The sequence below is a fragment of the Capra hircus genome, chromosome 7, assembly GCF_001704415.2.
Source record: "Capra hircus breed San Clemente chromosome 7, ASM170441v1, whole genome shotgun sequence".
In the NCBI taxonomy this organism is placed as follows: Eukaryota; Metazoa; Chordata; class Mammalia; order Artiodactyla; family Bovidae; genus Capra; species Capra hircus.
The window spans coordinates 74,594,072-74,666,160 of NC_030814.1; positions in this window are offsets into that span (position 1 = coordinate 74,594,072).

The following is a 72,089-nucleotide window of genomic DNA, read 5'->3' on the forward strand; positions in this document are numbered from 1 at the left end:
GCCTGGTGAGCTACAGCCCACGGGGTCACAGAGCTGGACACAACTGAGTGGCTAAGTGCAGCACAGCACACGGAGGGGTGGCATGGGGTGGGAGGTGGCAGGAGACTCAGGAGGCAGGGGCCTTACGTATACCTATGGTTGATGCATGTTGACTTACGGCAGAAACCAACACAACATTGTAAAGCAATTATCCTTCAATTAAAAACAATTTTTAAAAAATGTTAACTAATTGTAATAATGTTCACACTAACAGAAATGTTAATAGGTGAAGCTGTGTGTGGGGAAAGGAGGGGTGTGTGGAGGGGATGTAATCGGAAACTCTATACTTTCTGCGCAATTTTCCTAGAAACTTAAAACTGCCCTTTAAAAATCTAATTAAAAAACAAAGAAAGAAGAAGACAACTTTCCAAAGCCCAAGAAAGGCCAGAATTTAAAGATAAAACTGTTTACCAAGTATCTGACAAGCTTACTTGGCCCTGAGTTTATGACACCGAAAGAAAGTAAAGCCAGACTGAAAAATGAGGTGTTTGGTGGTAATAAAGTCAGTTAAAGGAGAAACGGAAAAAGGGCATAGAAGGAGAGCAGGAAAAATGGTGGCAATGGATCATATAGATTACCCTCTAAAATAGGCACAACACCAGGGGGAAAACATCCCAAGTGCCTTACAGGAGAAAGTAGAGCCCATGTCAGCCACCAGTCAGAGCAAAGTGCCATAGAAAGGCAGCATTTCCTCGGGTCTCATCTACCTGGTACAACCGGGGACTATGCTAGCAGGCGACATAAATATAGCTGGGAACCAAGGAGTAAATTAAATCTGTTGAACAAAAGCAAATTGTTAGGTTAGACAAAAATAACATGAAGAGAGATGATACTTGGAAGGCTTGAATATATGTTATAGAAATGAGGGTTCCTACAAATGACTTATCACAATGGGTAGACAGATCTGCTGTACGGTACAATCAGACTGGTGAGAATTGTGTGCCACCTTTGGGGGCTCAAGAGTAACCCTTTCTTGACTTCTTCAAAATCTCTTTTGCTGGAGCAGAAAAAATATATTTGACTGTCCATCCTTTGTTTCATTCTGGGTTAAATCACCATTATCCTTTGGAAGTTGAGCTATGTCACTCAGTTCTAAGAATAAGACTTTTATCTATTTATCTAACACCAAATATTTCTCAGGCCCCTGAGTACCTGCACAATATATTCGTTAGTGTCTTTCCACAGTTCAAGGGACTGGAATACTCAGGGTCCTAGAACCTTTTTGCAATATATGGGCTGGATCAATAAAACAAGGCTCTTTTGAATATAAGACTTAAAGGAATGAAACTATGCAAATGCAAGGCAGTTAATGGTGATGGGACTAAGTCCCACCTTTCCACCACAAAGTACTAAAAGCAGTTTCTGCATGGGGAAAACTAGGAGGCTAAAATATAGCAGAAAATCTGAGATGAGTGGATTCTTCTCTGTGACTGTGTAAAAAATCACCCTCTTAATGCATAAATGCTAACAGTCATGTTAGGCAATTTTTACATTACAGAGTAAGAGAGATAGGCATAATAAACAAATTCATATACCAAAAAAGGAAAAATGACAACTTTACTTTAGATGTCGGCTAAGAAGTTAAACTTGGGTACACCTAGTTTTTCTTGTCTGGGGAGTATTTCTCATCTTGAGGAGTGAAAGACTTCGAAGTATCACAGTCATCTATATTCCTAACAGGGATTCTTCATCAGTCTAATATTTCCATAAAGGCAATTTTATGGCAGGAACAGGATCTCACTAAATTGAATGGATGAATATATTTTACAATAAACCTAAAATAGGATAGAGGTCAATAAATTCCCTAACAACTTTTTTCCTGCTTGTGTATTTGAGGCCACATTCAATAGACACAATATTGATTTTTACATAAATGCCAGTGATTATTCTGTGAGACATAAGAAAAAATAAATAAATAAGGATACAAGGGCATCTGTTCTGTCTCACAAAACTTTTCTTTGATGAAGCAACTCCCTTCCCAAAAGAATCATGAAGGATAGGGGTAGAATTATCCTTGAGTTGATCTTAGCTATATAGCAATCAAGAAAAGAAGATGGTGAGGTACTAACTCACACCAGTCAGAATGGCTATTATCAAAAAATCTACAAATGATAAATGCTAGAGAGGGTGTGGAGGAAAGGCAATCCTCTTGGGCTGTTGATGGGAATGTAATTGATAGAGCCACTATGGAGAACAATATGGAGTTTCCTCAAAAAACTATAAATTGAAGTACCGCATGACCTAGCAATCCCACTCCCGGGCAAACGCCCTGAGAAAAGCATAGTTCAAAAAGGCACATGCACCCCAGTGTTCACTGCAGCAATATTTACAATAGCCAGGACATGCAAGCAACCTAGATGTCCACTGACAGATGAATGGATAAAGAAGTGGTACACATATGCAATGGAATACTACTCAGCCATTAAAAAAGGAACACAATGGGGTCATATACAGAGACAAGACAGGCAGTGACAATGAGGACCACAAAGTTTGACGACAAAGGCTGTTTCTACAGCTACATTAGGAGAGTGTAAGAACAAAGATACAATTCAAAATAATTGAAAGTATAACAATCCATCCTTGAATAAGCTGGCTTCTTGGTACAGTAACGCCTTTCCAAATGCTCATTTATTTTTTTTCTTTTCAGGACCTAAGGTCAACTCTCTGATATGATTTTTAGCAAATCAACACTACTGCTTTGATTTTTAATGATGTTTTTAGCCCTTGCAAGGAGCACTGTTTTTTACCTGGGTTGCCACTGCTATACCAAAACACTCATGCAGCTTCTGTTTCTGAATAAAAGAAATAACTCACAGGAAAAAAAAAATGAAGATGATGACAGATGAAAGACACTTTGGCTGTGGTGCGGAACCAAACAGACTTTGAATATCTGACACTTTACTAAACTGGGACAGTTTGCTAAATCTTAGCTCAGAAATACTAATGGATACCAATACTGGCCTCAGGAAATTGTTTCCAAAGTTATATCAAATGATTGAAATATAGGAGAAAGTTGTCAATTTTTTTCAATGACACTGAAAGAAAGACTACTAGTCCAATTTTAAACAATAATGTTCAGAAAGTGACCCTTGTATATACAACGATTTACAATATGATGAATAAGGCACACACTTCAAGTCAACTAGCAGTCTTGGCCCAATTAGCTATGAAAAAGGAGTAAGTCCTCTGGTGCAAAGCATGATAATCTCTGATTTTGAAAGTGTCCAGTCTAGACACCTCATTCACTAAGTTGTCTTGGAGTAGAGCTGCCTACACTGGCTTATGACTGATTAATCCAATCAATTCTCTCTTTTGAATTTTAACTTAAGATCTTCTCAGTGTTTTTACTACACCCATTCCTCCTTCCACAATTGGCCAATTGGGTTTCCCAATGACAGTATCAGAAGCCTCTGCTGAGAGACTGGAGGATCAGATCACCATATCAATGCTTATCCTGATTCTCATATGAAGTGAAAGTGTTAGTTGCAAAGTTGTGTCCAACTCTGACCCCATGGACTTCAGCTTGCCAGGCTCCTCTGTCCACGGAATTCTCAGGCAAGGATACTAGAGTGGGTTGCCATTCCCTCCTCCAGGGGATCTTCCTGATCTGGGGATTGAACCCAAGTCTCCTGAATTGCAGGCAGATTCTTTACCATCTGAACAACATGGATTCCTTTAAATATTGAGTAACAAAATAGTCCACTGTGATGAAATACAAATTGAAAATCCAGTGAGGTACCACCTCAGTCCACTCAAGAATGGTCATCATTAAAAGGTCTACAAATAACAAATGCTGGAGAGGGTATGGAGAAAACAGAACTCTCCTATGTATTGGTGGGAATGTAAGTTGGTAGAGCCACTATGGGGAACAGTATGAAGGTTCCTCAAAAAACTAAAACTAGAGTTGCCAAATGATCCAGCAGTCCCACACCTGGCCACATATTCAGACAAAAATCTAATCTGAAAAGATACATGCACCCCTATGTTCATAATAGCACTATTCACAATAGCCAAGACATGGAAACAACTGAAATATCCATTGACAGATGTGGTACACGTATAGAATGAAATACTATGCCATAAAAAATCATGAAATAATGTTATTTGCAGCAACATGGACTTAGAGATTATCATAGTAAGTGAAGAAAGTCAAACAGAGAAAGACAAATAGTATATGATATCACTTGTGGAATCTAAAATATGACTCAGACTTAACTATGAAACAGAACCACAGACAGAGATAACAGATTTGTGGCTGCCAGGGATTGGGGTCTGTGGGGGAGATGAATTGGGAGTTCTGGATTAACAGATGAAAACTACTTTCATATAGGATGGATAAATAATAAGGTCCTACTACAGTATAGCACAAGGAACTATATTCAATATTCTCTGATTAACCATAATGGAAAAGAAATATATGTAAAAGTGAATCACTTCACTCAACTAGAGCCAGACATCCTGGAATGTGAAGTCAAGTGGGCCTTAGGAAACATTATTATGGACAAAGCTAGTGAAAGTGATAGAATTCCAGCAAAGCTATTTCAGATCCTAAAATATGATGCTGTTAAAGTGCTGCACTCATTATGCCAGCAAATTTGGAAAACTCAGCAGTGGCCACAAGACTGGAAAAGGTCAGTTTTCATTTCAGTCCCAATGAAAGGCAGTGTCAAAGAATGTTCAAATTACCATACAATTGTACTCATTTCATATGCTAGCAAGATTATGCTTAAAATCCTTCAAGCTAGGCTTCAGCAATATGTGAACAGTGAACAGATGTACAAGCTGGATTTAGAAAAGGCAGAAGAACCAGAGATCAAAATGCCAACATACATTGCATCATAGAATAAGCAAGGGAATTCCAAAAAAAAATAAAAAATTCACTTTTGCTTCATTGACTATGTTAAAACCTTTGGCTCTGTGAATCACTACAAACTGTGGAATATTCTTAAAGAGATGGGAATACCAGACAACATTACCTGCTGCCTGAGAAACCTGTATGCAGGCCAAGGAGCAACAGTTAGAACTGGACTTGGAACAACAGACTGGTTCAAAATTGGGAAAGGGGTACATCAAGGCTGTATATTGTCACTTTGTTTATTTAACTTATGTGTAGAGTACATCATATGAAATGCTGGGCTGGATGAAGCAGAAGCTGGAATCAAGATTGTCAGGAGAAATATCAACAGCCTCAGATATCCAGATGATACCACATTAATAGCAGAAAGTAAAGAGGAACTAAAAAGCCTCTTGATGAGGGTGTTGGAGAAGAGTGAAAAAACTGGCATAAAACTCAACATTCAAAAAATGAAGATCATGCATCCAGTCCTATCACTTCTTGGCAAATAGATGGTCAAAAGTGGAAACAGTGTCAGATTTCATATTCTTGGGCTCCAAAACCAATATGGATGATGATTACATCCATAAACTTGAAAGATGTTTGCTCCTTGGAAGCAAAGCTATGACCAATCTAGACAGCATATTAAAAAGCAGAGACATCATCTTGCTGACAAAGGTCCATCTAGTCAAAGCTATGTTTTTTTCTAGTAATCATGTACAGATGTGAGTTTCAGACCATACGGAAGCCTGAGTGCCAAATAATTGATGTTTTCAAACTGTGGTGCTGGAGAAGACTCTTGAGAGTCCCTTGCACTGCAAGGAGATCAAACCAGTCAATCCTAAAGGAAATTAACCCTGACTATTCATTGGAAGGACTGATGCAAGCTGAAACTCCAATATTTTGGGCACCTGATGCGAAGAACTGACTCATTGAAAAAGACCCTGATGCTGGGAAAGACTGAAGGCAAGATGAGAAGGAGGTGACAGAGGTTGAGATGGTTGGATGGCATCACTGACTCAACTCACATGAATTTGAGCAAACTCAGGGAGATAGTGAAGGGGACAGGGAAGCCTGGTGTGCTGCAGGTGATGGTGTCTCAAGAAGTCAGCCATTGAACAACAACAACAAAATCAACTGTACTTAAATACAATAAATAATAAATTTAAAAATTCCTCTATGAGACCTGTGATGTCACTGAGAAGATCGTTTGCTTTCCTGAGTATATTTATAAATAAAAAGGTCCAGTGTAGATGAGAGCTAATATGAATATATCGTTTATACCTGAAACTGCCTAGTGTATTATTGTAGAATTCCCCAAACTCATTGACCCATAATTAAATAAAATTAAACATCAAATACATTTAAATAAAATTAAACATTGTCACTATAGGAAATATTATGGTTTTTAGAAGATGCATTATGAGAATTGAATTGTGACTTTGTTACATTTACACTAATGTAGGATCTGCCATGTTGGATGGTTCAACAAAAGACCACAAGGGAAACTGGCATAGAGATTATTATTCATGAGTCTTAGAGGAAGTAAATGTCTTCAGGGGCCACACAGGGAGGTCAAGGAAGAGTGCGGACAGAGAGAATGATAGGACCTGGGGCTCATGTCTTTATTAAATTCCAGAGGGGAGATATTATGGGTTTTCTGGGCTAAGGCCAGATTGATCAAATAAAAAAGACCAGAGTTCTGATAAGCTCCAAAGAAGGCTTTTAAGGGGTGCACAAGGAGAAGGTCCCAGAAGGCAGGGGAGATTGTCACTGATAGAGACTGCTGGGAAAGTTATTCCAGGAGCTTACATCTGCTTGTGACTCTGTAGACTGCCATATAGGGCCTGAAATCTCAGGAGGAGTTAGTGTCTGTTCAAGGCCTCTGGCCACACAAAATAGCTGCTGAGGCGCCAATAACATGGAGTAGTTAACTAGACTCTTGACAGTGGGTTTCCATTAGGTGAACTGCGTGTACAGTGTTTCACCACGTAAGTGACTACAGAATCCTTCTGTGTAACATATTGCCGTATTAATTTCTTGTATCACGCATTTCATGAAGCACTATATTTGAACACCTGCCCTGCTACATTAATTATAAGACCATGAAACCATACAAACCAGAGGAAACTCTTCTAATTTATGACTAAAGAAGGTAATTAAAATAGAGTCAGAAAAATCCGCATCTGGGATTAAACAAGAAGCTTTCTTTGGATTTTGCTGCTTTGGGTAAATCTATTGTGTTTGAAAAAAGTGTTCTCATTTGGGGTGTTTACGTGGCAATAGAAATCATCATATAACTTGCCCGTTGTGATGACTAATCAATGAATGCATTGATAAAAAACAGATGCAAAGTCTGAACTCAGTGGTCTGTGAGTGCTATGGAATGTCCCTAAAAGTATGCAGTTTTATTTCAGATGGCATGAAAGTGGCACTCAGCACTGGGCACTGACTGGCTAAACGTTCCTTTGGTTTTGTCTTGTTTAAAGAATAGTTAAGAATGGCCCTCAAAAGATCAAAAAAATAAATAAATAAATAAATAAATAAATTAAATAAAAAAATAAATAAAAAAAAATAAAAATAAATAAATAAAAAGAAAGAAACAAAAAATAAAAAAAGAATGGCCCTCATAAATATATCAAAACATTGGAATATGTATGTATATATTTATATGTAAATTTTATATTGTCATATGTCTATATATGTGTGTATGTACATTTATATGCACATATATATACATAGTTTACATTGCAATTATATTATGCACAAGAAAACTGCTACTAAAGAGTTTCAAAATACTAATTTTCTTAAATAGGTAAATATATCTTATATTTTTTTATACTTGAATCATTTGCTTAGGTACTCTCCTCCTGCTTTTTGGACAAATAGAAAAGTCAGTTGAATTATTCTAAGTTAATAAAGATCCAGTAAGTCCAGGACTGCCTTAGGCCCTGAAAGCAACAGCAAGAACTACTGTTAAAATGGGCAACTTTAAATTACCTAATATAGACACATACTTTCCAGCTATACCTGAATACTTTAAAATAGAATTGTCATTTGTCTTTTCACGTGCAGGTTTTTGATTCTCCAAAGAACTGATAATATGACTCAGGATAAATGATCTGTATCTGTAAATGACAATTTTCAGGATATTCCAGTAATAAAACAGGATAGACTCCTTTAAAAAATGCATGAAAAAATAACTCTTCCATTAAATGGAAACAAATGCTGCTATTTCTTTAGAGGATTACAACACTCTGGTTCTCTAACTTTACCCATGTTAGAATCTATCAAAATATTTATGCACAGATACAGGCTTAGGTAAAGAAGATTAACTGCCCTGGAGGTTAAAAGAATTCTCCAGGTTAAAAGTTTCATCATAAAAATCCTGAACACATTTTTAAGAAACTTAAAGAACTTTTATACTGTTGGCTTAACATATAGTAAATAAAATTTTACCTCCAGTCAAAACATATTTCTTATAAAAGAAGTTGTGAAAAAAAGTGAATTTTTTTGGAATTGATATAAAACAGAAGTTGTTGCGAAAAGTGAATCTATTCTAATTTGTGTGCATTTTCTGTAAATGAAAAGATATGTCTATTGCTCTAACTTAGCCAGAAAAGTTTAAAAAAGAAAAATAGCATGCATTCTGTGTCTTTGTGAAATAATATTTCTAAGGGAGTGATTGATTAAAAAATTGTCTAATTAAAAGTCTGTGTTGACTTTGTAAAAAAAAAGAAAAAAAGATAGTGGTTGCAAAGACATAATGCACAAGATAATTAAGGTGATGATTTCATGTAGGTTACTGAAATAGGGAGATTATCTACTAACGAGGAACATACCAAAGAGAAAGGAGAACAATTGTGTTTTTTTTTAAAAAGCGGCAAGTCATAAGGAAGGGTGGGGGTGGCTATTACTTTGGAATATCAAGAGCAAAGTAATTCTTTGAGGTTCAAAGTTTCTCAGAACACAAAATGGTTGGGAAGCTCTCAGAGAAAAGAGACAGAGGGATTTCTTGACTGTTATTGATTACTGGAAATATATGGATCAACATTCAAAAAATGAAGATCATAGCATCTGGTTGCATCACTTCATGGCAAATAGATGGGGAAACAATGGAAACAGTGACAGACTTTATTTTCTTGGGCTCCAAAATCACTACAGATGGTGACTGCAGCCATGAAATTAAAAGATGCTCGCTCCTTGGAAGAAAGGCTATGGCCAACCTAGACAGCATATTAAAAAGCAGGGACATTACTTTGCCTCCAAAGGTCCATCTAGTCAAAGCTATGGTTTTTCCAATGATCATGTATGGATGTGAGAGCTGGACTGTAAAGAAAGCTGAGTGCCAAAGAATTGATGCTTTTGAACAGTGGTGTTGGAGAAGACTCTTGAGAGTCCTTGGACTGTAAGGAGATCCAACCAGTCAATCCTAAAGGATATCAGTCCTGAATATTCATTGGAAGGACTGAAGCTGAAGCTCCAATATATTGGCCATCTGATTCAAAGAAATGGCTCATTGGAAAATACCCTATACTGGGAAAGGCTGAAGGCAGGAGGAGACAGGGACAACAGAGAATGAGATGGCTGGATAGCATCACCAACTCAATGGACATGAGTTTGAGCAACCTCCTGGAGTTGATGTTGGACAGTGAAATCTGGTGTGCTGCAATCCATGGGGTCACAAGGAGTTGGACACGACTGAGCAACTGAACTTAACTGATGGCTCAACTAGATGACCCACAAACTGCAGAACAATTATACCAAAGAAACTCTCTCACTGTTAAAAAAAGTTCTAGGACCCACAACAGATTTCCCAACCTGGAGATCAAGCAAAAGGACTGAGAACCCCCAGGGAATTTGACTTTGGAGGGCTGTGGGATTTGATTACAGAACTTTCAGAGCATTGGGGAAACACATTCTTGGAGGGCAAAAACAAAACCTTGTGTGCATCAAAAGCCAGGAGAAAGGGGCAGTGTCCTCACCAGAGACTGAGCCAAACTTGCCTATGAGTGTCCAGGAGTCTCTGGCAGAAGCATGGTTGACAGTGGCCTGAGGCTGGGTCAGGGGCACTGAATACAACAGTTCCAGCCAAAGTCCTTTAGAAGGAGGTCACCATTACCATCATTACCCCTACCATAGTTTGACCTCAGGCTAAACAAAGGGGAGGGAACACAGCCCTGCCCATCAATAGAAAATTGGATTAAAGAGTTACTAAGAATTGCCCTTTGCAAACAAACTCATTGCATTGGGCTTTGCTGGTGGCTCAGAGGTAAAGCATCTGCCTGCAATGTGGGAGACCTGGGTTAGATCCCTGGGTCAGGAAGATTCCCCTGGAGAAGGAAATGGCAACCCACTCCAGGACTCTTGCTTGGAAAATCCCATGGATGGAGAAGCCTAGTAGGCTATAGTCCATGGGGTCGCAAAGAGTGGAAAAGGACTGAGCAACTTCACTAAGCATTGCCCTGCCCATCAGAACAAGACCTGAATTCCCCTACAGTCAGTCACTCCCATCAGGGAGTTTCCACAGGTCTCTTATCCTTATCTATCAGAGGGAAGACAGAATGGAAACCACAATCACAGAAAACTACCCAAAACTGATCACATGGATCACAGCCTTGGCTAACTAAATGAAACTATGAGCCATGCCATGTAGGGCCACCCAAGACGATGGGGCATGGTGGAGCATTCTGACAAAACATGGTCCACTGGAGAATGGAAGGGCAAATCACTTCAGTATTCTTGCCTTGAGAACCCCATGAACAGCATGAAAAGGCCAAAAGATAGGACACTGAAAGTTGAATTCCCAGGTTGGTAGGTGCCCAATATGCTACTGGAGAAGAGTTGAGAAATAGCTCCAGAAAGAATGAAGAGATGGAGCCAAAGTGAAAACAAATCCTAGTGGTAGATGTGACTGATGATGGAAGTAAAGTCAGATGCTGTAAAGAGCAATACTGCATAGGAACCTGGAATGTTAGGTCCAAGAATTGAGGTAAATTGGAAGTGGTCAAACAGGAGATGGCAATCGTGAACATTTTTGGAATCAGTGAAATAAAATGGACTGCAATCAGTGATTTTAACTCAGATAACCATTATATCTACTACTGTGGGCTGGAATCCCTTAGAAGAGATGGAGTAGCCATCATAGTCAACAAAAGAGGCCAAAATGCAGTACTTGGGAGCAATCTCAAAAATGACAGAACGATCTCTGTTTGTTTCCAAGGCAAACCACTCAATATCACAGTAACCCAAGTCTATGCCCAACCAGTAATGCTGAAGAAGCTGAAGTTGAATGGTTCTATGAAGACCTATAGGACCTTCTAGAACTAACACCCAAAAAAGATGTCCTGTTTATCATAGGGGACTGGAATGCAAAAGCAGGAAGTCAAGAGATACCTGGAGTAACAGGTAAATTTGACCTTGGAGTACAGAATGAAGCAGGGCAAAGGCTAATAGAGTTTTGCCAAGAGAACGCACTGAGCATACCAAACACCCTGTTCCAACATCACAAGAGAAGATTCTACACATAGACATCACCAGATGGTCAATACTGAAATCAGATTGATCGTATTCTTTGCAGCCAAAGATGGAGAGGCTCTACACAATCAGGAAAAACAAAACTGGGAGCTGACTCTGGCTCAGATCATGAACTTCTTATTGCCAAATTCAGACGAAAATTAAAGAAAGTGGGGAAAACCACTATATCATTCAGGTATGACCTAAATCAAATCCCTTAATGATTATATGGTAGAAGTAACAAATAAATTCAAGGAATTAGATATGATAGACAGAATGCCTGAAGAACTATGGATGGATGTTTGTGAGATTTTACAGGAGGGAGTGATCAAAACCATCTCCAAGAAAAAAAAATGCAAAAAAGGCAAAATGGTTGTCTGAGGAGGCCTTACAAATAGCTGACAAAAGAGGAGAAGCTAAAGGCAAAAGAGAAAAGGAAAGATATACCCGTTTGAATGCAGAAATCCAAAGAACAAGAAGAGATAAAAAGCCTTCCTCAGTGATCAATGCAAATAAATACAAGAAAACAATAGAATGGGAAAGATGAGAGATCTCTTCAAGAAAATTAGAGATACTAAGGGAACTCATGCAAAGATGGGCACAATAAAGGACAGAAATGGTATGGACGTAACAGAAGCAGAAGATATTAAGAAGATGTGGCAAGAATACACAGAAGGACTATACAAGAAACATCTCAATGACCCAGATAACTACAGTGGTGTGATCATTCACCTAGAGCCAGACATCCTGGAATGTGAGTCAAGTGGGCCTTAGGAAGCATCACTATGAACAAAGCTAGTGGCGTTAATGGAATTCTAGTTCAGCTATTTCAAATCCTAGAATGATGCTGTGAAAGTGTTACACTCAATATGCCAGCAAATTTGGAATATTCAGCAGTGGCCACAGGACTGGAAAAGGCCAGTTTTCATTCCAATGCCAAAGAATGTTCAAACTACCACACAGTTGCACTTATCTCACACACTAGCAAAGTAATACTCAAAATTCTCCAAGCCAGCCTTCAACAGTATATAAACAGAGAAATTCCAGATATTCAAGCTGGATTTAGAAAAGGAAGAAAAACCAGAGATCAAATTGTCTATATCTGTTGGATCATAGAAAAAGCAAGAGAGTTCCAGAAAAACATCAACTTCTGCTTTATTGACTATTCCAAAGCCTTTGATTGTGTGGATCACAATAAACTGTGGACAATTCTTAAAGAGATGGGATTACTAGATCACCTAACCTGCCTCCTGAGGTGGTCAAGAAGCAACAGTTAGAATTGGACATGGAACAACAGACTGGTTCCAGATCGGGAAAGGAGTACGTCAGGGTTGTATATTGTCACCCTGCTTATTTAATTTCTGTAGAGAGTACATCATACAAAATGCCAGGCTGGATGAAGCACAAGCTGGAATCAAGATTGCTGGGAGAAATATCAGCAACCTCAGATATGCAGATGACACCACTCTTATGGCAGACATAGAAGAAGAACTAGAGAGCCTCTTCATGAAAGTGAAAGAGGAGAGTGAAAAAGTTGGCTTAAAACTCAACAATCAGAAAACTATGACCATGGTATCTGGTCCCATCACTTCATGGCAAATAGATGGGGAAACAGTGGAAACAGTGACAGACTTTATTTTCTTGGGCTCCAAAATCACTACAGATGGGAACTGCAGCTGTGATATTAAAAGACACTTGCTCCTTGGAAGAAAAGCTATGACCAACCTAGAGAGCATATTAAAAAGCAGAGATACTACTTTGCTGACAAATGTCCGTCTAGTCAAAGCTATGGTTTTTCCAGTAGTCATATGCGGATGTGAGAGTTGGCTATAAAGAAAGTTGAGCACTGAAGAATTAATGCTTTGAACTATGGTGTTGGAGTAGACTCTTGAGAGTCCCTTGGACTGAAAGGAGATCCAACCAGTCAAATCTAAAGGAAATCAGTTCTGAATATACATTGGAAGGAATGATGCTGAAGCTGAAACTCCAATACTTCGCCACCTGATGTGAAGAATTGACTCATTGGAAAAGACCCTGATGCTGGGAAAAAATTGAAGGCAGGAAGAGAAGGGAGTGACAGAGGATGAGATGGTTGGATGGCATCACTAACTCAATGGACATGAGTTTGAGTAGGCTCTGGGATTTGGTGATGGACATGAAGGCCTGGAGTGCTGTAGTGCACGGAGTCAGAAAGAGTTGGACATGACTGAGTGACCCTAAGTGACCAGCCTGTTATACTGAAAACTTCAGTCTGAATGTGGAAAAATGAAAAGTTATTTTTTCACCTTCCTCAATATCCCCAAACTTCTACCCAAAAGGAGTAGAAATTTTCTAAATTTTGTCACATTATGAATAAAATAAAATTAGTAATTTTGACTTTTAATGAAACGGAAAAATTCGTGAGATTTTTAATGGACTTTTGCATTGGGCTGCTAGACACGGGAGAAGAGATAAAGGACAGAGGAACAGGACTGAGTCCTATGACTGGCATGGATCTCATGTGGGAAGCCAGAAAACTGATGGGCAGCAGTACAGTATTTCACTAATCTTTCCCTGTAAATGTGATTCAAGATTTCTGAAAAAGTTTTAACTTCATGGCAACATGGAAGATACCATGATGTTGCCACTGCCACAAGACCTGAATGTCCCAGGCTTCATCCCTCCTAGAAGGCGATACTTCTGATTAGCTCAGGAGTTTAGAGACATCATATGTAGGGGAGCTACACTCACACAGCCTGGGATATTAGAAATGGAATTAGAGCCACCTTTGTGATGGCCTCTAATATCAACATCATCTGAACTCCTGGCTGTCTTTCCTAGAAAACTCTCCAAGAAATCCTGTTCTGAGACCCTGTCTGACACCACTGCTCCCCACCCCCACCTCTCTCCTTCGAAGTTATTTCCATCAGGATATTGAGAGGAAACACACTATGAATTCTGGAAGGTTACGGTGGTAACATTCGGCAGGGCTGGCCGCCTATTTACCTTCATGCAAGAGTACAACCACTTACACGATTCTATGTTCTCTACCTCCTTTCATTAGAAGGTAAGCACAAATAAGACAGAAATTCTTATTTCCATTTGCTGTGCAGAGAAGTGATGGAATATAGGAGGTACCTAACTGTTGTCTGTCAGTCATTCAGTCGTGCCCAACTCTTTGCGACCCCACAGACTGTAGCCCACCAGGATCCTCCATCCATGGGATTTTCCAGACAACAATACTGGAGTGGGTTGCCATTTCCTTCTCCAGCGATCTTCCTGATCCAGGGATCAAACCTGGGTCTCCCACATTGCAGGCAGACAAGCAGACTCTTTACCATCTTAACTATTATTTGGATGAAATCAGTGACAGAAATCTAAGAGTAATGTTGAATCAACATGGTAATTATTACGCAAACTCTCATCTCACCTAAATGCAAACACTGAGTGAAGAAAATGGTATTTGAAGATGAATAAAAGCTACATATCCCACCAAACAGCAATTCTAGTAAAATAATACTGTGTGTGTTAGTTGCTCAGTCATGTCCAACTCTTTGTAACACCATGGATTGAGCCCTCCAGGCTTCTCTATCCATGGGATTCTCCAGGTGAGAATACTGGAGTGGGTAGCCATTTCCTTCTCCAGGGGATCTTCCTGATCCAGGGATTGAATCCTGATCTCTCACATTGCAGGCAGATTCTTTACCATCTGAGCCACCAGGGAAGCCCTATTATCTTAGTTCTTCGATAATCTGTATTGTCATTCTATATGCTTTAAATTTCTACCGAAAATATTCTAAGGAAAAAAAGCATTCAAAATATTTAAATAGCTTTTTAAAGGAAAATTTTCACTGTATAATTCAGAATTATCGCTACAAAGCCTCACACGGAAATATCTCTAGAAAATTACATTTAAAAATTTGGCTTCCTCTGAAGAACTAATGAGCTTTTCCTTGTCCAAATGTGATGGTGACTTATTCAATTACATAATCCTCTTTGCTGTGGCTTCTAGGGAGCTCAAAGGCAAATTTGAACACTCATAGTATTGATGAAAATGTTAGTGTGTGTATGTATATATATATATATATATATATTTTAACGTAACATATGAGAAATTGCTATCATTTACTACATATCTTTTGTCAGGTGCTAAGATAAAAAAAATAGACTTTTAAAATTATTTTGTATCCTGGATGAAAAGTTTCAGGCTGATTACAAAAGATTATTCTTACTACAGATGAGAAAAAGAGAAGTTGGATGACTTTCCCATGTTCAAATGGCCGTAAATAAGGAAGCTACTATTTAAACTCAGATCTGGGTAGTAGCCCTTACACTGCTTTCAGCCGGTATATTCTCATCCTGTAACCTCTATTTTATCTTCTTTTCTTGCTCATCTTACGTTTACCTATATTTTGCATTTGCTGGTCCTATTTATATTTTTCTTTAATCACAATTTTATTTATTTTTCTTTAATGCCTGCAATCCTCTCTAAAATAAAGTAGGGAGTAAAGAAATATATACACAATATTAAAACAACAACAAAAACAGTCCTTAATTAACTAACCAATGAACAGCTAAGAACATTGTACACTTTACCTTGCCCTCTGTTATGGGCTAAATTGTGTCCCCCAAAATGATGTGTTGAAGGCCTCACTCCAGTATCTCAGGATGTGACCTTATTTAGAAATGAGGTCATAGCAGATGTGATGAGTTAAGATAGGTCACTCTGGAGTAAAGCAGGTTCCTATCCAATATGGCTCCTGTCCTTAGAAGAGACACAGAGGCAGACATGCACAGAAAGAAGACAGGTCAAGGGCCACAGAGCGAGACTGTGTGTGACAGAAAGGACACATGTTGATGCAGGCAGAGATTTGAGTGATGATAACAACTCAGCTGGTAAAGAGTCTGCAATGCAGGAGACCCTGGTTTGATTCATGGTTCAGGAAGATCCCCTGGAGAGGGGATAGGCTACTCACTCCAGTATTCTTGGGCTTCCCTGGTGGCTCAGACTGTAAAGAATCCACGTGCAATGTAGGGGTCTTGGGTTCCATCCCTGGGTTGGGAAGATTCCCTGGAAGAGGGCATGGCAACCCACTCTCGTATTCTTGCCTGGAGAATTCGCATGGACAGAGGAGCCTGGCGGGTTACAGTCCATGTGGTTGCAAAGAGCTGGCCGCAACAGCGACTAAGCACAGTGCAGCATATCTAAAAGCTAGGGAATGACTAAGATTGCTAGCGACAACAAAAGCTGAGAGAAGGGCCTGGAATGGATCTTCCACTAGAGCCTTCAGAGAGCCGAGCCCTGCCAGATCCTGATTTTGGACTTTCAGATTTCAGAGCTGGAGAAAATAAATATCCACTGTTTTAAATACCCCAGTTTGCGATATTTTGTCATGGCAACCGTAAGAAACTAATTCACTTCTCCAAAATGCTGCTAGAAGGCAGATCAAATCCCAGATACCACAAAGAAGACCAACTAAAGTCACTGTGATAGCTGAAGGGTTAACAGGGTAGCAGAGATGTGCCTGCAAATGGGTCTCTCTGCTCAGGCTGAGCGTCCTGGCATACGAGGCGTTCTGCCAAAGAGTCTGGACACAGCCTTGAGTTTAATGGTCCCTTGCAAATGAGGGAGCATTTCCTTCTTGAGATAAGAAGGAGATGAGGGCTTTGGGCAGACTCTTCAGTAGACAGAGATTTCACTCCCCTTTGCTATATGATAACATGTATGCACCTGCACTGTACTAAAATGGCTTATTCTTACAGTCTGGAATTCTGCCTAAGGAGGGCTTTATAATAATAAATGGCAATTAGTTTGCCCAGTTGTTCCTCTGGCCAGAGTGGTGTCCTGTCTTTCTTTTGTATGTCTTGTATGTTTTATGTCATTTTACTCGTAATCTCCAGAAATCTCCTACAGGGAGCAGTTAGGAAAACTGGGGCTGTATTTATATATAATTGTTAGCTTTCCGGGCAGACACTTGGAGATATTGAATGAGCAACCCACTCCAGTATTCTTGCCTGGAGAATCCCATGGACAGAGGAACCTGGTGGGCTACAGTCCATAAGATCAGAAGAGTCAGATATGAATGAAGCTGCTTAGCATGCACCCAAAGCGGAGAGAGAGAAAAAAAATTACATGTGGAGTTAAAGTGGAAAACTACCTCATTAAGCCATGATTGTTGAGAGAAATTGAGTGGCTCCAGTATTAGTGATTATGCAGATGGGGCACAAACATGAGGGCACAGTTCTCATGAATATCAGCTTGGCTCATTACAGAATCAAACTCTTTTGCAGTTTACTGAGTTTTAAAGGAAATTTTTGATATTGTTCAATTAAGTAGCATTTAAATGGGGCAGTAGAACTGATCGCCTCAATTTACCTTAAAAACACATCAATGGGCCCTTGTTTTCCTGACACAGCCTGTGAATCACACTTTTTAAAAAATATTTATTTTTTTTTGATGATTTTTTTATGTGAACCATTTATAAAGTCCTCAATGAATTTGTTACAATATTGCTTCTGTTTCATTTTTTGGCCAGGAGGCATGTGGGATCTTAGCTCTCTGAGCAGGGATTGCACCTGTACCTATTGCATTGGAAGATGAAGTTTTAATCACTGGACCACCAGGGAAGTCTGCACTCTTGCCTTTTTAACCTTTATCTTCATTCAACTTGCTTCAAGAGACTGTGTTCAAGATCACAAAAATGTATTGTTAATAGTCTTTCAGAATAATTACATGGAGCAATTTAAATGAATTGGAAAAATAAGGAAATCTCCAAAAGTTAATCTTTCTACTCATTAGATTCTGACTTTACAACACAGAAGTATTCTGTAAACATGTGAGGAAAAGGAAAATATGGCATCTAGGCCCAGATCATCAAGCAGTCAGAAGGCAAAGGCAGTGAACAATAAGCTTCTCTAGCCAAATGAACATTTTATTACTTAGCTTAACTTCTGAATATTTCATCAGTGCTTCACTGAGACAGAAATGACACTTTTTTTTTAAATAAAGTAACTGTGCATGCATGGTAGTGGTTATTGAGTCAGAAAATCTGTTCTAAGGCGGGTATAAATAAAGGTGATGAGAAGGAAGTTGCAACACTTTTATTGCAGGAGGCTTAGATTCCAAAGAGCCAGACATCTGATAAATGCACAGCCTCAGTTTTATAAGATTGAAGTTTGCAGTGAAGTTAGATCCCATCTCTTCAGAATGCCTCATTAAATCCTACTACCGGGGCTTGTTCATTACAGAACAATCTTCAGCCCTCACAGGAGGCAAAGGGAGAAAAAAGTGCTCTCATTTCTTTCAGGTAACAATATTATTACTATTTTTTTATGTCTACTTGAAAGTGAAAAGTGAAGTGTAGTCACTCGGTCGTGTCCAACTCTTTGCGATCCTATGCACTGTAGCCTGCCAGGCTCCTCCATCCGTGGGATTTTCCAGGCAAGAATACTGGAGTGGGTTGCCATTTCTTTCTACAAGGGATCTTCCAGACCCAGGGATCAAACTTGTGCCTCCAGAATTGCGGGCAGACTCTTAACCATCTGAGCCAGTAGGGAATCCCTATGTCTTCTTGATCAGTAACAAATCTGTTTTGTAAAATGGCTTTTCTTTTTGAGATACAGGTAAAATTTATCCCAAATATCCAATTTACCAAAATTCACTAACTTTATATTAGTTATCTTAAAGATCTAGGGGGAAATTAATTTGTCAGGGTTTGTTTGCTTGCTTACAGGAGAGAGAAGTTTCACATTTCTTTACGTTTGCCTTCAGTCCATCAGGAGTTAATGCCATTGTTATATCTGATCCATATGTTGTCAGCTGCCTCCTTTACTACTATTTATAGCTTAAGTGATATAATTTTTTTGGTCACTCATGTAGCTGCTAATTTTCTGAAAAGATCTTCATTTTAGAGATTCCATTTGTTTTACTAGCTCTATTTAAGTATCCTTCGCTGACTTAAAGGAATATTTAATTCTCAGCCATCCAAATAGTGAGAGAAAATAAGCTAACCTTGCATTAGAATGACAGGAATAAAAGTGACCCTTTTGCCCAACCAAGAAAATGGAGGTATACAGAGAGATGTTCACTTTTTAACTCTCTTCTCAAAACTCATCTCACAAAAGGCTTTACAAGCTAGAACCATATTAATTCTGATTTATTTAAGCAGTCACCATGGCCTAGCAATACAAAATCATGTAAAGATGCAATACCTAATGATTATGGCACATTTAGGATTTTTTTTTTTAGTGTCTGCTTATAGTTGAATGGTGAACTCTGAAGACTAGAATAATTTTCACTGTTTATTTGTAGCTTTCCACAAGGTCAAGTACCAAATCATAACAAGGTATTGATGTACATTGCCAACATTCATTTTTCATATTTTTCATGTTGTATTTTTCTTAACATTGCCAATGTAATATCAGTGCAATGTATATGTGTATGTTAGACATATACAGCTAAGAGTACAGTGATGACCAGATTAACTTTCAAATCTATCCCTTACTATCCCTCTTTTGAAAATCTATTTTGCTAAGATTAATCAAGGCCTTAACTGCTATGTTTACCAGGTAAAACAGCACTCACACTGATCCTTTCATCTGGCACACTTGAGCTCTTTCTACCAAAATACATATTTTTAATATCAGACGTCTTTTCTTGCTCAACTGTACTTGTACTGTTCTGAGAAACAAGCCTTCACTTATTGTGTATAGTTAACAGTGATATATCCTTAAAATGTTGAAGCATTTTATGATCATCCTTCTTCATTTAATAATTCTAGGTCATATGATATTATACTTTTTTATATATTCATCATCTGTAGTTCTAATTGTCAATTTTCTAAAAGAAGATTATTTCTCCACTCTTCCCATAGACCAATAACTATTTTGGGAAAGACTAGAGGGCTTCCCAGGTGGTGCTAGTGGTAAAGAACCTGCTTGCCAGTACAGGTAGATGCAAGAGACAGGTTTAACCCATGGTCAGGAAGATCCCCTGCAGAAGGGCATAGCAACTCACTCCAGTATTCTCGCCTGGAGAATCCCATGGACAGAGAAGCCTGACAGGCTATACTCCAAAGAGTCTGATACAACTGAAGCGACTTAGCAGTAGCACAGAGAAACAAAAATTGATCAGCCCTGGGATTTCTTTAGAAGGAATGATGCTAAAGCTGAAACTTCAGTACTTTGGCCACCTCATGTGAAGAGTTGACTCATTGGAAAAGACTCTGATTCTGGGAGGGATGGGGGCAGGAGGAGAAGGGGACGACAGAGGATGAGATGGCTGGATGGCATCACTGACTCAATGGACGTGAGTTTGAGTGAACTCCGGGAGTTGGTGATGGACAGGGAGGCCTGGCGTGCTGCGATTCATGGGGTCACAAACAGTCGGACACGACTGAGTGACTGAACTGAACTGAACTGAACTGATACCTCTGATTTGTATAGCATTTTTTTAAAAATTAATGACCAGAATTCATCTGAAGTAAAATCCCATGGACAGAAGAACCTAGCAAGCTATAATCCATGGGGGTCACAAAGAGTTGGACATGACTGAGTGACTCAGCACACATGCAATATCATAGTTGGTAGTTCACAGAAATTTATTTTGTGAAAACTCACTAAAATACATTTTGCAAATAAAATTCAAATGAATCCCCTTCTCTCCATTTAAAAAGTTTGCTTTTTATTGCATCAATAAAAGCTCCTCATATTCCATATTCTATGGCATCTGTGGAAAAAATAATACTATATAAACTGTATCATAGTATCATTTTTAAAGTACCAATTTTGTAACAATATACATTCCCATGAGTATTTTTAACTAAAATTTAGTAAAATATGTATAATGAATAGTAATTCAGTTTACATATGGAATACAAATGAGAATTGAATTTTTTCTTTTCATGAATCTAATTAAGTATAATTGGATCTGCGAAATGGAAGTTTTAAATGCTGCAAATACGGCTGCTGCATGTACAGAGCTAAGCCAGTTGTGAAAGCTAGATATAAATTAACGAGTTTCTGTAAGTCCTAAAGACTTTCATATGCCAACAATTAAAGAGCTGGTTGAAGCCCATAAACAAACTTTGTTCTTAACACTCAGAAGCCTATCAAACACTCTTTTTTCAGTCAGTTATTTGATTTCTAGAATTAGACCTACTGGTATCTATCTTGTTTCATTGAATTAAATAGAACTCTTTTTCAAAGTGTAAGGGAAGTTTGAAAACTTGCTCTGAGATTCTCAGTGGATTATGGGGAACAGATGAGCTATCCGTCTACACCTGTTTTCTTCCAAAATATGCTGGAACTCACTTTGTGTCCAGAACTTCAAATACTCAGCCTATAAAATAAATAAGATAAGGCACTCTCCTCTTCCTAGTAATTGAAGACAGCAATTTAGCTCTGTTAAAAAGCAAGTGTGGGACTTCCCTAGTGGTTCAGTAGTTAAGAGTCTTCCTGCCAACGCAGGGGACATGGGTTCGATCCCTGATCTGGGCAACTAAGCCCCCGTGTACCACAACTACTGAAGCAAACATGCCCTGGAGCCTGTGCACCACAGCTGGAGAGGTGACCCCACTCACCACAACTAGAGAAAGCCTGCATAAAGCATCAAAGAACCAGCACAGCCATAAATAAATAAATAAGTGTTTAAACTTTTTCAAGCATGTAAATCTTTTAACTGAAAAACAAATCAGATAACCATGGCTTCATAGATATGCAAACACACACTATCCTTTTTATAATAATTATGTATACTTTATATGTTCTTTTGACAAGTCCTCAGATATTATTACCACATTTTACTGATGAGAAACCTATAACATTCAGAGAGTATGTAACTTTATCAAAGTCATTGTGCTAATATATGGAAAAGCAAAGATTTGAGTCCATGTATGGATCACAATAAACTGTGGAAAATTCTGAGAGATGGGAATACCAGACCACCTGACCTGCTCTTGAGAAACCTATAGGCAGGTCAGGAAGCAACAGTTAGAACTGGACATGGAACAACAGACTGGTTCCAAATAGGAAAAGGAGTATGTCAAGGCTGTATATTGTCACCCTGCTTATTTAACTTATATGCAGAGTACATTATGAGAAATGCCGGGCTGGAAGAAGCACAAGCTGGAATCAAGATTGCCAGGAGAAATATCAATAACCTCAGATATGCAGATGACACCACCCTTATGGCAGAAAGTGAAGAGGAACTAAAAAGCCTCTTGATGAAAGTAAAAGAGGAGAGTGAAAAAGTTGGCTTAAAGCTCAACATTCAGAAAACGAAGATCATAACATCTGGTCCCATCACTTCATGGGAAATAGATGGGGAAACAGTGGAAACAGTGTCAGACTTTATTTTTTGGGCTCCAAAATCACTGCAGATGGTGACTGCAGCCATGAAGTTAAAAGATGCTTACTCTGTGGAAGAAAAGTTATGACCAAACTAGATAGCATATTGAAAAGCAGAGGCATTACTTTGCCAACAAAGGTCCATCTAGTCAAGGCTATGGTTTTTCCAGTAGTCATGTATGGATGTGAGAGTTGGACTGTGAAGAAAGCTGAGCACCAAAGAATTGATGCTTTTGAACTGTGGTGTTGGAGAAGACTTTTGAGAGTCCCTTGGACTGCAAGGAGATCCAATCAGTCCATTCTAAAGGAGATCAGCCCTGGGTGTTCTTTGGAAGGACTGATGCTAAAGCTGAAGCTCCAATACTTTGGCCACCTCATGCGAAGAGTTGACTCATTGGAAAGGACTCTGATGCTGGGAGGGATTGGGGGCAGGAGCAGAAGGGGACAACAGAGGATGAGATGGGTGGATGGCATCACTGACTCGATGGACGTGAGTCTGAGTGAACTCCGGGAGTTGGTAATGAACAGGGAGGCCTGGCGTGTTGCGATTCACGGGTCGCAAAGAGTCCGACATGACTGAGTGACTGCACTGAACTGAACTAAACTGATGCCTATTTCAAAGTCCTCCCTCTTGCCTCTACACCATGTTCTCTTCCACAATTAACTGAAAAATGTGAATAATCAACAAGTTTTGTTACTATTAAAATATCAAGCAGTTTGTCTTTTTTTCTGATAAATTGATTGCATATAGTTTTTGAAATGTAATATTTACACAATATGGCTTAAAAGTTACTTGGAGATAAATGAAGACCACTCAAATGAGAACAAACAGAGTATTTATTCAGAGCATGTATAAAGAGCATAGAGTAGGAAGAAGCCATCATCTCTTGCATTTGGAAGAGACTCAATTGTCACCTTGCGTATCTAATTTATATGCAGAATATATCATGCGAAATGCCAGGCTTGGCAAATGAAACCATCATTATGGCAGAAAGTGTAGAGGAACTAAAGAGCCTCTTGATGAAGGTGAAAGAGAAGAGCAAAAATGCTGGCTTAATACACATTAAAAAATTAAGATAATGGCATCTGATCTCATCATTTCATAGCAAATAGAAGGGGAAAAAGTGGAAACAGTGACAGATTTTGTTTTCTTGGGCTCTAAAATCATTGTAGAGAGTTACTGCAGCCATGAAATTAAAAGACACTTGTTCCTTGGAAGGAAAGCTATCACAATCCTAGACAGCATATAAAAAGCAGAGGCATCACTTGGCCAACAAAGGTCCATATAGTCAAAGCTACCATTTTTCCAGTAGTCATGTACAGATGTGAGAGTTGGACCATAAAGAAGGCTGAGTGCCAAAGAATTTATGCTTTCAAATAGTGGTGCTGGAGAAGATTATTGAGAGTCCCTTGGACTACAAAGTGATCTAACCAGTCAATCCTAAAGGAAATCAACCCTGAATATTCATTGGAAGGACTGATGCTAAAACTAAAGCTCCAATACTTTGGCCACCTGATGCAAAGAGCAGACTCATTGGAAAACATGCTGATGCTCGGAAAAATTAAAGGCAATAGGATAGGGGGCAGAAGATGAAATGGTTAGATAGCATCATGGACTCAATGGACATGAATTTGATCACACTTCAGGAGATAGTAGAAGACAGAGGAGCCTGTCGTGCTACAGTCCATGGGTTTGCAAAGAGTTGGACATGACTTAGCGACTGAGCAATAACCAAACCAGGAAGGGTTGAAGGAAAGCTTTTATAGTTTTTTAAAAAACAAACAAACAAACAAACAAAAAAACAAAGAGAAGCTGGAGACTTACTAACTAGAGTAGGGCATCTTTTGTGATTGGTTTGTGAAGTGTGTTTGGCTTTTCCTCTTTGTTCGAGTTGACGTTAGGAACAAAACAGGAGGGAAGGTGGCATTCACTCATGTCCTAACCATTCTGCAGAGATGGTCGTTTGATTCCCTGGTCAATTACTGAAGAAACCGTGAATCAGAAATCTATTGTCGTATATGGTCTCACTATGGTCTACTTGTATATTCAGTCTCAGTACTGGTGAGTTAATAGAATTATTTCTTAGAATTCAAAACAAAGTACTTAGGCTATGATTAGCTGTATAAATCCAATAATATGCACAACAGGATGTATTTCTTGCTATATTTTTTCCTATTTATGTTACCATTCTTATGGCAATCTTTCTAAATTGTCCTCTCTTTGCAAATTTCCAACTCCTAGTCCTTTGTCATAATTTAATGGATTTCTGAGTTTCCTATTTTTCTGAGATGCAATTAGAGACCATCCACAGGTTCCTACTACTTTCCCTCCCCACCTTCCTGCCTATGCAGCCACACATTCCATATTCTCTCCTGTTACTTTCAATCAGTTGTCCATGCTGACATCTGAGGCCAGTCTTGAGACTCGCGCCCCTGAATTTCATTCCCTCTCACATACTCAAGGATATCTCTCCAGCAGCCCTGCCCCTTCCTCTCACCGTGCATTTTCCATCTCTGCTGTATCATCTCTATTAGCATACTAACATGCTCTAACTTCTCCCATCTGAGGACACCTTTTCTTAGACCTTCTATTACCCTTCAGCAGCCCCACTTTTAAGATTCTCATTATAGCAAACTTGCATAAAGAGCATTTTTCTCTGTATTCTATATCTTACCATTCACATTTTCATGAAACCACACCTATTTGATTTTTACCAATGAGTGCTCATTTCCTGAGGTTACATGGTTAAAAGGCCACTTGTGTCTTTGATCTACACATCAATGAAATGGTATAGACATTCTCAGTGTTTTCAGAATGTAAGCAGAAAAAAAAATATTTAAAATCATATGCATTAAAATATTAGATTGACTATGAACCTTCTTATCTCCATTTATTGTTTTTTTTAATTCCAGTGTACAAATGGGGCCTCAAATTTTATATATCAAGTGGAAGATGTTGAACAGATTGGAAATTTCTGATATTCTAGAAGAGTTTGGAGCTCAATTTTTTAAATGTACTTTCTCTAAAATGTGAGAAACATTTCCAACAAGTTTTCTAGGTGGAAAGCACTAGAGCATGAAAAAACATCCAAAAGCATAGAGATAGTAACAATTTATTATATTCCCTGGGGCTTGACATCTTATTGTGATTCATTTTCCATGTAAATGGACTTTAAAAAGATTAAACTCTGGATGATAATTGTTATTCATTCAAACATCATAGAATTTTGTTCTTTAAATTCCATAATCATACTATCCCAAAAAGATTTACAACTTTTTTGTCTTACATTTGAAATAACTCAAACTTCCTTCATTTAAAAGTGGATTCAGGGGATAGGTGATAAGCAGAACTGTGTAAATAAAGGTTGAAAAAGCCACTTCTACTTCTTCTTGGCTCAGGAAATATTGAGGCCTTCGTTAGGAGCAGTTTTTAAATTAACAGATCTATTAATTACAGCAAATTTGAGTTTCCAGAAAACAATGATTAGAAAATGCACATCGTTTTCATATACCTCCTTCTTGACTCCAATAGAATTTTCTCTATTATTTATGTGGTATATTTGTGTGTTAATTAGTTATGATTGATGAAAGTACATAAACGCATTATACTTAACCAATGTCTGTAGTTTACATTAAGGTTCACTCTCTGTTGTGGATTTTTTCTATGGGTTTTAACAAATATATAATGTTACTATATCTTTGCTATATCATACAAAAGAGTTTTGTTGTCCTAAAAATTCCCAATTCTCTATCTATTCATTGTCTATCCCTCCTTTCTACTGAAACCCTGGCTACCACTGATCCTTTTACTGAATCTTTCCACAATGTCACATTTGGAATCATATAGTATGTTGTCTTTTCAGATCAGTTACTTTGATTTAGCAATATGCCTTTGCCCCTTCCCTGCCCTCTTTGATAACCACTACTTTACCTTCTATATCTGTGAGTCAGTTTCTATCTTGCATATACATTCCCTTGTATTATTTTTTAGAGTCCATATATAAGCAATATCATATGATATTTGCATTTCTCTGTCTGGCTTATTTCACTTAGTATGATAATGTCTAGGTTCATCCATGTTGCTACAAATGACATTATTTCATTCTTTTTTATGGATGTGTAATATTCCATTGTATATATATGTGTGTGTGTGTATGTATGTATATGTGTGTGTATATATATATATACACACACACCACATCTTCTTTATCCATGTATCTGTCGATGGACATTTAAGTTGCTTTCGTGTCCTGGCAATTGTAAATAGTGCTGTAATGAAATTGTGATATATGTACCTTTCTGAATTATAGTTTTCTTCAGATATATGCCCAGAAGTGAGATTTCAGGATGATAGGCCAAATCTATTTTTAACTTTTTAAGGAATCTTCATATTGTTGTTCATAATGGCTACACAAATTTACACTCCCACCAACAGTGTACAAGGGTTCCCTTTTCTCTGCATCCCCTCCAACATGTACACTTTTTGATAATAACCATCTGACAGGTATGAAGTGATCTGATTTGCATTTCTCTAACAATTAGCACTGTTGAGCATCATTTCATGTGCCTGTTGGCCATCTGTAAGTCTTCTTTGGAAAAATGTCTATTTAGGTGTTCTGCCCATTTTTTTGATTTTTTATTAAACTGGGTTGTATGTAAAGTTCTGCCATGTTTTTTCATTGCTTAACATCTCATTTCTTTTTATTGCTATATAATATTCCATAGTCTGGGTGCATAATAGTTTGTTTATCCATTCATCTAGTGAAAGACATCTCACTGGCTTCCAAGTTTTGGCAGTTGTAAATAAATCTACTATAAACATTGATGTGCAGGGTTTTGTGTGGACATATGTTTTCAGATCATTTAGGTAAATGCCAAGGAGCATGGTTGTTGGACCATAAAGCAAGAGAATATTTCATTTGCAAGAAACTGCCAAACTGTCTTCCAAAGTGGCTGTACCATTTTGCATTCCCACCAGCAATAGATGAAAGTTTCTATTGCTCTGCATCCTTGCCAGCATTTGGTGTTATTGATGTTTTGAATTTTAGCCATGCTACTAATGTGTAGTAGTATCTCATTGTTGTTTTAATTTGCAATTCCCTAATGACATATGATATCGAACATCTTTTCATATGCTTATTTGCCATCTGTATATCTCCTTTGTTGAAGAACACATTTTTAATGAATACTCACTGTTTACTACTCACTGCATTATATGCCAGGAACATTTGTTAATATTTCACAGAGGAAAATAGATACTGAATTTACTGCATAGTTGTTGCTTCAAAATAAAAAGAAATAAAAAGTCAATTTACTTTCTGAGGGAAGTGGCAGTTTACCCAATGGCAGAAGCTATCTTTTTCATGGAAAATTCACCACAGAGACACTGTTCTCATAAGAACAGGATATAATACATAAAATCCTATGTTCTTTTGCCTTCTAAAATGGTTTATCACACTCAGAAAAATGTGCATATGCTACATAATTGTTAGAAGCTGGTATATCCAACACAGGTATATCATATGATACACAAATTTCATTTTTGGGAAACAACTAACAAAAAACATACATATGTACATGAAAGGCATGTAAAATAATGTTTATAACCACATTAGTAATAACGTTAATAATCACCCCAAACTGAGAACATGTAAAATCTCTTACCAGGAGATTGTATAAATAATTTCTGATGCATGTGTTCACATGGTGAAACACAAAAAAATGAAAGTCAGTGAGCAAATTATTGCTAAAGCAGCAGCCTGAATGACTCTCACAAACATAATGTTAAAATATAAAAGCCAAATTATATACTTTGATTTATGGATAAATGGATTTCAAAAACAGAAACAAACCTAGTGCTGCAAGTCAGAATAGTGGTTTCTTTGGTACTGGCAGACCTCTGGGGGACCGGGTATGAGCCTGGGTTGAGGCAGGGGAGGGGCTTGAGTGGTGAGAGTAATGTGCTATTTCCTCATAGGGAACTCTTTACAAGATTATGCTCACTTTGTTAAAAATCTTTGTATATATGAAAAAAAATCACTTGCATATATGAAGGTTATTAATTTCTGTATGTTAATTACTAAACTCAGTTATTGTTTATAGTATTTTCCAGATAAATGTATTTGAAAACCAGGCCATTTTTCCTCCTTTCTCTCCAATTCTTAGGCCTCTCACTGCTTTCTCTTATGTAACTGCATGGCTGCTACCTTATATTTAATGTTAAATAGCAGTGAGAATGGTGGATATCATTGTCTTGTTCCTGATTTTCATAGGAATGCCTCTGGCTTTACTGCATTAAGATGCTGTGGAATGAGCTGGTTGCATATGCTTATAATCACATTAAAGTATTACCTATCAATTAAAAAAAATCTTTGGGCTCTACACTGTAATTTGGGCATTTCTACAGATTTATATCTCAATAAAATGTTTACTTCAAAAAACAGAAGTAAGTTTTCCATCTTTGGTCCTTTTACTCTGTTTAATGAAAAATCTACACATTAAATAAAAATAAACCTACCTGTGGAGCTTGTACTTGTTAATAAAATGCTGAAAAGGGAATAAAGCCTTAATCTAGATTTTTTTCATATACCATTCTACCTGAAAAAAAAATTGAAACTAAATGTGGAAAATATACAAGCATAAACACATATATTTGCATTCTATATAATTTTATATGTATGTTAAATCTTAACTGTTTTAATCTCTATTTAATCAACTTTTACATTTACTTAATCATCCTTTTGGATCCTAATATAAGGCAAAGGCAACCCACTCCAGTACTCTTGCCTGGAAAATCCCATGGATGGAGGAGCCTGGTAGGCTGCGGTCCATGGGGTCGCAAAGAGTCGGACACGACTGAGCGACTTCACTTTCTTTTTTCACTTTCATGCATTGGAGAAGGCAATGGCAACCCACTCCAGCGCTCTTGCCTGGAGAATCCCAGGGACGGGGGAGCCTGGTGGGCTGCCGTCTATGGGTTTGCACAGAGTCGGACACAACTGAAGTGACTTAGCAGCAGCAGCAGCATACCTATACAAACACTTTCCCTTTTCCCTCTCTTTCTCTCTCTCACACACACACAGACTTTGTTATCAGTTTGTCACCAAGTCCCAATGATATCAAGATTGTATAAATATGTAATTTGAATCATGGGGAGAATATTATAGAGAAAAATTTCTTAAGGATATAATTAAGTGTTTCTTTGTCTTAGTCACATTCTGCAAAGTGAATGACTAACCATATTGAAATCAATTAAAGATGCTGGATTAGATAGTGTACAAATACATAAAATGTGGTTATATAATTCTCCAGCAATGATTTCTTACAGCATCGTCAGTTTGGGGATCAGTAGATATAAGTCACTTCACATTTTGGTATTTTTGGTACTGAAATCTGAATATGTTCTCCTTTTGTAAATATTTTAAGGAATGTTTAACACAATTTTAATATTCTTTTTATTTTACAAGAACACTGATACCTTCATTTATAAATACCACTCTCTTCCCTTCAGCTATTATCTAGTTCCTTCTCTAGTTCCTTATATCATTAAACTAAGAAAGAATGTATTTCTGAGCTTGTTAAGCTGGGATAGCAGTTCTGGAGGCAAACTTTTTATTTTTTAAGAGGGAAAAACAGAGGTCAGGTAGAAACCTGGATAAGAACGTAAGGTCTAAGACCAGCGGGTGGTAGTTTGACTGAATGTTTTGTTAAAGAACTAAGTTGTGCTTATAAAAATTATTATACTTTGTCAAGAACTAGGTCGAATGAAATTGGAATGAATAGGTTAATAATGAGTTCACTCACTCAGTTGTGTCCAACACTTCGTGAACCCATGGACTGCAGCATGCCAGCTTTTCCTGTGCCCGTCATCCACTCCTGGAGCTTGCTCAAACTCATGTCCATTGAGTCAGTAATATCATCCAACCATCTCATCCTTTATCATTCCCTTCTCTTGCCTTCAATTTCCCAGCATCAGGGACTTTTCCACGTGTCAACTCTTTGCATCAGGTGGCCAGAATATTGGAGTTTCAGCATCAGTCCTTCCAATGAATATTCGGGACTGATTTCCTTTACATTTGACAGGTAGGACCTACTTGCAGTCCAAGGGACTCTCAAGAGTCTTTTCCAACACCACAGTTCAAAAGTATCAATTCTTTGGTGATCATCTTTCTTTATAGTAAAAATCTCACATTCATACATGACTACTAGAAAAACCATAGCATTGACTAGACAGAACTTTGTCAGCAAAGTAATTCTCTGCTTTTCAATATGCTGTCCAGGTTGGTCATAGCTTTTCTTCCAAGAAACAAGTGTCTTTTAATTTCATGTCCGCAGTCACCATCTGAAGTGATTTTGGAGCCAAGAAAATGATGTCTGAAAATGTTTCCATTGTTTCCCTATCTATTTGCCATGAAGTGATGAGACCAGATGCCATGATCTTAGTTTTTTGAATGTTGAGTTTTAAGCCAGCTTTTTCACTCACCTCTTTCACTTTCATGGAGAAGCTCTTTAGTTTCTCTTCACTTTCTGCCATAAGGGTGGTTTTATTTGCATATCTGAGGCTATTGATGATACTTCTCCTGGCAATCTTGATTCCGGCTTGTGCTTTATCCAGTCCAGCACTTCGCATGATATACTCTGCATTGAAGTTAAATAAGCAGGATGGCATTATACAGTCTTGAAGACTCTTCCCAATTTGGAACCAGTTTGTTGTTCCATGTCCGTTTCTGTTGATTCTTGACTTACAACAGGTCTCAGGAGGCAGGTAAGGTGGTCTGGCATTCCCATCTCTTTAAGAACTGTCTACAGTTTGTGGTGATCCACATACTCAAAGGCTTTAGTGTAGTCAATAAAGTAGAAATAGATGTTTTTCTGGAACTCTCTTGCTTCCAGTAGTCATGTATGGATGTGAGAGTTGGACTGTGAAGAAGGCTGAGCACTGAAGAATTAATGCTTTTGAACTGTGGTGTTGGAGAAGACTCTTGAGAGTCCCTTGAACTGCAAAGAGATCCAACCAGTCCATGCTGAAGGAGATCAGCCCTGGGATTTCTTTGGAAGGAATGATGCTAAAACTGAAACTCCAGTACTTTGGCCACCTCATGTGAAGAGTTGACTCATTGGAAAAGACTCTGATGCTGGGTGGGATTGGGGGCAGGAGGATAAGGGGACGACAGAGGGTGAGATGGCTAGATGGCATCACGGATTTGATGGACGTGAGTCTGAGTGAACTCCAGGAGTTGGTGATGGACAGGGAGGCGTGGCATGCTGTGATTCATGGGGTTACAAAGAGTCTGATACAACTGAGCGAATGAACTGAACTGAACTGAACTTGCTTTTTCAATGATTCAGTGGATGTTGGCAATTTGATCTCTGGTTCCTCTGCTTTTTCTAAAACCAGCTTGAACATCTGGAAGTTCACGGTTCATGTATTGCTGAAGCCTGGCTTGGAGAATTTTAACCATTACTTTGCTAGGATGTGAGATGAGTGCAACTGTGTGGTAGTTCAAACATTCTTTGGCATTTCCTTTCTTTGGGACTGCAATGAAAACTGACCTTGTTCAGTCCTGTGGCCACTGTTGAGTTTTCCAAATTTGCTAGCATATTGAGTGCAGCACTTTCACAGCATCATCTTCTGGGATTTGAAAAAGCTCAGCTGGAAATCCATCATTTCCACTAGCTTTATTGATAGTGATGCTTCCTAAGGCCCACTTGACTTCACATTGCAGGATGTCTGGCTCTAGGTGAGTGATCACACTATCATGGTTATCTGGGTTATGAAAATCTTTTTTGTATAGTTGCTCTGTGTATTTTTGCCACTTCTTCTTAATATCTTCTGCTTCTGTTTGGCCCATATTTTTTCTGCCCTTTATTATGCCCATTGTTGCATGAAATATTCCCTTTGTATCTCTAATTTTCTTGAAAAGACCCCTAGTCTTTCCCATTTTATTGTTTTCTCTATTTCTTTGCATTGATCACTGAGGAAGGCTTTCTTATCTCTCCTTGCTCTTCTTTGGAGCTCTGCATTCAAATGGACATATCTTTCATTTTCCCTCTTGCCTTTCGCTTCCCTTCATTTCTCAGCTATTTGTATGGCCTCCTCATTTTGCCTTTTTGTTTTTCTGTTTCTTGGGGATGGTCTTGATCATGGCCTCCTGTACAATCTCACAATCCTCTGTCCACAGCTCTTCAGGCACTCTGTCTATTAGATCTAATCCCTTGAATCTACTTATCACTTCCACTGTATAATCATAAGGGATTTTATTTAGATCATACCTGAATGGTCTAGTGGTTTTCCCTGTTTCTTCAATTTAAGTCTGAATTTGGCAGTAAGAAGTTCATAATCTGAGCCTCAGTTAGCTCCTGGTCTCATTTTTGCTGACTGTATAGAGCTTCTCCATCATTGGCTACAAATAATATAATCTGATTTCAGTATTGACCATCTGCTGATGTCCATGTTTAGAGTCTTCTCTTGTATTATTGGAAGAGGCTGTTTGCTATGACTATTATGTTCTCTTGGCAAAACTGTCTTAACCTTTGCCCTTCTTCATTTTACTCCAAGGCTAAATTTGCGTGTTACTCCAGGTGTCTCTTGACTTCCTACTTTTGCATTACTGTCGCCTATGATGAAAAGGTCATCTTTTTTAAGTATTAGTTCTAGGTCTTGTAGGTCTCCACAGAACCACTCAATTTCATTTCTTCAGCATTACTGGTTGGGGCCTAGACTTGGATTACCGTGATATTGAATGGTTTGCCTTGGAAATGATCAGTGATCATCCTGTCATTTTTGAGATTGCACCCAAATACTGCTTTCTGCCTCTCTTGTTGACTATGAGGGCTACTCCATTTCTTCTAAGGGATTCTTGCTCGCATAGTAGATATAATGGGCATCTGAATTAAATTCACCTATTCCAGTCCCTTTTAGTTCACTGCTTCCTAAAATGTCAATGTTCTCTCTTGCCATCTCCTGTTTGACCACTTCCATTTTACCTTGATTCATGGACCTAACATTACAGGTTCCTATGCAATATTGCTCTTTACAGCATTGGACTTTAATTCTGTCACCAGTCACATCCACAACTGGGCATTGTTTTCACTTTAGCTCTGTCTCTTCATTATTTCTGGTGTTATTTTTCTACTTATTTCCAGTTTCATATTGGGCACCTACTGACCTGGAGATTTCATCTTTAATTGCCCTATATTTTTGCCTTTTCCTACTGTTCATGGGGCTAGAATACTGAAGTAGTTTGCCATTCCCATGTCCAGTGGACCATGTTTTGTCAGAACTCTCCACCATGACCTGTGTGTCTTGGGTGGCCCTACATGGCAATGCTCATAATTTCATTGAGTTAGACAAGGCTGCGGTCCATGTGATCAGTTTGATTAGTTTTCTGTGATTGTGGTTTTCATTCTGTCAGCCCTCTGAGGGATAAGAACAAGAGGTTGATGGAAGCTTTCTGAAGGGACAGACTGACTGTGGCGGAAACTGGGTCTTGTTCTGATGGGCAGGGCCATCCTCAATAAATCTTTAATCTAGTTTTCTGTTGATGGGTGGGGCTGTTTTTTGACCTGAGACCAAACTAGATGGAGGTAATGAAGATAATAGTGATCTCCTTCAAAAGGTCCTGGGCCCACACTGCTGCACTAAGTGCCTCCTACCCTGCAGCAGGCCATTGCTGACCCATGCCTCCTCCAGAGACTCCTGGACACTCACAGACAAGCCTGGGTCTATCTCTTGCAGGGTCACTGCTCCTTTCTCCTAAGTCCTGGTGCACACAAGGTTTTGTTTGTGCCCTCCAAGAGTCTGTATCCCCAGTCCTGTGTAAGTTCTGTAATTAAATCCGTCTGGCCTCCAAAGTCAAATTCTCTAGGGGTTCTCAGTCCCTTTGACAGATCCCCAGGTTGGGAATCTGGGCTTCCCAGGTGGTGCTAGTGGTAAAAAGAAAAAAAAAAAAATCTGCCTGCCAACACAGGAGACACTGGACATGCTGATTTGATCCCTTTGTCAGAAGATTCCCTGAAGTAGGAAATGGCACCCCACTCCAATACTCTTGCCTAGAAAATCCCATGGCCAGAGGAGCCTGAGGGGCTACAGTCCATGGAGCCACAAAGAGTTGAACACAACTGAGCACAAGATCTAGAAAATCATGTTTGATTTGCTCAAGTAACAAACAGAAACACATTCAGTTATATTAATATGGGCTTCCCTTGTGACTCAGCTGTTAAAGAATCTACCTGCACCCTGGGAGACCTGAGTTTGATCCCTCGGTTGGGAAGATCCCCTGAAGAAGGGAAAGGCTACCTACTCCAATATTCTGGCCTGGAGAATTCCATGATATAGTCCATGGAGTTGCAAAGTGTCGGGCACGACTGAGTGAAATCACTTTCAGGTCACTAATAGTAGCAGGGAAAAAAAAAAGAATTTTTGTTGTGGTGGTTAACCTGACAGTGATTAGTCATCAGGTATCCCCCAATCAAGTGATTATTCAAAATTTTCTAAAAGTGAGGGAAGGCTTCAAGTTACTTTTCCAAGGAAGGATATTGACCAACTGCGTCATTCTGTTTCCAGATATCCTCAGATTTAGCATTTCACCAGCAATATTAGTGATGCACCAAAAAAGATTGATAATTATTAATAGAATGAGCGACAGTCTGTAATACAAACACCGGGAACAAATATCTTCTAGTTCTCATAAAAGCAAAAGTCTTTCAAAGGTTTTGTTATTGAATTTTAAAAATAGTGTTAATAAGATTTAAATTATAGTCATGATATTTTAAATATATTGAATATAAAAACCAAAAGCTCAAAAACATGTGTAATCAAGTCACACCATATACTCGTTCAATTCTAAGAGCTATTTCTTAAAACAAGAACGTAGGAAATATTTTTAAAAATTTCTCCTGTGTATAATTTAAATTGAAGCCCCAACTTTCTAAATTCACTAAATATGGCAATCTGATGTGCACATTTTCTTTGTGCATCAAATCGACTGTTTTCAAGGCTTTTAGAAATGCATGGTTGCCTACTAAACCAGCTTCAATAAGCGCTTCTCCAGAGCTTTGCTTAGCATTAGGATATTCCAAATCTTCCTAAAACAGGCAAGCAGGCATCCATGCATGTGTGCACAGAGACAGACACATATTTCTCCATAGCTGTGTATTTTTAAAAGATGCAATAGTTTGGATGTGTAAGACACTTACTACAGACTGTTAATTAGATCTCAAGTAGGAGTATCATCATTCTGATTCAACAACGATATTTTGATGTTACATCGAGGGATGACACCCAAATTTTACCATGTGTTGAAGTAGTTTGTAAATATGTTCACATGCAGGGTGTCATTTAACAATTCTAGGAGGTTGCTACTATTTTTTAGGGAAAAGGAAGTTGTAGCATAGCAATGTTCAGTGCCATCTAAATGTACTCAGCTGATAAAGCCCTTTGTTGTTTAGTCGCTCAGACAAATCTGACTTTTTGCTACTCCAATGGACCGTACACTGCCAGGCTCCTCTGTCCATGAGAAGAATATGGAATTGGTTGCCATTTCCTTCTCCAAAAGCCCCTTTTTACATACAGGTTTCAGTTCAGTTCAGTTCAGTCCAGGCGCTCATTCAGGTCCAACTCTTTGCAACCCTGTGAACTATAGCATGCCAGGCTTCTCTGGCCATCATCAACCCCCAGAACTTGTTCAAACTAATGTACATCAAGTGGGTGACACCATCCAACCATCTCATCCTTTGTTGTCCCCATCTCTTCCTTTCTTCAATCTTTCCCAGCATCAGGGTCTTTTCCAATGAGTCAATTTTTCACGTCAGGTTGCGAAAGTATTGGAGCTTCAGCTTTAGCATCAGTCCTTCCAATGAATATTAAGGACTGATATCCTTTAAGATTGACTGGTTTGATCTCCTTGAAGTGCAAGGGATGCTCAAGAGTCTTCTCCAACACCACAGTTCAAAAGCATTGATTCTTTGGTACTCAGCTTTCTTTATGGTCCAATTCTCAATCCATATATGATTACTGAAAAATCGTAGCTTTGACTAAACAGAACTTGGTCAGCAAAGTAATTCTCTGCATTTTAATATACTGTCTAGATTGATCATAACTTTTCTTCCAAGGAGTAAACGTTTTTTTAATTTCACGGCTGCAGTCACCATCTGCAGTGATTTTGGAGATAAGAAAATAAAGTATCTCACTGTCTCCATTGTCTTTCCATCTATTTACAATGAAGTGATGACACCAGATGCCATAATCTTCCTTTTTTGAAAGTTGAGTTTTAAGCCAGCTTTTTCACTCTCCTCTTTACTTTCATCAAGAGGATCTTTAGTTCCTCTTCATTTTCTGCCATAATGGTGGTTTCATTTGCATATCTGAGGTTATTGATATGTCTCCCCGCAATCTCGATTCCAGCTTGTGCTTCATTCAACCCGGCATTTTGCATGATGTATTCTGCATTGAAGTTAAATAAGCAGGGTGACAATACACACTCTTGAAGTAGCCTTTTCCCAATCTGGAACCAGTCTATTGTTCCATGTCCAGTTCTAACTGTTGCTTCTTGACCTACAACAAGTTTCTCAGTAGGCAGGTAAGGTGGTCTGATACTGCCATCTCTTTAAGAATTGTCTACAGTTTGTTGTGATCCACACAGTAAAAGGCTTTGGTGTACTTAATAAAGTAGAAGTAGATGTTTTTCTGGAACTCTCTTGCTTTTTTGATGATCTCACAGATATTGGCAATTTGATCTCTGGTTCCTCTGCCTTTTCTAAATCCAGTTTGGACATCTGGAAATTCACGGTTCATGTACTGTTGAAGCCTGGCTTGGAGAATTTTGAGCATTACTTTGCTAGCATGTGAGATGAGTGCAATTGTGTGGTAGTTTGAACATTATTTGGCATTGCCTTTCTTTGGGATTGGAATGAAAGCTGACCTTTTCCAGTCCTGTGGCCCCTGCTGAGTTTTCCAAATTTGCTAGTGTATTGAGTACAGCACTTTCACCACATCATCTTTTAGGTTTTGAAATAGCTCAACTGGAATTCCATCACCTCCATTAGCTTTGTTCTGTGACGTTTCCTAAGGCCCACTTGACTTTGCACTCCAGCATACCTGGCTCTAGATGTGATCACATCATCATTGTTTTCTGGGTCATTAAGATCTTTTTTGCATAGTTCTGTGTATTCTTGCTAGCTCTTCTTAATATTTTCTGCCTTTGTTAGGACCATACAATTTCTGCCCAATACTGTGCCCATCTTTGCATGAAATTTTCCCTTGATATCTCTAATTTTCTTGAAGAGCTCTCTAGTCTTTCCCAATCTATTTTTTTCCTCTATTTCTCTGCATTGATCAATGAGGAAACGTCCTTATTTCTCCTTGCTATTATTTGGAAATCTGCATTCAGACGGGTGTAGCTTTCTTCTTCTCCTTTGCCTTTAGCTTCTCTTCCTTTCTCAGCTATTTGTAAGGTTATCCTCAGACAACCATGTTGCCTTTTTGCATTTCTTTTTTTGGGGGGATAGTCTTGATCACTTCCTCCTGTATAATGCCATGAACCTCCATCCATAGTTTTTCAGACATTCTATCAGATCTAATCCCTTGATCAGTTTCTCACTTCCACTGTTTAATCGTAAGGGATTTTATTTAGGTCACACCTGAATGATCTTGTGGTTTTCCCTAATTTCTTCAATTTACATCTGAATTTGGCAATAAGGAGTTCTTGATGTGAGCCACAGTCAGCTTTTGGTCTTTTTTTTTTGCTGACTGTATCGAGCTTCTCCATCTTCAGCTGCAAATAATACAATCAGTCTGATTTTGGTTTTGACCATCTGGTGATGTCCATGTGTAGAGTCATCTCTTGGGTTGTTGAAAGAGGATGTTTGATATGACTTATAGGTTATTTAATAAATGTTTGTGAAATAAATGATGACATAAAAGAGAAGAGGGAGAGAAGGGAAGGAGGGAAAGGAGAAAGGAAGGAAGGGGAAGAAATACAGGGGAGGCACTGGCAAGGGGAGAGAGAGAAAAGAGCGGGGGAAGGAGGAGGGAGCATGTACACTTGAACTGCAGATCTGCTCACAGTGTTAAAAGACTAGCTTCCTTAAGCACTTAGTACCTACTTAAAGTTTTTCACAGCAATTCAATATTCTGTCAAATTCCATTAAAGTGGCACTTTATTTTGTTCTGCTTTCATTTGGTTTTCTTTTATCTCAATGGTGCAAATACCCTGAGACATTTTATATTCTCGGCTCCTCTACTTGCATGTTTTGCTTAAGCTAGATACCTGAAAAAATTACTGAAGAATATGTCAGGAAGACCAACCTGAGAAACTCATTTTGAGAAGAGCACTAGGGTAGGACTGAATCAAGTTATGCCATGGGGAGTGAAAGAGCCAAATATCCCTATAAGCACAACAGATCAAGCGCTTATGATCCATCAATCCAAATGTATTGAAAACAGAAAAATGCCAGGTTGAATCTATATATATATAGAAGATAGACTTTGTATAAAAGTCTGCTTCATATACAACCAAATATGTTATCCAGTTGAAAAAATTAGGCTCAACAAAACACCAGAAAATACACTGAAATAAATAATTTTGTTCAAGTAAGTGAACAGACTGGATGATATATGAGGTCCCAGATCCTTCATCTCTGACATCTGTTTTATGAGTCACTTCACTTTTTTTCCAGTAGCTCAAGAAAATGAATATAGTAATCATTCTGTCCCTTATTTTAACAATGTAATTCACAGAGGAAAACTTACAACTAAGGACTTAGAAGGAAATACACTTTCAATATTTTTCTGGAAAAACTATGTTATGTTTATTCTCCTTCAATTTTCTTCTTTTGCACTTTTATATTTTTCACAAATGATCCAAGAAGAGGACAAAGGAAGTCACTTAGATTTGCATTTTGAATGAATGAAGTAATTGGAGGCAATTTAGTTAGGCTGATTAGTGAAATTACACTAAGGGATTTAGACTGCTTGTAACCTAACATACTATTTGCATATTAACATAATAGTATCTCTTAGACTTGTTGTTTAGTTACTAAGTCCTGCCCTACTCTTTTGTCACACTATGGACTGTAGCCCACCAGGCTCCTCTTGCCATGGGATTTCACAGGCAAGAATACTGGAATGGGTTGCCATTTCCTTCTTCAGGGGATCCTCCCAACCAAGGGATCAAACCCACATCTCCTGCATTGTAGGTGAATTCTTTACCTCTGAGCCACCAGGACAGCCCATCTCTTAGGCAACAGCAGTATTTTTCAAACTTCAGCATATGGCAGAATCATCTGGAAGGCTTGTATAAACACAGATTCTTGGGATACACCCTTAAAATTTCTGACTGAGTGAGGCTAAGGTGGGATCCCAAAATTTGCATTTCCAACAGTTTTCCAAGTGATGCTAATGCTGATGAATCCATTAAGACTTTGATAACCACTAAGCCAGAAGTTCCTTGAGAGCAGAAACTACATCTTATTCTATGGAAATAAAAGATTTTCTACTGAAAGAGATTCCTTAATGTTGACCGAATAGTTAGATCCATTTTCAAGAATCCTGAGCAGAATAAAGACATCATCTTTAGTCCAACACTGAACATTACATTTCTGATCAACTTGTATCAAAATAAACAGTAAAGTCAACTTTGGGTGGATAAGTAAATTACATATATTAGTATATAAAAAGTAAAAAGAACATCTCTACCCTACTGGCAGGGATTTGGTGCATGGGAAGAAGAAGCAGGTTGTGGTTTGGGAGTTAACAATTATATGATAAATCCACAGAATGAAATTTTATTTTTTACTGAATATTTATGAAGAAAGTACACTACCTTATTAAGAAGAAATATAAAGTTAAGGAAAAGGATTTAACAATAAATTTGATAGGTAAAAGAAAAATAAGTGGGACAGTTCCAAGAAGAAAAATTGTGATAGTGAGAAAATAATAAATTAAATGAAAACTGCTGGTTGGAATGCAGAACATGTTGGATTATTTAAGATGAGATGGTTAATAGAATAACACATGCATTGTGTAGTTATCTGACCATCAGCATGCCTAAGGTTCTCACTATGAATATAATTAAATAATTAGGCAATACAGTTTTAAACCTGACCATGTCTACATGCATTAGGCTCCAGAAATTCCAGGCTCCATGCTCTTGCTTCATTGGAAGAACCGATGTTAAATCTGAAGTTCCAATCCTTTGGCCACCTGATGCAAAGAGCCAACTCATTGGAAAAGACCCTGATGCTGGGAAAGACTGACAGCAGGAGGAGAAAGGGGTGGCAGAGGATAAGATGGTTGGATGACATCACTGACTCAATGAACATGAGTTTGAGCAAACCTTGGGAGTTAACAAATGACAAGGAAGTCTGATATACTGCAGTCTATGGGGTTGCAAAGAGCTGGACATGACTTAGCAACTAAACAACAAATGTGCTTTCTTATTCAATAAGAAGAAAAGTAGAAGATAACATCTTTGTAAATGTATTTAAGAAAGAGAAGCAAAGGTACATCAATTATGGAACTTTATGATACAAAAAGTCATTGTACTAAAAATGCAAAACATAAAATAAAACAAAAAAAGAGTCAGATACAGAGAACAAGCTGATGTTTACCAAGCAGGAGGGTAGTAGGGAGAAAAAAGAAAGGTAATTAAAACAAATAAGACACAGGGATATAATGTACACATAGGTAATATAGTCAACAATATTGTAACAACTTTGTATGGTGACAGATGGTAGTGGTCTTATTGTGGTGATCATTACATAATATATAAAAATACCAAATCACTATACTGGACACCTAAAATTAATATAGTGTATGTTAATTATAACTCAATAAAAATAACACTATCTATAAAACACATCAAAAATAAATCACTCATATATTCACTAACTAATTACAAAAAGGGAAGCAGGACAACTACTTGAAGAGAAATGTCTCTTTTCTGTCAGAAAGTGTCCTATGCCTGAGAAAAGTTGGGAAGTGAAAGAGCTTAAGATCTGTGTGAGCAAAGATTTAATGGGTCTTCTTTCCTGAGATATTTGCCAATTCTGAGTGCAATGTTCACTATAAAATAGACTATCAATAAATACAGTATTTCATGTGGGAATCTGATGAAATATTATAATGCTACATCATCTAAGAAACTTCCTCTTGAAAATATTTAACCTGAATACAATCAATTATTTACATCTAATTTTTGATTTACACGAAATCCAAGGTATAGAGGAACAAACTCAATAGCATCAGAGGAAACAATCTGAGAAATCTACAAGGCAAAACATTATAAAAGACATCTGGCAGAATTTTTTGAAAAATCAAAAATAGTCATTGTGCTGTGTGCTAAGTCACTTCAGTAGTGTCCAGCTCTTTGTGACCTCATGGACTGTAGCCCTCCAGGCTCCTCTGTCCAGGGGATTCTCCAGGCAAGAATACTGGAATGGTTTACCATTCCCTTCTCCAGAGGATCTTCCTGACCCAGGGATTGAACCCAGGTCTCCTGCATTGCAAGCAGATTCTTTACCGTCTGAACTACCACAGAAAGTCATTAAAAGAAATAAAATGAAAATAAACAAGAGAAATAATTAAATAAAGCATGACATCCTCAATTTGATCTCATCTGATCCTTAATTTGATCTTATCAAGAGGTTTTGCATGAAACGGAGTATGTGGTAAGTATTAGATGGTATTTTTGGTAGGTGTGATAAAGGTATTCAGTAGCATTTACTTAGTTTCCACCAAAGTGTGAGTTTATCCCTGGCTCTCTATTTTCTTTCAATTTGTATATTCCTATACCAGTTCTATTTTTTAAATACTGTTTTAAGTATTATAGTTAACAGAATGACAAAAATCTAAAAACCCAGAAGTGGCAAATGAATTGGAAGATCTCATAAAGTACTGGCAGGAATATAGATTGATACAATCACTTTAATGAACAATTTGATATTAGCATGTATCAGATTGTTCCTTTTTATAGCTGAGGAATATTCTGTAGTGTAAATATGCCACAGTGTGTTAATGGATTTACTTTTGGATGTTATTAGGCTCATTTCAACTTTTAGCTATTATGAATAAATTTACTCTGAGAAAATACATACATTCATAAAGGTATTTGGTGATATTTAGCATAAAGTTTTATTTACTAGTAATATCTTATTGAAGTAAATAGAGATGAAAACCATGATTTTTAAAATTTAGTATAAAATCACTTCTGCAAAAAAAAAAAATTGATGAAGCAGACATGCCAAATATTAACAGTTGCTAAATCAAGCAATGGGTGTATTGGTATTCATTATATAATTCTCTTTTTCTCAATGTTTGAAACTTTTAATAAATAATAAAAGGTAAAGTTTTAAAGAAAAAAATTATTGGTCAAGTGGGAAAAGTGTTTTTTCTAACCACAATCAATTCATGAACTGACATACATCCAAATAGAAGTCTCAAAAATCCTGGTGTATGGAACTATAAACACCTTCTCAAAATCATAGCACCTTGATACATTAATTTCATTTTTCAGATTCATTCTATGATGGTATTTTGTGCAGCCATTATCCTCCATCTCAATAAAGTCTTACAAGAAAGAATAAAGTGAAAAAGGAAGTAACAAAGAAATGAGGATAAGAGAAGAAAGGAGGAAGGAACAGAGTGAGGAAGGAAGGGAGGAAGCTAAAATTGGATGTAGCCAAAATTTCCCATTGTTAAAATCTCTTCATGGGGAATGCATTTTTGAATTTCCCACCTAAGAGACAGGAATATTTATCTGTTGGATTCTGTAGTCCCCTGTGTATTAAAGGTTGGCTGACAAGTTGTTAACTCCCATTCTTGCAAGCTCATGCCTGAGTTAGAACAGCTGCCTAGGTAACTGTGGGTGTTACAGCTTTGGCAATATGGGGGTCCAGAAAATGTGAGGCAGAAATCAAGACAGTTTAGTGAGTAAAATGAAACTGACCTGAACCTGGAAATTGAGATCACTAATGGAACAACAGAGCAAAACCCATGAAGAGAAGAGAGGTATTGAGTCATCTTTCCAGTTGTGGCAAAGAACTGAAGAAAGGGGGACAGATCCTAAAATAAATCAGGCAAACCATTAACAAGTAGGACAAATGGTTTTTGGAGAAAGACGAATAAATAGGACCAGGTGAAATGAACACATGCAAATTTCCTGGAAATAAGATGAATGAAGCTGTTTCTCATGGCATTCTCACAACTTCTTGTTCTTGTAAGGGTGTCTCTCTTCTTCAGCCTTCTAATAAAATATCTTCATTCTGATTCTCCTATTCCTGTGGCACCAAAGGGTGAGGCTTTATAAAGAAAAGATATTATTTCTGACAAAGCCATTAACTGATGCACACAGAGTCTATAGTAGTGAGGGTTCTAGATTCACTGATATAGTATATTTCCTTTGTGCATTGTCATCAGAAGAGCATGTCATCTCAGCCCTTCTAACTGGTGTATATGTGTGTTACTCACTCAGTAGTGTCTGACTCTAGGCAACCCCATGGACTGTAGCCTACCAGGTTCCTCTGTCCATGGAATTCTCCAGGCAAGAATACTAAAGTGGATTGCCATTCCCGTCTCCAGAGGACATTTCCATCCCAGGGATCGAACATGGGTCTCCTGCATTGCAGGCAGATTCTTTATCATCTGAGCCACCAGGGAAGCCCTTTTAACTGGTCTCTTCCATCATTTTGTGTTCTCTTTACTGGCATGCGAGACTTTAGATCCATTATCCCTCATTTCATTTCATACTGCGGGCCCAAGGGCTCCTGCTAATCTTGTCATTTTGCTTGCCCTTCATGAATGGTGTTGTTCCTAAGCCTTTGCTCTTTGGAGCCACATGTCAAGGGCCAGAAATAAGACTCCTTTGAATTTGCTTATACTATCTTAATTCATGATAGCGACACCTTCTAATTGCAATTTGAATAGGTTAACAACCGAGGTGCATCAACCATTTGGCAGTCATGGCCTAAAGTACTTCCTAAGAAAAATATGTCAAAGTGTTTCATTCCCCCAATTACATTCCTGAAAAATATTTCCAACTAACAGACAAATTGAATCAGATTTGATTTGCTTTTTTGCATCAGTTCAGTTCAGTTGCTCAGTCGTGTCCGACTCTTTTTGATCCCATGAATCACAGCACGCCAGGCCTCCCTGTCCATCACCATCTCCCGGAGTTCACTCAGACTCATGTCCATCGAGTCCGTGATGCCATCCAGCTGTCTCATCCTCTGTCGTCCCCTTCTCCTCCTGCCTCCAATCCTTCCCAGCATCAAAGTCTTTTCCAATGAGTCAGCTCTTCACATGAGGTGGCCAAAGTACTGGAGTTTCAGTTTTAGCATCATTCCTTCCAAAGAAATCCCAGGGCTGATCTCCTTGCAGTCCAAGAGACTCTCAAGAGTCTTCTCCAACACCACAGTTCAAAAGCATCAATTCTTCATCATTCAGCTTTCTTCACAGTCCAACTCTCACATCTATACATGACCACAGGAAAAACCGTAGCCTTGACTAGATGGACCTTAGTCGGCAAAGTAATGTCTCTGCTTTTTTATATCCCTCCCCTTCAAATCTTTACTTCAAGGTTGAAAAGTATTTCTATAATTTGGAAGAAACAGAATAGGATGTATAAACTCCCAATAAGTTACTGATGAAATCATGTCCCCCACACCCTATATGCATTTTATTCAGCAAATAAAAAGTGAATTTGTAAATTGAGTTCACTGAAGCTTAAATCAGATTTAAGCTTGAAAAGCTCATAGCATTTGGTTTTGCTTATAAATAGTTCCTGACACTTCCCAAATTCAATTAGCTTCAATTCTTGCAAAGTCATATTCTAAGCAAAACTTGAGTCTATAAGCCTATTTTAAAATGGCCTCAGTACATTTTAGTGTGTGAGATTTTAATTTTGCTTTGTGTTTTAAATTGTTACTGCATTTCAGGGAGTAGATCAGTTCAATTTTAAAATCACAAATGTAGCACTATTGGAAATTTGGGAGACTGGAGATTTTTATTTGATCCTTTTCAGATTTTGCATTCTTTAATAACTTCATTTCAGTGCTGAAATCAGGGAAACTATGGTTAATTTTTTCTTGACTTATACAAGCTAGAAGTGTCTGGTCAAGTAGGCCTTACTTGTTATCTGACAACTGTTTTATGCAGAGATGTTCTCATTTATTTATTTATTTTTCCCTTAAAGACTCACAACAGGTGTTTGGAATAAATATAGTAAGCAAACGTCATATCAAATAACATCCAGGTCAAGAGTTATTCCTTGTTTGTGAAATATTACTTTTAAAATATCTTTTTCCAAAATCAATCTTGGTCTCTAGAAGAGATACTGATTATAAGAAAAATAAAAAGGAAAGCAAGAAGAAAAAAAAAGAACTAAAAATCTTCTACTTTGAAGGAAAGTTATGACTAACCTAGCTAGCATATTAAAAAGCAGAGGCATTACTTTGCCAACAAAGGTCCATCTAGTCAAGGCTATGGTTTTTCCTGTGGTCATGTATGGATGTCAGAGTTGGACTGTGAAGAAAGCTGAGCGCTAAAGAATTGATGCTTTTGAACTGTGATGTTGGAGAAGACTCTTGAGAGTCCCTTGGACTGCAAGGAGATCCAATCAGTCCATCCTAAAGGAGATCAGTCCTGGGTGTTCTTTGGAAGGAATGATGCTAAAGCTGAAATTCCAGTACTTTGGCCACATCATGCGAAGAGTTGACTCACTGGAAATGACTCTGATGCTGGGAGGGATTGGAGGCAGGAGGAGAAAGGGATGACAGAGGATGAGATGGCTACATGGCATCACCGAATTTATGGATGTGAGTCTCAGTGAACTCCGGGAGTTGGTGATGGACAGGGAGGCCTGGCATGCTGCGATTCATGGGGTTGCAGAGTTGGGCATGACTGAACGACTGAAGTGAAGTGGAGTGAAGTCACTCAGTCGTGTCCGACTCTTTGTGACCCCATGGACTGTAGCCTTCCAGGCTCCTCTGTCCATGGGATTTTCCAGGCAATGTACTGGAGTGGATTGCCATTTCCTTCTCCAGGGGATCTTCCCAACCCAGGGATTGAACCCGGGTCTCTCACACTGTAGACAGACACTTTACCATCTGAGCCACCAGGGACTGAACTGAACAGTAGAACATGAGATAGGTGTACAGCAGAACATTTAGAAAAGAGAGGTAGGCATGAAAATAAAATAGACAAAAAATTCGATAACCTCAAAACTCAAAGATAACTTTCGTTAACGATTTTATAGATATTCTTAGTAATTCTTCCTTCTTTATGTAAATGAGATTTAAAATTAGAAAATTACTTAAAATGTGCCCAGCAGTGATAGTATCATTGCTGTTATGCCTATATTTAATCCACTCCATATTGGGTTAGTCACTCATATGTTCATTCAGCACAAATCTTTTCAGTATCTACTATACTTCTACTATTCTTGGAGAGTGGAAAAAGCAGTAGAGAAGGCATTAAAAGCTATCTTTCTGGTGTTTACATTCCATGTGGAAGGAGGCATACCAGGGAGTGTGTGTGGGTGTGGGTATGGGTGTGTAACTGACAGACCTTCAGATAAGTGCTAAAAGGCAAAATGATAGGATACTGAAAGAGGAATTTCCCAGGTCGGTAAGTGCCAATATGCTACTAGAGATCAGTGGAGAAATAACTCCAGAAAGAATAAAGGGATGGAGCCAAAGCAAAAACAATACTCAGTTGTGGATGTGACAGGAGATAGAAGCAAAGTCTGATGCTGTAAAGAGCAATATTGCATAGGAACCTGGAATGTTAGGTCCATGAATCAAGGCAAATTGGAAGTGGTCAAACAGGAGATGGCAAGAGTGAACATCGACATTCTAAGAATCAGTGAACTAGTGAACAAGTTCATTGCAGTGAACAAGATGGACTGCAATGGGTGAACTTAACTCAGAGGACCACTATATCTATTACTGCGGGCAGGAATCCCTTAGAAGAAATGGAGTAGCTATCATGGTCAACAAAAGAGTCTGAAATGCAACAAGTGGATGCAATCTCAAAAATAACAAAATGATGTCTGTTCATTTCCAAGGCAAACCACTCAATAGCATGGTGATCCAAGTCTATGCCCCAACCAGTAATGCTGAAGAAGCTGAAGTTGAACGGTTCTATGAAGACCTAAAAGACATTTTAGAACTAACACCCAAAAAAGATGTCCTTTTCCTTATTGGGGACTGGAATGCAAAAGCAGGAAGTCAAGAAACACCTGGAGTAACAGGCAAATTTGGCCGTGGAGTGCAGAATGAAACAGGGCAAAGGCTAATAGAGTTTTGCCAAGAGAACACACTGGTCATAGCAAACACCCTCTTCCAACAACACAAGAGAAGACTCTACACATGGACATCACCAGATGGCCAACACTGAAATCAGATTGATTATATTCTTTGCAACCAAAGATGGAGAAGCTCTATACAGTCAGCAAAAACAAGACCGGGAGCTGACTATGGCTCAGATCATGAACTCCTTATTGCCAACTTTAGACTGAAATTGAAGAAAGTAGGGAAAACCATTAGACCATTCAGGTATGACCTAAATCAAATCCCTTATGATTATACAGTGGAAGTGAGAAATAGATTTAAGGGCCTAGAACTGATAGATAGAGTGCCTGATGAACTATGGAATGAGGTTCGTGACATTGTACAGGTGACAGGGATCAAGACCATCCCCATGGAAAAGAAATGCAAAAAAGCAAAATGGCTGTCTGGGGAGGCCTTACAAATAGCTGTGAAAAGAAGAGAGGCAAAAAGCAAAGGAGAAAAGGAAAGATATAAGCATCTGAATGCAGAGTTCCAAAGAATAGCAAGGAGAGTTAAGAAAGCCTTCTTCAGTGACCAATGCAAATAAATAGAGGAAAACAGTAGAATGGGAAAGAATAGAGATCTCTTCAAGAAAATTAGAGATACCAAGGGAACATTTCATGCAAAAATGGGCTCGATAAAGGACAGAAATGGTATGGACCTAACAGAAGCAGAAGATACTAAGAAGAGGTGGCAAGAATACACAGAAAAACTGTACAAAAAAGAGCTTCACGGCCAAGCTAGTCACGATGGAATTGACATCCTGGTATTCAGACTCAGACATCCTGGAATCTGAAGTCAAATGGGCCTGAGAAAGCATCAGTATGAACAAAGCTAGTGGAGGTGACAGAATTCCAGTTGAGCTATTCAAGTCCTGAAAGATGATTCTGTGAAAGTGCTGAACTCAATATGCCAGCAAATTTGGAAAACTCAGCAGTGGCCACAGGACTGGAAAAGGTCAGTTTTCATTCCAATTCCAAAGAAAGGCAGTGCCAAAGAATGCTCAAACTACTGCACAATTGCGCTCATCTCACACGCTAGCAAAGTGATGCTCAAAATTCTCCAACCCAGGCTTCAGCAATACATGAACCATGAACTTCCAGATGTTCAAGCTGGTTTTAGAAAAGGCAAAGGAACCAGAGATCAAATTGCCAACATCTGCTGGAACGTGGAAAAAGCAAGAGAGTTCCAGAAAAACATATATTTCTGCTTTATTGACTATGCCAAAACCTTTGACTGTGTAGATCACAAGAAACTGTGGAAAATTCTGAAAGAGATGGGAATACCAGACTACCTGACCTGCCTCTTGAGAAACCTATATGCAGGTCAGAAAGCAAGAGTTAGAACTGAACATGGAACAACAGACTGGTTCCAAACAGGAAAAGGAGTACGTCAAGGCTGTATATTGTCACCCTGCTTATTTAACTTCTATGCAGAGTACATCATGAGAAACACTGGGCTGGAAGAAGCACAAGCTGGAATCAAGATTGCCAGGAGAAATATCAATAACCTCAGATATGCAGATGACACCACACTTATGGCAATAGGTGAAGAGGACCTAAAAAGCCTCTTGATGAAAGTGAAAGAGGAGAGTAAAAATAGTTGGTTTAAGGCTCAACATTCAGAAAACTAAGATCCTGGCATCTGGTCCCATCACTTCATGGGAAATAAATGGGGAAACAGTGGAAACAGTGTCAGACTTTATTTTGGGGGGCTCTAAAATCACTGCAGATTGTGTTTTCAGCCATGAAATTAAAAGATGCTTACCTCTTGGAAGGAAAGTTATGACCAACCTAGATAGCATATTCAATAGCAGAGAAATTTCTTTGCCAACAAAGGTCAGTCTGGTCAAGGCTATGGTTTTTCCATTGGTCATGTATGGATGCGAGAGTTGGAATGTGAAGAAGCTGAGTGCTGAAGAATTGATGGCTTTGAACTGTGGTGTTGAAGAAGACTCTTGAGAGCCCCTTGGACTGCAAGGAGATCCAATCAGCCCACTCTGAAGGAGATCAGTCCTGGGTGTTCTTTGGAAGGACTCATGTTGAAGCTGAAACTCGAATACTTTGGCCACCTCATGTGAAGAGTTGACTCATTGGAAAAGACTCTGATGCTGGGAGGGACTGGGGGCAGGAGATAAGGGGACAACAGAGGATGAGATAGCATCACCGACTTGATGGACATAGTTTGAGTGAACTCTGGGAGTTGGTGATGGACAGGGAGGCCTGGTGTGCTGCAGTTCATGGGGTCGCAGAGAGTCGGAAATGACTGAGTGTCTGAGATGAACTGAACTGAACTGAACATGCCAGGAAGAGATAATTGCTATGAAGCAGTTGAAGAGAATATAGAGGCAATAATAGATGATGGGGAGGCGTTGCAGTTGGAAATAAGTTGGTCATGGAAGCCTTGCTATCAAGGGTATTTTGAATAGACTTTGAGAAGGTAAGGAAGAAAAATTACACTGAAATTTAGGGGCAGAGTATACAGGAAGTGAGTGCCACTCATGTTTGGAAGAAAGTCAGTGGCAGGAACGGTATAGGTAAGGAAGAAAAGTGTAGGAGATGGGGTGGATTGTAATAAGGTAGGGTTTCAAAGGCCACTAAAGCATTTGAATTTTGACGATGGTATTAAATGGTTTGCCATTCCAGAGTTTTGAGCAGAAGAGTGGCATACTCTGGTTTATAATGTCCAACGACCATCTTGAATACTGTGTTGCGAATAGAATGAATATGTGGGACATGGTGAGCAAGGTTGCAGGAGAAATAAGGAAATGAGTAAGAAAGCTGTTACAATAATCCAGTTGAGAGAAAATGATGGGCTGAACCAGGGTGATAACAGCACAGATAGTAGAAATGCATTAGGACATATATAAGAAAAAGCGTAATCTAGAATGACTCCAAGGCTTTGGGAGGAAGAAGTTGCCACTGATGTCAAGTTTAAAATGAAAGTTGTTCAGTAGTATTTGACTCTTTGTGACCCTGTGGGATATACAGTCCATGGATTTCGCCAGGTCAGAATACTAGAGTGGGCAGCCTTTCCCTTCTCCAGGGGGTCTTCCCAACCAGGGATTGAACCCAGGTCTCCCAGGTTAAAGGCAGGTTCTTAACCAGCTAAGGGGTCTATTATACACCCAAATGTAAATATTTAATAGGAATTTGGATGGGTGAGTTTGGAGTTCAGTGGAGTCTTCAGAGTAGAGAGGTACAACTGATAAGAATTAAACGAAAATCAACTGGGTGAATATAGTAGAGATAAAAAGGATTAAGGGCTGATCACTAGCAAACTACAATCTGGAGATTGTATATGTGAAGAAAGATCATCAAAGAAGACCAAATATATATATATATATATATCAGTGAGTGAGTTAAGAGTGCAAACATAGTTGGTGACTAGAAGCCAAGAGAATGCAGTGCTCCATACAGAAAGTACTAATGAATTGTTTTAATGGTAGATGATTGAGGCGTTCCTGGATTGTATGGTCTGGTGATATGCTATTCAGAACTGAAGTTGTTTTGCAAGAAAGGAGGGAAGATAGTCTGAAAATGGCATAGAGGAACAAGAAGGATGTATGTTCTACTTAAGGCCCAAGAGGATGACAGATGTGGGAGGGAAAGAAGAACCACTGTGTGAGAGGACATCAGGGGGAGAGTTAACTTAGGAAAAGATGGCTTTCTTATTAGAACAAGAAGAGAGGAAAACATTGAGATCACAGAGGAGCTGGCTAACAATTGATGTTTGCTCTTAATGTGCACAGTAGAAGAACTGAAAGAACTGGGGAAAAAAAGGAGGGAGGGAGATGAAGATCAGGAAAAAAAGGACATTCAGAGCCTTAAACAGTAGAACCCAGAATACAATGAAATACCTATAAATTTTGAGTATCTTGCAACCATTGACATAAAGAAGAACTGTAGAAAAAAGATCTTAATGACCTGGATAAACATGATGGTGTGTTCACTTACCCAAAGCCAGATATTCTGGAGTATGACATTAAGTGGGCCTTAGGAAGCACTGCTGCTGATATAGTTAGTGGAGGTGATGGAATTCCAGCTGAGCTATTTAGCTCCTAAAAGATGATGCTTATTAAAGTGCTATATTCAGTATGTCAGCAAATTTAGAAACCCCAGCAAGTGGCCACAAGACTTGAAAAGGTCAGTCTTCTGCCCAATTCCCAAGAAGGGCAGTACTAAAGAATGCTCAAACTACCAGATAGTTACACTCATCTACCATGTTAGTAAGGTTATGCTCAAGGTTCTTAAAGTTAGGCTTCAGCAGTTATGTGAGTTGAGAACTTTTAGGCATTCAAGTTGGGTTTAGAAAAGACAGAGGAACTAGAAATCAAATTGCAAACAATTTGCTGGATCATAGAAAAAGCAAGAGAATTCCAGGAAAACATCTACCTCTGTTTCACTGACTACACTAAAGCCTTTGACTGTGTGGATCATGACAAACTGTGGAAAACTCTTAAAGAGGTGGGAATACCAGACCATCTTACCCGTCTCCTGAGAAACCTGTATACAGGTCAAGAAGAAACAGTTAGAACCCTGCATGGAACAACTGACCATTTCAGGATTGAGAAAGGAGTATGACAAAGCTATTTATTGTCACTCTGTATATTTAACTTATACACAGAGCACATCATGCAAAATGAGAGCTGGATGAGTTACAAGCTGGAATCAAGATCGCTGGGAGAAATAGCAACCTCAGATATGTAGCCTTTGACTGTGTGGATCATAAGAAATTATAGAAAATTCTTAAAGAGATGGGAGTACCAGACCACCCAACCTGCCCCCTGAGAAATCTGTATGCAGGTCAAAAAGCAACAGTTAGAACTGGACATGAAAAAACACACTGGTTCCAAATCAGGAAAGGAGTACTTCAAGGCTGTGTATTGTCACCCTGCTTATTTAACTTATATGCAGAGTACATTATGAGAAACACTGGGCTGGAAGAAGCAGAAGCTGGAATCAATATTGCCAGGAGAAATATCAATACCCCCGGATATGCAGATGACACCACCATTATGGCAGAAAGTGAAGAACTAAAGAGCCTCTTGGTGAAAGTGAAAGGGGAGAGTGAAAAAGTTGGCTTAAAGCTCAACATTCAGAAAACTAAGATCATGGCATCTAGTCCCATCACCTCATGGCAAATAGTTGGGGAAACAATGACAGACTTTATATTTTTGGGCTCCAAAATCACTGTTGATGACATTACACTGTAGCCATGAAATTAAAAGATACTTGCTCCTTGGAATAAAAGTTATGACCAACCTAGATAGCATATTCAAAAGCAGAGACATTACTTTGTCAACAAAGGTCCATCTAGTCAAGGCTATGGTTTTTCCAGTAGTCATGTATGGATGTGAGAGTTGGACTATAAAGAAAGTTGAGCGCTGAAGAACTGATGGTTTTGAACTGTGGTGTTAGAGAAGACTCTTGAGAGTCCTTGGACTGCAAGGAGATCCAACCTGTCAATCCTAAAAGAAATCAGTCCTGATTACTCATTAGAAAGACTGATGCTGAAGTCCCAACACTTTGGCTACCTGATGAGAAGAACTGACTCATTGGAAAAGACCCTGATGCTGGGAAAGACTGAAGGCAGGAGATAGAGATGACAGAGGGTGAGATAGGTGGCATCACCAACTCAATGGACATGAGTTTGAGTAAGCTCTGGGAGCCAGTGATGGACAGGGAAGGCTGGTGTGCTGCAGTGCATGGGGTCCACAAAGAGTCAGGCATGACTGAGTGACTGAACTGACTGACCACTTTAATGGCAGAAAGCAAAGAGGAACTAAAGAGCCTCTTGATGAGGGTGAAAGAGGAGAGTGAAAAAGTCAACTTAAATCTCAGTTCTAAAAAAACTAGGATCATGACATCTAGTCCCATCACTTCATGGTAAATAGAAGAGGAAAAGTTGGAAGCAATGACAGATTTCCTCTTCTTGGGCTCTAAAATCACTGCAGATGGTGACTGCAGCTAGGAAATTAGAAGACAATTGCTTTTTGGCAGGAAAGCTATGACAAATATAGTGTATTAAAAAGAAAAGACATCAATTTGGTGACAAACTGCGGGGGACTGCCCGTGAAGGGTTAAGTCTTGGGAGCTGCTCGGCGTTATGCAGAGCCTTAGGCATGTTCCTAAGCTCCCTGTCCCGCCCCCCTGAAGAATTTATTACCCTTAAGGCTCCAGGACGTTTGGGTCCTGCAACATTTCATAGAAGATAGATTAGCTTATTGATAGAAGATAGATTATCTATTTGTGATCTGTACACAATGGTAAGGGTCTTGTGATTGTATCTGGAGATTAATATACAATCTTGTGAATGTCAGAAGTCACGTACTTTATCCTATATATACTGCAGCACAATAAAGGAAGGCATCAGCCATTTTGGTCTGATCCTCTCAACCCCATCTTTTGTCTCTCTCTTATTTTTCTTAGCGGGGACGCTCCGTTCTCTCCCTGTGCAGGTGCGACTCCTTGCTTGTGCTGGCCGCGGCAGGTGGCGCCCAACGTGGGGCTCGATTTCGACAGTTTTCCTCGCCACTACTCTTATTAGCTAAAAAGAGTGAGTATACGTATACAAGTGAATTTAAATTGAGGAGGAGTAGTAAGGTATATAGTTGAGAGTATAAATATGGGACAGACGCATAGTCGTCAATTGTTTGTACATATGTTATCTGTAATGTTGAAACATCGGGGAATTACTGTTTCCAAACCTAAATTAATCAATATTTTTTCATTTATTGAGGAAGTTTGCCCTTGGTTCCCCAGAGAAGGTACAGTAAATTTAGAAACATGGGAAAAGGTAGGGGAACAAATTCGGGCTCATTATACTCTACATGGCCCTGAAAAAGTCCCTGTTGAAACTTTATCCTTTTGGACACTAATTCGTGATTGCCTGGACTTTGATAATGATGAATTAAAACGTTTAGGAAATTTATTGACACAGGAAGAAAATCCTCTCCATGTTCCTGATTCGGAACCCAGGTATGCTGTTCCCAAGGGAGTTGAAGGCGACCCTCCGTTTTCTAAATTATCGTGTCCTTCAGATAATGATGATTCACTTTCATCCACAGATGAGGCGGAATTAGACGAAGAAGCTGCTAAATACCATCAAGAAGATTGGGGTTTTTTAGCACAAGAAAAGGGGGCGTCAACATCTAAAGATGATTTGGTTGAATGTTTAAAAAACCTCACTGTTGCTTTACAGAGTTCAGGAATTAAGCTTCCCATTAGCAACTCTAAATCTCCTTCTGCTCCGCCTCTTCCCCCTGCCTATGCTCCTTCCGTTATAGCAGGTCTCGATCCCCCTCCGGGGCCTCCTCCTCCTCCTCCATCTGAGATTATGTCTCCGCTGCAGAAGGCATTGAAACAAGCACAACGACTTGGTGAGGTCGTCTCTGATTTTTCTCTTGCTTTTCCTGTCTTTGAAAATAACAACCAGCGTTTTTATGAAGCGCTGCCTTTCAAACAATTAAAAGAGTTAAAGATTGCTTGCTCACAATACGGTCCTACCGCTCCATTCACTATTGCTATGATAAAAAATTTGGGTACTCAAAATCTACCCCCAAATGATTGGAAACAAATAGCTAGGGCCTGTCTTTCAGGGGGAGATTATTTACTATGGAAATCTGAATATGCTGAACAGTGTGCTCGTATAGCCGATGTCAATCGGCAACAAGGTATACAGACTTCCTATGAAATGTTGGCTGGTGAAGGTGCTTTCCAGGCTACTAATACTCAACTTAACTTTTTACCTGGTGCATATGCACAAATTTCAAATGCGGCTCGACAGGCATGGAAAAAACTTCCTAGCTCCAGTATTAAGACAGAAGATCTCTCAAAAGTCCGACAGGGACCTGATGAGCCTTATCAGGACTTCGTGGCACGGCTCTTAGATGCTATAAGATGCCAAAGCGCCGCGCTAGATCCCGGAGAGGCTGCGGATACAAAATGGGGTGGCTGCGGCTTTTTGGGCATACATTCCCGATCCACCTACGATTCAATCATTAGGATGGGATAAAGAAGTAGTACCTGTCTATGTCAATGATACAAGTCTTTTGGGAGGAAAATCAGATATTCATATTTCTCCCCAGCAAGCTACTATCTCTTTTTATGGTCTTACTACACAATATCCTATGTGCTTTTCTTATCAATCACAACATCCTCACTGTATACAGGTGTCAGCTGATATATCTTATCCTCGAGTGACTATTTCTGGCATTGATGAAAAAACCGGAAAAAGATCGTACCGTGAGGGAACCGGACCTCTCGACATTCCGTTTTGCGACAAACATCTAAGCATCGGCATAGGAATAGACACTCCTTGGACTTTATGTCGAGCCCGGGTTGCATCGGTGTACAACATTAACAATGCCAATACCACCTTTTTATGGGATTGGGCACCTGGGGGAACACCTGATTTCCCTGAATGTCGAGGACAGCATCCACCCATTTTCTCTGTAAACACTGCTCAAGTATATCAAACAGAACTGTGGAAACTTTTGGCTGCTTTTGGTCATGGCAATAGTCTATATTTACAACCCAATATTAGTGGGAGTAAATATGGTAATGCAGGAGTTACAGGGTTTTTATATCCAAGAGCTTGTGTCCCTTATCCGTTCATGCTGATACAAGGCCATGTGGAAATAACACTGTCATTAAATATTTATCATTTAAATTGTTCTAATTGCATACTTACCAATTGCATAAGAGGTGTTGCCAAAGGAGAACAAGTTATAATAGTAAAACAACCTGCTTTTGTCATGTTACCTGTTAAAATAACTGAAGCTTGGTATGACGAGACTGCTTTAGAATTGCTACAGCGCATTAACATGGCTCTTAGCCGCACTGAAAGAAGTGTGAGCCTGATTGTTCTGGGTATAATATCTTTAATCACCCTTATAGCAACTGCTGTCACCGCTTCTGTATCTTTAGCACAATCCATTCAAGCTGCTCATACTGTAGATTCCTTGTCATATAATGTTACTAAAGTAATGGGAACACAAGAAGATATAGATAGAAAAATAGAAGATAGACTATCAGCTTTATACGATGTGGTTAGAGTTCTAGGAGAACAAGTTCAGAGCATTAGTTTTCGCATGAAAATCCAATGTCATGCTAATTATAAGTGGATTTGTGTTACAAAAAAGGCTTATAATGCATCTGATTTTCTGTGGGATAAGTTGAAAAAACATCTACAAGGAATATGGTTTAATACTAATGTGTCTCTAGATCTATTGCAGTTGCATAATGAAATTCTTAATATTGAAAATTCTCCACAAGCTACTTTGAATATAGCTGATACTGTTGATAATTTCTTACAAAATTTATTTTCTAACTTCCCCAGCCTTCATTCACTGTGGCGAAGCATAATTGCTGTGGGCGCGGTTCTGACTGTTGTGCTTATATTGATTTGTTTAGCTCCTTGCCTTATTCGTAGCATTGTTAAAGAATTTTTACATATGAGAGTTCTGATACATAAAAACATGTTGCAACACCGACATCTTATGGAGCTTTTAAAAAATAGAGGGGAGCTGCGGGGGACTGCCCGTGAAGGGTTAAGTCTTGGGAGCTGCTCGGCGTTATGCAGAGCCTTAGGCATGTTCCTAAGCTCCCTGTCCCGCCCCCCTGAAGAATTTATTACCCTTAAGGCTCCAGGACGTTTGGGTCTTGCAACATTTCATAGAAGATAGATTAGCTTATTGATAGAAGATAGATTATCTATTTGTGATCTGTACACAATGGTAAGGGTCTTGTGATTGTATCTGGAGATTAATATACAATCTTGTGAATGTCAGAAGTCACGTACTTTATCCTATATATACTGCAGCACAATAAAGGAAGGCATCAGCCATTTTGGTCTGATCCTCTCAACCCCATCTTTTGTCTCTCTCTTATTTTTCTTAGCGGGGACGCTCCGTTCTCTCCCTGTGCAGGTGCGACTCTTGCTTGTGCTGGCCGCAGCAACAAACGTTTGTATAGTCAAGGCTATGGTCTTTCCAGTAGTCATGTATAAATGTGACAATTGGACCATAAAGAAGGCAGAGTACCAAAGAATTGATGCTTTTGAAATGTGCTGGAGAAGAGTTGAGAGTCCCTTGGACAGCAAGGGGATCAAACCAGTCAGTCCTAAAGGAAATCAACCCTAAATACTCACTGGAAGGAATGATGCTGAAGCTGAAATTCCAATATTTTGGCCACCTGACCCTAACAGTCAATTCATTGGACAAGCCCATGATGCTGGAAAGATTGCAGGAAGGAGAAGGGTATAACAGAGGATGAGACGGTTGGATGGCATCACCAATTCAATGTACATGTTCTTGGGCAAACTCTGGAAGGTAAGGGACAGGGAAGCCTAGCATGCAGTCCATGGGGGTCACAGAGTCAGACATGGCTTGGTGACTGAACAACAATATGGACATATTATTTCTTTGGTTTTATTTTCCTATTTTTTAATATAATTTTTATGCAACTAGAATAGACAAGTGGAATCATGGAAGAAATAATTAAAGATGTCCCTAGGAATTAAATTTTTGGAGTGAGAGGCTAAACATGCTATTTCTCAACAGAAAACATGCAGGAAGTTTTGACCAGTATCCCTGGGCTTCCTTGGTAGCTCAGCTGGTAAAGAATCTGCCTGCATTGCAGGAGACACTGGTTCAATTCCTAGGCTGGGAAGATCTTCTGGAGAAGGGATAGGCTACCCACTCCAGTATTGGGATAGGCTACCCACTCCAGTATTTGGCTTCCCTGGAGGCTCAGCTCATAAAGAATCTGTCTGCAATGCAGGAGATCTGTGTTTGATCCCTGGGTTGGGAAGATCCCCTGGAGAAGGCAGCGGCTACCCACTCCAGTATTCTGGCCTGGAGAATTCCATGGACTGTATTGTGCATGGGGTCGCAGAGTCAGACACTACTGACCAACTTTCACTTTCACTTTCCATATTAGAAGAGACTTTGTTTAAGAGGCCTTAAAGTTACTTATTTGCCTGGACTTTCAATTTACAGCTCATAAAAAAACAAGGATAAATGAATCTAACTGCCTTTTAAGATTGTTGTGACGATATAAAGTATATAGCAAATGTTAACTATTATTTTTATCACTATTCTGCTGCTAAGTCGCTTCAGTTGTGTCCGACTGTGCCACCCCATAGACGCCAGCCCACCAGGTTCCCCTGTCCCTGGGATTCTCCAGGCAAGAACACTGGAGTGGGTTGCCATTTCCTTCTCCAATGCATGAAAGTGAAAAGTGAAAGTGAAGTAGCTCAGTTGTGTCCAACTCTTAGCGACCCCACGGACTGCAGCCCACCAGGCTCCTCTGCCCACAGGATTTTCCAGACAAGAGTACTGGAATGGGTTGCCATTGCCTTCTCCAATCACTATTTTAGCAGGACCAAATACATGTCCCTGGGATGACTAGAAAAACTATTAAAAAGGAGAAGAACATTCAGAGTTATTTTATTATTTTAAATATTCAATTTTTTGAATTTGTTCTATTAAAAAGTCTTGACAAAAATGCTTGGCTTTGTTAGACAAAAGCTTAATTGGCTAAGGAATCAGGGTGCTCTCAAAACAATACCTTCAGAAAGAAGCTCAGCTATGATATCAGTTGTATTAACTCATAGAACAAGTTGCTTCTAGGATTATCCAAGCATATTTCTGGTATAAGTCCGTGTAAATTATAAAGGAAATAATTTCTCCTCTGCCCTCCATTAAAAGTATGCTGGGGAAGTGCCCCAGAAAATGGCTGTGATACATCATAGCTGGCTGTAATCTAAGTTATATTTAAGGTAAGTGGTTCTGAAAGGAGATAAAATTAAAATTCATAAAGCTTTTCACAAAAGGCATCAAGTTGGTAACTGCAGTTATTAGTTCATATCCAAAATTTTTATGTGGACTTTTGTAACTCTATTCTATCCATATATTTGAAAGTACAGTAGCCTTTATTTCCATATTGTAGCTTTTGTTTCCATATTGTTTCATGTTTACGCAGACTTGAGAAGTAAATACTTTCAGTCAACACATGGACAAGATGCACTCAAATAATGATGAAATGTCAGCCATCTCATCACTATGATCAATATAAATTGGAACCTATGAAAAAAATCACTGTGCTTGATTAAATATTGGCATTAATATTTTAGTGATAGAAATTTCAAAATGTCCTTTCTCTCCTTGAGTTCATTAAGCCCTCAGAGAAGCTTTGCAGACTCATTATCTCATTCCATGTTGGGATTTTCATCTGTGAATCTTGAAGAGTAAAAATGAGATTTAATGACTTTCGAGGTCATGGTACTTTTCACACCTACTGTATTACACAAAAGATCTACTTCATTGACTTTATTTTGACCCGCTATTTGACCCTGAACTTGCAAAATTTAAATGCCAGAGTCTTTTCTTTTTTAACTGAAGTATGATACAAATAAAAAAACTGCACTGATCATTAAGAGATAGTTCAATGTATTATCACAATTGAGCATATCTGTGAAAGCCCACCCAGTTCCAGAAATAGAATGTACCAACACCTCAGAACATCATTTCTCTAAACATGAAAGAATCCTTTTTCTTCTCTCTTTCTTCTCATTTTTATTTTTAATTTATTTTTATAAATATAAAGGTTACATTTACAGTTATTACAAAATATTGGCTAAATTCACCATGTTGTACAATACATCCTTGCAGAATATCTTACACACAATAGTTCATACCTCCCACTCCCTGACCCCTATATTGTCCCTCCCCTCATCTGTGAATGATATGACTGGTAAGGGATTAATATCACTTTCATTCTTTTTAATATAAATTAAACTACAACCTTCATATCCATTGAATCTGTATACATACTCATAAACCCCAGAGAAAAACATCTTAAAATCTTTGAATTAGAGGAACTAATTATTTATATTTTCCATAAAATTCTAAACCCTAGCCTGTAGTATTATTCAATTGATTTAATTTTTTAGGATGTATAAAATTCTCCATCACTGGGATTCATTCAAATAGATTTATCTCTACATTGTTAAGCAGTGTTTCCTTGAGTTTATAGCTGTCTATAGCTTCCAGTAAATAATCCTAATATAATATTTTACAACAACACAATAATTTAATTTACATTTCAAAAGCAGACTTTTAAACTCTTTTTTTTGAGTTTGAATTTCAAAACTAGTGATCACCAATCACTAGTTCTTAGGTGAGGGTCAGTCGAGTTCTTTGAAAGATCATAGGTGGAGTTTGTTTTCCTCCCACCTGAATGCTGATTTGCCTCATTCACCTTCTCAAATATATTATTTCATGAATACTTAATTTTAAATATAAAAATACTTGATATTACACATTAATTTTTAAGTCCCCAATTAATGAGTGATAATTTTAGTTAAAGTTCATCTGTCTTCAACATAGGTAGTCACAGAAGTAAGAGTTTGTTTATGTGATTAAAAACTGTGTTTGACTTATGCAAATAACTTTTAAATTATTTTTTAAATTTAAGAAATTTCTAAGTAAAAAAGGTTTCAGATGCAGCAAAAACTCCACTCCTTATCATGTTTCCCTTTCTAATAATTGGTAATCCTATCCCTAAAGTTCTCTAAATTATCCCTATATATATCTATGTTTTTTTAATAGATGTTTATAATCATCAGTAAGATGACTATATCATACTATATGTATCCTTTTACAACTTGATTTTTTATTTAGTATATATTTGGCAGTTGTTTTATGTGGTAAATTTATTTTTGTATCTTTGTATTTCATTTGTATTTTAGTAAATAAATCACAGTTCCTCCATTCCCTTTTTAGGAAATGAAGTTTTTCCATTTCTTTGTTAATATAATAGTGCTCTAAAAACTGTCTTTATAGCCATTTCCTTGTACATATGAAAGTTTATGTGGGCCAGAATTCAAAAGTGCTGTCTCTAGCTTTATTCAGAATTCCAAATCATTTTTCCAGAGTAGTTACATTAATTTTACTTAAAATAACAATATGTAACAATTCTCCTTTCTTAACACCTTATCAATAGTTAACATTTTCAAATATTGTGTCATTAAACTGAGGACTGAGAAATCTATAGTTCCAAAGCACTGAACAGAGTAGTCAAGTTTGAACAGAGTAGTCAAGAAACTTGAAGGTCAAAAAAAAAAAATTAAAAGAAAACTTCTGCATGCCTTGGGCTTCCCTGGTTCAGATGGTAAAGAATCAGCCTGCAATGCAGGAAACCTGGGTTTAATCCCTGGGTTGGGAAGATCCCCTGGAGAAGGGAATAGCACCAGTATTCTTGCCAGGAGAATTCCATGGACAGAGGAGCCTGGCAGGCCACAGGCCATTGGGTCACAAAGAGTCAGACAGGACTGAGCAACTAACACTTTCACTTTGACTTTTCTACCTGTCTTAAACTGTCAAATCCAAAATTATGTTTTAATTTTTAAAGGTGGTATTATTAGACCAATCACCAACTCAGACTTTTTTTTTTTTTTGTATTTATAACACAGCATGCTAGCTAAATACTCTGGAAGGACTAGTGAGTATGAAGAGATGTTTCTCTCTCCTATTTTCTCTTTTAAAATTCCTCCTGCCAATGCAGGAGACATAAGAGATACAGATTCGATCCCTAGGTCCAGAAGATTCCCCATGAGGAGGGCATGGCAACCCATTCCAGTATTCTTTCCTGGAGAATTTCATGGACAGTGGAGCCTGGCAGGCTACTGTTCATAGGGTCGCAAAAAGTTGGACATGATTGAAGCAACTTACCACAACACACATTTTCTCTTACAAAGAGAGCCACAAATATCAGATGACAGTCATCCATATTTAATATTTACTTAATATTTGAGTCTTTTTCCATCTTTTATCCCTTCCTTTAAGGGCTTCCCTGGTGGCTCAGAGGATAAAGCATCTGCCTGCAATGCAGGAGAACCGGGTTCGATCCCTGGGTTGGGAAGATACCTTGGAAAAGGAAATGGCACCCCACTCCAGTATTCTTTCCTGGAGAATCCCATGGACGGAGGAGCCGGGCAGGCTACAGTCCACAGGGTTGCAAAGAGTCAGACGCGACTGAGCAACTTCACTTTCACTTTCTTTCTTTAGGTACTGTGACAAAGATATCCAACCTCTTCCGTAATTATTTCACCCATACGCTGCATCCCAATTATTTCCTTCTTTTTCCTCAAGGAGTCCGCATCATGATTCACTTGTCCTCTTCCCCGTTCTTTTCCTTTCTCCTCTTCCAAGGGCCGTTTCATCAGCGTTTCATTTGGCTCAAAACTTTCCTTTATTGCTACTCTGCGTTTCCCACCCTTGCTCTAACAGCCTTTCCCTTTACTGCTGAGGTCTTTGAGAGTAGACCCCTCTTTAATATCCATTCGCTGCTTGCTCGTCTGCTTACTGATGTGCGCCAGCAGACTCCAGAGTGAAGGGTCTCTCCAGGCCTTTTCTTTATTAAATTCTACTTGATACACTTCCATTCCTCTTTCACTAAAATTTATGTAGCATTTGACACTACTGATTTATCACTCTATTAAACAAACTATCATCTACTGGTTTACTTCTGACAATACATTAAATAGTTTCTTTTAGAAAGTTTCAGACAGAAAGTTGTTTTATGATCACCTTTAATACAACCATGCAGAAGTGCCTACGTTTAGTGTGTGTATGCAAGACTCTTGTTTTGGTTTCAGGTTTGTTGACTGTAATTATCTATAATACGTAATGATGTACACTGCTCTCCCACTCAATATTTTGAAATTGCCATTAAGTCAAATTTGAATTTTTACTTTAAAAGGTAACGTTGCTTAATGTTATGACAGCATGTATAATAACAACTCTTGTTTTTCCAACATAATTATCTTATTAATTGTAAATAAGACTATAATTAATATACATATAAATAAATCCTTGTGAATATCCCTCATTATTAATAGGACTCATATCTGGCAATAAAATAATGAGGTAAAGGTTTTCAAAACAATTATTTTTAATTTCACTATATACATTTTAGAAAATATAAAAATATGCAAAGATTTTTTAAAAAATATACCGGTCCTATCACTTCATGGTAAATAGATGGGGAAACAGTGGAAACAGTGTCAGACTTTATTTTTCTGGGCTCCAAAATCACTGCAGGTGGTGATTGCTCCTTGGAAGGAAAGTTATGACCAACCTAGATAGCATATTGAAAAGCAGAGACATTACTTTGCCAACAAAGGTCCATCTAGTCAAGGCTATGGTTTTTCCAGTGGTCATGTATGGATGTGAGAGTTGGACTATAAAGAAAACTGACCTCCAAAGAATTGATGCTTTTGAACTGTGGAGTTGGAGAAGACTCTTGAGAGTCCCTTGGACTGCAAGGAGATCCAGGCAGTCCATCCTAAAGAAGATCAGTCCTAGATGTTCATTGGTAGGACTGATGTTGAACCTGAAACTTCAATACTTTCGCCATCAGATGTGAAGAGCTGACTCATTTGAAAAGACCCGGGTGCTGGGAAAGATTGAGGGCAGTAGGAGAAGGGGACGACAGAGGATGAGGTGGCTGGATGGCACCATTGACTCAATGGACATGGGTTTGGGTGGACTCTGGGAGTTGGTGATGGACAGGGAGACCTGGTGTGCTGCAGTTCATGGGGTCGCAAAGAGTCGGACATGACTGAGGGACTGAACTGAACTGAACTGATTTTGGTATCATTTATCTCTTCTTTTGAAATGCAAATAATTTAATTCTGCTAAAGTATGAATGGAAATTTTATTTTCAGTAATTTTCCAGAAGGTTGTTACTATTTTAACTAAGTCTGAAATATCTGCATTTAATTTGTCTTTCTATGCTAGACATTAAGTCCTTAAGTGGTTAATTGTTAATTATATAAATAGTATTTGAAACAATGTGTTTTTCTCATCTTCTACAACTTGTATATCTCTATTACTGCTTCGAGACTAATTACTTTTTTAAATAACTTCTAAAACAATATTAAATAATAATTTACATAGCAAATGTACTTTGCTTATTACTGATATTAATGGAAATGATAGTTTTGGATCATTTTATGATGGAGGCAGAATATTAGGGTAAATTCATTAAAGAATACCCATGATTCCAAAATTATTAAGACTTTGTAAAGAAAGAAAAAGAATTCATGTCTTTCAAATATTCATTAATAAAGTCAGGGTAGTAATATAACTAATAGCTAATCTATATTAAAATACTATCAAACTATCATTGGTTTAATAGATGAAAACTTACATTCTGGATTTCCAGATATTGAAAGACAATAGTAGATTTCAGGCATTTCTCAATAATCCCTTCAAAAACAGTACAAAACAAGAAAAAAAAAACACTATACAAAAATCATGTCCTCAGCATAACTGAATATAGAAAACACATAAACATCAAAATATTAAAAAGGCAAAAATATATAACACTGAAAGATGAACCCCCTAGGTCAGTAGGTGTCCAATATGCTACTCAAAAAGAGCAATGAAATAACTTCAGAAGGAATGAAGAGGCTGAACCAAAGCAGAAATGAAACCGAGCTGTGGATGTGTCTCATGGTAAAAGTAAAGTCTGATAGTGTAAAGAAAAATATTGCATAGGAACTCGAGTGTTAGTTCCATGAGCCAAGATAAACTGAAACTTTTCAAATAGGAGATGGCAAGAGTGAACATCAACATTTTAGCAATCTGTGAACTAAAATGGATGGGAAGAGGCAGACTTAATTTAGATGACTATTATATCTACTACTGTGGGCAATAATCCCTTAAAAGAAATGGAGCAGCCTTGATAATCAACAAAAGAGTCCAACAATACAGTACTTGGGTTCAACCTCAAAAACAACAGAAGGATCTCGGTTGTTTCCAAGCAAACAATTCAGTATCACTGTAATCCAAGTCTACACCCCAACCACTAAAGCTGAAGAAGCTGAAGTTGAATGGTTCCATGAAGACCTACCAGATCTTCTACTACTAACACTAAAAAAAGATGTCCTTTCCATCATAAAGGACTGGAATGCATAAGTAGGAAGTCAAGAGATACCTAGAGTAACAGGCAAGTTTGGCCTTGGATTACAAAATGAAACATGGCAAAGGCTAATGGAGTTTTCTGCCAAGAGAATGCATGGGTCATAGAACATGGTCTTCCAACAAAGATGACTCTGCACATGGATATCACAAGATGGCCAATACCAAAATCAGATTGATTGTATTATTTGCAGCAGAAGATGGAGAAGCTCTACGCAGTCAGCAAAAACATGGCCAGGAGCTGACTGTGGCTCAGATCATGAACTCATTGCAAAAATGAGACTTAAATGGAAGAAAGCAGGGAAAACCACTAGGCCATTCAGGTATGACCTAAATCAAATCCCTTACGATTATACAGTGGAAGTGACAAACAGATTCAAGGGATTAGACCTGATAGAATGTCTGAAGAATGATGGACTTGGAAGTTTGTAACACTGTGCAGGAGGTGGTGATCAAAACCATCCCCAAGAAAAAGAAATGCAAAAACACAAAATGGTTATCTGAGGAGGCCTTACAAAAGCTGAGAAAGGAAGAGAAGTGAAAGGCAGAGAAAAGGAAAGATATAACCTTCTGAATGCAGAGTTCCAAAGAATAGCAAGGAGAGATAAGAATGCCTCCCTAAGTGAATAATGCAAAGAAACAGAGGAAAACAATAGAATGGGAAAGACTAGCGATATCTTCAAGAAAACTAGAGATACCAAGGGAATATATCATGCAAACATAGGCACAGTAAAGGATAGAAACTGTATGGACCTAACAAAAGCGGAAGATATTAGGAAGAGATGGCAAGAATACACAGAAGTACTTTAAAAAACAGGTCTTAATGATTCAGATAACCACAATGGTTATCTAGGTGATCACTCACCTAGAGCCAGACATCCTGGAGGGTGAAGTCAAGTGGGTCTTAGGAAGCATTACTTAGAACAAAGCTACTGGAGGTGATGGAATTCCAGCTGAACTATTTCAAATCTTAAAAGACAATCCTGTTAAAGTGTTGCAGTCAATATGCCAGCAAATTTGGAAAACTCACCATTTGCTACAAGACTGGAAAAGGTCAAATTTCACTCCAATCCCAAAAAAGGTCAATGCCAAAGAATATTCAAGTAAGTAAGTAAGTAAAGTCACTCAGTTGTGTCCGACTCTTTGCGACCCCACGGACTGTAGCCTACCAGGCTCCTCCCTCCATGGGATTCTCCAGGCAAGGGTACTGGATTGGGTTGCCATTTCCTTAAAGAATGTTCAAACTACCACAAAATTTCACTCATTTCACATGCTAGTAAACTAATGCCCCAAATTCTCCAAGCAAGGCTTCAACAGCACATGAACTAAAAACTTCCAGATGTTCAAGATATATCTAGAAAAGGTAGAGGAACCAGAGATCAAATTGCCAACATCTATTGGATCATAGACAAAGCAAGGGAATTCCAGAAAAAAACATCAACTTCTGCTTCATTGACTACACTAATGCCTTTGACTGTGTGGATTAAAACAAACTGTGGAAAATTCTTGAAGCAGTGGGAAAACCAGACCACATTACCTGGCTCCTGAGAAATCTGCATGCAAGTCAAGATGCCACAGAACCAGCCATGGAACAACAGAGTGGTTCCAAATTGTTTAAGGAGTGTGTCAGGTTGTATATTGTCATCCTGCTAATTTAACTTATATGCAGATTGCTTCATGTGAAATTCCAGGCTGGATGAAGCGCAAGCTGGCCTACAGGTTGCAGGGAGAGAAATATCAATAACCTCAGATATGCAGATGATACCACCCTAATGGCAGAAAGTAAAGAGGAACTAAAGAGCTTCTTGATGAATGTTAAAGTAGAGAGTAAAAAATCTGGCTTAAAACTCAGAAACCTAAGATCATGGCATCTGGTTCCATCACTTCATGGCAAAATAGATGGAGAAAAATTGGAAACAATGACAGACTATTTTCTTGGACTCCAAAATCACTGCAGATGGTGACTTCAGCCAAGAAATTAAAAGACACTTGCTCCTTGGGAGAAAAGCTATAGCCAACCTAGACAGTGTATTAAAAAGCAGAGACATTACTCTTCCAACAGAGGTCTGAATAGTCAAAGCTATGGTTTTTCCACTAGTTATGTATGGATGTGTGATTTGGACCATAAAGAAAGATGAGTGCTGAAAAATTGATTCTTTTGAACTGTGGTGCTGGAGAAAACTCTTGAGAGTCCCTTGGATTGCAAGAAGATTAAACCCATCAATCCTAAAGGAAATCAACCCTGAATATTCACTGGAACAACTTATGGAGAAGCTCCGATACTTTGGCCCCCTGATGTAAAGAGCTGACTCATTGCAAATGCCCCTGATGCTGTGAAAGATTGAAGGCAGGAGGAGAAGGGGACAGCAGAGGATGAGATGATTGGATGGCATCACTGATTCAGTAGGCATGAGTTTGACCTAGCTCCGGGAGTTAGTGAAGGACAGGGATCCTGGCCTACTGCAGTCTACGGGGTTGCAAAGAGTTGTACATCACTGAGCCATTGAACAACACAACAACAAACAACAAAATACACATAACCAAGAAGAGGAAAATCCTCCATACATCCCAGAGCATGATCTTACATATTCCTGCTCCACCTTGCCTCTGCCATGAGCCTTCATAGACAGCAAAAGCAGATTCTAACATATACATACTACTATATACAACAGATAATCAACAAGGACCCACCATATAGAAAAAGGATCTATATTTAATACTCTGCAATAACCTTTATGGAAAGACTGAGAAAGAACTAACATATGTATGTGGATAACTGAATCATTTGGCTATACTCTTGAAACTAGCACAACTATAATATAAAATTAAAATTAAAATCAAAAGCTGATTCTTTGAGAGGAAATAAATTTATAAATCCCTTATCAGATTAACCATGAAAGAGAAGATGTATGTTAATAATATAAGAATTGAAAGAGGTGACATCACTATAAGTTCTAGTCAGCTTCAATGTGGAATAGGGGAGAAAAATATGAATTGTGGAAAACTAAGGAGAAACCTATGGGGTTGCACTAAAATTGGAGCTGTCAGAGTGAGGTCACAGTTAAATTTCTCACCTCTGTCCCTGGAAAGGCCCTAGAGGCAATCACATCCAAATATCAGTGAGCCCACATAGCACCCAGATTTTGGCTTCAAAATAACTATTTCAAAGGATATTGCAGCATTTCACAATTATTGACAGACTGCAGTAAAAATACAAAAAAAAAATACAACTGAGACAAACCTGATTAATGGAACACATTACTTGGACAAGTTCATTAAGCACAGAAAGTAACTTCTATAATTTTCAGTGATCCCTTCTACCCTCAAAGTTCTTAGTGCTACATTCCCAACTAAGACCACTGGGTCTCTGACTTAGAGTAAAAAAAAAAAAAAAATTAATAAAAATGTCCACAACCACCTCTCATGATTCAGTTCAGTTCAGCTCAGTTGCTCAGCCATGTCTGACTCTGCGAACTCACGGACTGCAGCACGCCAGGCCTCCCTGTCCATCGCCAACTCCTGGAGTTCACTCAGACTCATGTCCATTGAGTCAGTGATGATATCTAACCATCTCATCCTCTGTCGACCCCTTCTCCTCCCTCCTTCAATCTCTCCCACCATCAGCATTGTCTCAAATGAGTCAGTTCTTCTCATCAGGTGGCCAAAGTATTGGAGTTTCAGCTTCAGCATCAGTACTTCCAATGAATATTCAAGACTGATTTCCTTTAGGATGCACTGGTTGGATCTCCTTGCAGTCCAAGGGACTCTCAAGAGTCTTCTCCAAAACCACAGTTCAAAAGCATCAATTCTTGGCACTCAGCTTTCTATATAATCCAATCCTCACATCCATACATGACTACCAGAAAAGCTTTTACTACACAATATTTGTTTGCAAAGTAATATCTCTGCTTTTTAATATGCTGTCTAGGTTGGTCATAACTTTTCTAGGAGCAAGCATCTTTTTTATTTCATGCCTGCAGTCACCATCTACAGTGATTTTTGCATCCTCTCCCAAATAAATAAATAAATAAAGTTTGTCACTGTTTTCCCTGTTTACCCATCTATTTGCCATGAAGTGATGGGACCATATGCCATGATCCTAGTTTTCTGAATGCTGAGCTTTAAGCCAACTTTTTCACTCTCCTCTTTCACTTTCATCAAGAGGCTCTTTAGTTCTTCTTCACTTTCTGCCATAAATGTGGTGTCATCTGCATATCTGAGGTTACTGATATTTCTCCCAGCAATCTTGATTCCAGCTTGTGCTTCATCTTGTCCAGCATTTCTCACGATGAACTCTACATATAAGTTAAATAAGCAGAATGACAATATACAGCCTTGATATACTTCTTTCCTGTTTTGGAACCAGTTTGTTGTTCCATGTCCAGTTCTAACTGCTGCATCTTGACCTGAATACAGATTTCTCAGATGGCAGGTCAGGTGGTTTGTTGTTTCCATCCCTTTAAGAATTTTCCACAGTTTGAGGTGATCTACACAGTCAAAGGCTTTAGCATAGTCAATAAAGCAGAAGCAGATGTTATTCTGGTTCTCTCGTTTTTCTGATGATCCAATGGATATTGGCAATTTGATGTCTGGTTCCCCTTGAACATCCAGCTTGAACATCTGGAAGTTCATGGCTCACATACTGTTGAAGACTGGCTTGGAGAATTTTGAGCATTATTTTGCTAGCGTGTGAGATAAGTGCAATTGTGCGGTAGTTTGAGCATTCTTTGGTATTGCCTTTCTTTGGGATTGGAATGAAAACTGAGCTTTTCCAGTCCTGTGGCCCCTGCTGAGTTTTCTAAATTTGCTGGCATATTGAGTGCAGCACTTTCACAGCATCTCTTTTAGGATTTGAAACAGCTCAACTGGAATTCCAACACATGCACTAGCTTTGCTCATAGTGATGCTTCCTAAAGCCCACTTGACTTTGCATTCCAGGATGTCTGGCTCTAGGTGAGTGATCACACCATCATAGTTATCTGGGTCATTAAGATCTTTTTCTGTACAGTTCTTCTGTATATTCTTGCCACCTCTTCTTAATATCTTCTGCTTCTGTTAGGTCCATACAATTTCTGTCCTTTATTGTGCCCATCTTTTCATGAAATGTTCCCTTGATATCTCTAATTGTCTTGAAGAGATCTCTAGTCTTTCCCATTCTATTGTTTTCCTCTATTTATTTGCATTGATCACTGAGGAAGGTTTCTTATCTCTCCTTGCTTTTCTTTGGAACTCTGCATTCAAATCAGTATATCTTTCCTTTTCTCCTTTGCCTTTTGCTTCTCTTCTTTTCACATATTTGTAAGACCTCCTCAGAGAACCATTTTGTATTTTTGCATTTCTTTTTCTGTGGATCATCTTGATCACTGCCTCCTGTATAATGTCACAAACCTCCATCCATAGTTCTTCAGGCACTCTGTCTATCAGATATAATCCCTTGAATCTATTTGTCTCTTCTACTGTATAATTGTAAGGGATTTGATTTAGATCATACCTGAACAGTCTAATGGTTTTCCCCACTTTCTTTAATTTAAGTTTGAATTTGGCATTAAGGAGTTCATGATCTGAGCCACAGTCAGCTCCTGGTCTTGTTTTTGCTGACTCTATAGAGCTTCTCCATCTTTGGCTAAAAAGAATATAATCAATCTGATATTGGTATTGACCATCTGGTGATGTCTATGTGTAGTGTCTTCTCTTGTGTTGTTGAAAGAGGTTATTTACTATGACCAGTGTGTTCTCTTGGCAAAACGCCATTAGCCTTTGCCCTGCTTCGTTCTGTACTCCAAGGCCAAATTTGCCAATTATTCAGGTGTTTCATGACTTTCTACTTTTGCATTCCAGACCCGTATAATGAAATGCACATCTTTTTTGGGTGTTAGTTCTAGAAAGTCTTATAGGTCTTCACAGAACCATTCAACTTCAGCTTCTTCAGCATTACTGGTCGGGGCATAGACTTGGATTACCAAGATATTGAATGGTTTGCCTTGGAAACGAACAGAGATCATTCTGTCATTTATGAGATTGCATCCAAGTACTGCATTTTGGACTCTTTTATTGACT